General features: G+C 41.8%; 2 protein-coding genes and 1 non-coding gene across 3 annotated transcripts; 2 read left to right on the top strand and 1 right to left on the bottom strand.

Annotated features, from left to right (window-relative positions):
- Positions 1–36,558: 36,558 nt before the first annotated feature.
- LOC112654336 (olfactory receptor 4E1) lies at positions 36,559–37,506 on the top strand. Its single transcript, XM_025438761.3, has one exon. The coding sequence runs from the start codon at positions 36,559–36,561 to the stop codon at positions 37,504–37,506; it is 948 nt and encodes a 315-aa protein (XP_025294546.1).
- Positions 37,507–41,316: 3,810 nt separating this feature from the next.
- LOC112654888 (olfactory receptor 1509) lies at positions 41,317–42,243 on the bottom strand. The gene has a single exon (XM_025439557.2). The coding sequence runs from the start codon at positions 42,241–42,243 to the stop codon at positions 41,317–41,319; it is 927 nt and encodes a 308-aa protein (XP_025295342.1).
- A 2,260-nt stretch (positions 42,244–44,503) lies between these two features.
- LOC125752603 (U6 spliceosomal RNA) lies at positions 44,504–44,610 on the top strand. The gene has a single exon (XR_007402546.1). It is a non-coding gene; the product is annotated as a U6 spliceosomal RNA (small nuclear RNA).
- The last annotated feature ends 15,587 nt before the right edge of the window (positions 44,611–60,197 follow it).

Raw genomic sequence — 60,197 nt, 5'->3', positions numbered from 1 at the left:
CAGGAAACAAAGAAGGTTGGGACTTTCATGCTGCTATTGGGCTTGCTGATTGCCCTTTAGGTGCAGTGAGGATTAATAAATCTGGCTTTTCTATTTTTTTTTTTTAAGTGAGCCCAAATTTTAAACCAGAAACAGTAGCCTATGTTTTCCCAAGACCAGATGGCGAAGGAGCCTACTCACCCTTCCAGGGAGAGTGGGGGAGCCCCAACCACACTGCTTCCAAAGTGCTCTGCAAAGCCATGGCCTCAGGCCTTAGCTCTGAGTGTGATGCTCCCGGGGCAGCTGGTTTAAAGCTGCCTGCTTTGCATATTCTTCTTTGTGTCAGTGACACCTGAGAGCAAGTCGTTTTTTTTTTTTAATAAAGTTTTATTTATTTATGATAGTCACAGAGAGAGAGAGAGAGAGAGGCAGAGACACAGGCAGAGGGAGAAGCAGGCTCCATGCACCGGGAGCCCAACGTGGGATTCGATCCCACGATCAGGATCAGGATCGTGCCCTGGGCCAAAGGCAGGCGCCAAACCCCTGCGCCACCCAGGGATGCCTGAGGACAAGTCTTAAAGGGAATGTAACCTTTCAGAGGTCACCACAGTTGGGCAAGTTCATTCTAGAAGCTTGCTTTCCTTCTCTCCGAATGTCAGAAACAGTCCCAACATTGAAGAAAGATGGCTTCATCATTCAAATCACAGTAATGTATCCACACAAGTATGCTGAACTTATCCCATGGGATCCAATGACATGCTAACGTGTTAAAAATAATGATCATGGGGATCCCTGGGTGGCGCAGCGGTTTGGCGCCTGCCTTCGGCCCAGGGCGCGATCCTGGAGACCGGGGATCGGATCCCACATCAGGGCTCCCGGTGCATGGAGCCTGCTTCTCCCTCTGCCTGTGTCTCTGCCGCTCTCTCCTCTCTCTCTCTCTCTCTCTCTCTCTGTGACTATCATAAATAAATAAAAGTTTATAAAAATAAATAAAAATAATGATCATGAAATCTTAGCAATTGTGATGGATGAGAGATGAGCTTTTTTAAGTCATAAAAATTCTTATGCAAACATGGCCATCAAAACCTGACTTCTTGCATCCAAGATGGTCTCTCTGGAACACGAATGGAAAGAAACCCTCAGTTATACATTTTTGTAACCAAAAAAAAATTGGATCAAGGAAGCCCCAAAAGCTGCATTTGGAGATGATCTCTTTTGGATGGTATCTATGCTCATTTTGTAGCCTGGCACTGTCCCCCCTGTTATTAATGCAAGACTTACTAGTTCTCCCGCTGGTTTTTATTGTTTTATATAGATTTTCTTGGGATTTTATTTTTAAAAGAAAAGGAAACAATGTTTGTGGCAAGATGAAGTTTATACAGTAAAGAGTTTCATGTACACCACCGCCTAGTGGACGATGTGGGAACTGATGGAACCTCCTTCCTCCCACCAGCCACCTCTGACAGTAGCTTCTCAGGTCTTGAAGTGATTTCATGACCTTTGCTTTTGTTCAAATTCTTCATTTTTATTCAATTTCCATAGAGATATGAAAGTTAACCAGAGGAAATAGCTGCCATCTTGAAAAGCTTTCTGGTTATTAAAAGATGTCCTTTGTTTAGGTGAGTGGTTTTTTTATTTTTTTATTTTTATTTATTTATGATAGTCACACACAGAGAGAGGCAGAGACATAGGCAGAGGGAGAAGCAGGCTCCATGCACCGGGAGCTTGACGTGGGATTCGATCCCGGGTCTCCAGGATCGCGCCCTGGGCCAAAGGCAGGTGCCAAACCACTGCGCCACCCAGGGATCCCCAGGTGAGTGGTTATTTAACAGATATTTCCATGTAGTGAAATATTTCTCTAAAGATGATTGCTTTATTCATTTCCTCCCCCCCCCTTTTTTTTTTTTTGTAGTTTCCTTTTCAAGTCAGGAGAAATTAGTTTCTTCCCTAATATTTTCTCTTTTGTTTTGCTGGGAGATCCCTTAATAATGATAAGACAATTATTTAAGTCCAACAGAGAACTTTTATCTATATTTTGACCCCCCCCAAAAAAAAATTTCCAAATAAAATAGAGAATACCAATATGGCTGTGAAGTGAGGATAGAAAAATCAAACATAAGTGAGCAAAGATTCAATAAATGGAGAACTAATATAGCTACTGTGATTAATTTTTTTAAGTAAGCTCTGTGTCCAATATGGAGCCCAATGTGGGGCTTGAACTCCCAACCCTGAAATCAAGACCTAAGCAGAAGGACACCTGGGTGGTTCAGTCAGTTAAGTGTCCAACTCTCGATTTCAGCTCAGGTCATGATCTCAGGGTCATGAAACCAAGCTCTGCCTTGGGCTCCCTCGCTGAGTGTGGAGCCTGCTTAAGATTCTTTCTCCCTCTCCCTGTGCCCCTCCCCCACCACTTGGGTGCAGGTACGCACTCTCTCCCTCTTTGTCTCTCTCTCAAGAAAAGACCTAAACTGAGATCGAACTCTTGATCTTAACCAACTGAGCCACCCAGACCCTCCACTACTGTGACTAATCTGAGCTCTGATATTCCTGACAACTGAAACATAAAAGAAAATAGAAAGGGAATACAATATACGAATAATCTAACTAAGCGTCCAAGCAGCTTCTTCCTGAAGCCAAGTGACATATAGGTACAGATAACTTAAAACTCTTTTTAGGTTACTGGTTATGTACTCTTGATTCAAAATTTCCTGCCGCTGCACAGTATTTTTGCATATGTTTCCTCCCCCTTTACTTATACAGTCCCCTAGTGATGGATTCATAGGCTACCTCTAACCCACCAACACAGCAATAAACATATTTTTTATATTTCCCCTTGTGAACTATGTAGGAATTTCTTTGGGGAATGAATCCAGTAAGGATTGTCCAAACATAGTAAATACACATACTCCATTTCACTAAGTAATCATTCAAAGCAGCAATAGCCATTTACATTTCCACCGGCAGTTGCATGAGCCTTCCAGTCTTTCCAAATCCTCAACATTTGGTATTTCTAAAATTATGGAAAAAAAGAGAAAACTCTAAATTTTACTATATGCTGAGTTCAGAGTTTCATTTTAATTAGCATTATTCTTTATTAGTGAAACTGAACCATTTGCCTTTTCCTTTCCAATATTAACTATTCGTGATTTGCCCATTTTTAAATTAGGTCTATAGTTTTTTCTGAGTAAACTGCAGAAGTTCCTTATAGATGAATTCCTTGATGTGTTCAACATCCCAAATACCTTCTTCTAGTACACCTCTAGTCTATTAATTTGTCTGTGGTGTCCTTTTTTTTTTAAATGAAAATCCTTAATCTTGATGAAGTCAAAGTTATCACTTTTTTTTCATATGAATTTGAACTTTAAGGATCTTGACTTAGAAATCATTCTCTTGGGTGCCTAGATGGTTAAGCATCTGCCTTTGGATCATGTCATGAACCCAGAGTCTGGGATTGAGTCCTGCCTGAGGCTTTCAGCAGGGAGTCTGCTTTTCCATCTCCCTTTGCCCTTCCCCCTCTGCTCATGCTCTCTCTCTCTCTCCGGTAAATAAATAAAATCTTAAGAAAAAAAAATACCATTCTCTACCCAAAGGCCACAAATGTACTTTTGCCTATTTTACTATCTTCATAGGTTTTTCTTTCATATTTTGGTTTTAATTCATCTGAAATTTGCATATATATATAATGTAAGAGGACAGGCAACTTTATTTTTCTCTGTAGAGCAAGATAGTTTTCTTGACACTATCTACCAAATAATCCATCTTTCCCCCTCAGATTTGTGGTACCATCTTTATTATATATAAAGTTACCTATGAACTTCGTTTCTTCCTGAATTTTATATTTTGTTTCCTTGATCTAATTGTTTCTTTTGACAACATTACCATACTGTTTTTATTATCTTAGTTTTATCAAGCAATGCACTTTATCAAGATTTCTCTTTAATCAGTCGGAATTTTAAATGCAATTCAATGAGATCCACTCTAGCCATTTGAAGCAGGAAAAGAATATATTAAGAGATATTAAGTAGATCACCGACTCTCCAGAAGAGGCAATGTATGTAATGAGGACTCAGTGCTGTACAGCTAGAAACAATGCTCAAACACACCAGAGGGAACACTCTAATCAAGGAACCAAATAGCATCACTGCTCAACGCCAAAGCTACAGATTCACTTAACCAGCAATGAAGACACTCAGTACGGAATATCCAAGTTCTTCGATTGCTATCCTGCTAGACACACTAAAGGGTATCTCTGCACACCTACTACTAAAGAACAATAATGAGCAGTAATAGTAATAGTGGCTCATTGCTGTCTTGCTTATGACATAAAGAGAATGCATTTAAATGCATTTAAATGTTTCCATTATAGAAACTTCTTTTATAGTTTAGGATATGCTCAGGTTTTCAGACTGTTCCATGTGTGTTGGAAAAGAGTGCACTTTCTGTACCTCTCAGAAAGTTCCCTTTGAATATGTCTCCATCAGCTTCTACCTCTAAACTCCTGTCTCTACAGGGAACTCGAAATCAGTACAAGAAGACTCATGAAAAACAGATGCTATGCCCTCCCCTTCCACTCTTCTCTTTACCTTAGCCCCTTTACTCAGCAAAATTTCCTCTTCCCTCTCCAAATTACCAAAAAGTCTCATATTTATGAATGAAGAAAAAGGAATTCAGGTGTGGAAGAGAAGGAAAAAGAAAGAAAGAAGAGGGAAATGTTGATTTCATGGATAGTAGGCAGCTGAATGCCTTTGTATAGACTGAATAGAATTATGACGTTTATATACATCTTATCCAAGAATTAACTTAAATATAATATTATAACAAGATAAAATTATAGTCCAGTTAAATTCTTCCTAAGAGAACTTCAATTGTTTAGGGTAATCATTAGAGAGGGGAAAAAAAAAACACCAAGCAGCCTTCAAAGGGTAAAAAGTATGCTTATTATTACAGAGGGGAACACATGATGATGAAGTGAGAGATAACTAAAGGAAAAAAGAAAGGGAAATAATGATGAAGTCCTCACATTCCATGTGACCTTATCTGTGAGTTCTCCTGACTCTTCAAATAGACTTTTATAAAGCCTATTAAAAATTAATTACTTATTGTAATTGGATTTTTTGTGGAAAATGCTGAGGAGACTATATTCTATGACCCAGGTTGATTGAGACACAACAAAACAGTATGAGTAAGGTTGATAGAAATGGCAAAGTAAAGATCTCCAAAAAGTCACTCCCTAAAAGCAATGAGAACATTTACAAAAATAATAATAAATAAAAAATTGTCAAATTGAAATTTTTTTAAACTCTAATAATTAATCTAAGCTTAAAACAACTGAAGGAGCATTTATTAAAGAAAACTGGCTGAATTTTGTAAGAACAGGGAACACTTTGTGGCATTTTAATTTGCCCTATGCTCATCCCTTTCTCCCCAGCTCTGCCTCGAAAGCCAACAACCTCCCAATGTGGTAAAAACAAACAAAGAAACAAACCAAACAGCAGCCTAGAATCCCTGGAGAATTTGAAACTGGTTTGGAACCCTCCAAAAACATATCCTCAGAGAACTGTCATTATTTGATCTTTCTGGCACATCTCTCAAACTTCCATTGGTAGGACTTGCATTTATTTGACCTGACTCAGAGATTGCTCATTGCAAACAATCTTTTCCTCAAGGGCATTTGTTGAAAATAATCAGCACCGACTGTTTAATATTGCCACTGCCTGAGAAATTGATAACAATGGGACAAGCATGAAGCTGACCAAAACACCAGAAGGGAAAAATTAAGAAGTCAGATGTCCCTAAGGGGCCCTGAAAACTCCAACATATTTCTAGGAATCTATAAGACCACACACAAGCATAGAGAAAGCTGTGTGCTTGCCAAGGGCCATTTGAAGTCCCAAGAAAGATCTAAAATGGCCCTACTCTTTCACATAGGACTGATCTGAAAGCTCTGTGAAAGCAAGAAGTAAAGGCAAAGAAAGAGTTGTAAAGCCTAAATATTGAAGGAGTGCCCAAATACTGCACACAGAGCCCGCCAACTGGCAAAGGGTAGGAGGCCTACTGGTTCCAGGCATTTAAGAAATCTCTGTCCAGTCAGTAACTGATTATTAAGTTAACCAAGAAAAAATGTCACAGTCACTACGAATGACAAAAAAAAAAACAGACTTTACAAATTAGTTCAGGAAAGTGGACAAGCTCATAACAAACACAAAAAACAGCAACAAAATCTTATTTCCAGCTTTGCCATATTACATTATTTCAAATATCCTGTTTTTTATTTAAAAATTGATAATACAGGCATAAACAAGGAGATATGGATCATACAGAGAAAAAGAAAGATAAAAGAAAAAAGAAAAGCTAGAGGAAGCTACATATTAGACTTACCAAAGACTTTAAAACAGCTTTTTAAAAAATATTTTATGTATTTACTCATGAGAGACACCGAGAGATAGAGGCAGAGACACAGGCAGAGGGAGAAGCAGGCTCCATGCAGGGAGCTGGATGCAGGACTCAATCCCGGGACCCCAGGGTCACACCCTGAGCTGAAAGCAGATGCTCAACCGCTGAGCCACCCAGGCATCCCTGAGAACATTAAAATTATTACATTTTAGAATGGGAGCATTACTACCAACCTTACAAAAATAGAAAGGATTATAAGGGAAGGCTCTGAACAATTATTGCCAGCAAAATAGGTGACCTATATGAAATGGATGAATTTTTAGGAAGATACAAACTACCAAAACTGACTCAAGTAGAAATAGAAAATCTGGGGGCGCCCGGGTGGCTCAGTGGTTTAGCATCTGCCTTTGGCTCAGGTCATGATCCCAGGGTCCTGGGATGGAGCTCCCTGCTCCACGGGGAGTCTGCTTCTCCCTCCCCCTGCTTTTGTATTCTTGCTCACTCATTCTCTCTCTTCCCCTTAACTGGACAAAGTCTTAAAAAAATAAAAAAGAAATAGAAAATCTGAATAAACATTATAACAAGTGAAAAGATCAAGTTAGCAGTAGAAAATGTATATTCCAGGAAGAAGCCAGACCCAGATGGCTTCATGGCGAACTAGACTGAATACTTAAAGAATCAATTCTAATCCTGCACAAACTCTTCCAAAAACCAAAACAGAAGGGAATGCTTTCCATCTTATAATTATGAAGGAGCAATGCTAAGAATTCCCAAGATACGGCCAAAACTAATTCTCCTAAAACTTCACCAACTATTCCTTTTTATTCTCCCTCCCTGACTTTCTCTCTTTTCATGGGCATCTCCTAAGTTCTCATTTCCAGACCTTTAACTCCTGCCTTTATGTCTTAACTGTATCTGTATCTCTGGTAGTCATTTCAAGGATGAAACTTAGAGGAAGTGGTAAACCATTTATTTTTAAATAACATCATATCTGACAGAGCTCTGTACGTGCTCATGCAGGTGTGCACTGCCCAGCCCCAGAACTATCCCATCACAGACCTGTATCTCCATTACAATTTTTCAGCTAATGGTAGTAAAGCAACTTTGTTTCCCAAAAATCGATAATCACAACCAAATTATAACTAATTGTAATTCACAGAAAAGTGCCACACATGACCTGATTTTCATATTCCTAGTGAGTTAGGACCACAAAGGAAACTAACAATCTCTCAACAGAAAAATTTGATTCTCTTTACTCAAGATGCATGATTATTATTAAACAAGCCAAAATCTAACTCACCCTTTTCACATGAAATCTGACTCTTTTTGACTTTCAATTTCTGTAGTTGTTTCCAATATTCACATAGATTTGAAATCTTGGGCTGCTTCACTCACCCCTCCAATCTATTCTACATAACAGTCAAATTAATCTGCCCCTGAGACATAGAAGTGGCACAATAAGGGGTTGGTGACATTTGCTGACTGCAAATAGGATGCAAATAGGATGGGTACCAGGTACACAGTGGAAGCCTGAATAGGGCCTCAGAGCTGACCAGCCTCCCCTGATAGCAAGAGTGTTTACTTTCGTCCCAGGAATCTATTCTAACGCAACATGTACAAATTCTGCAATGATCTCTTGTCTGTCATTTCATGTTGAGTGTTTTTGAATCAAAGAAATAATTCTCAGGGTTGTTTTTTTTCTGTTTTTTTTTTGTTTTGTTTTTTTCATTTTCCTTCTGGAATTCACCTAATACCAAACAGTGTTCTCCTGAGTGTGACTAGGCTTCGTGATTCTCTGCCCCCTGGATATGTCCTGTGTGCGTAGCGCAGTTCATTGGCCACGTTGATTCATTTACATAAGTTAATCACGCCATAACCACAACAGTTTTAATAAGATCCACTGGGGAATCCAGCGTGCCTTTGTTAACTACTTATTCTTACCACAGAGAAACATTTAGAAACAGAGAGTAATCAGTGAGACAAGAGTTATAATGAATCGCTAGAGGCATCATCTGGTCTTGGCTGTGATTTTGGCATGAGCCAGAGGACCACAGGAGATTAATTAAAAAGTTGGATTTTCCTCCGGGTCAGCTTAAGAAGTGGTCCCTATTCACCTGTAATTTGTCAAAAGTAACCAAACTCTCGGCATCTTCCCTTCCAAAACTTTGTGTTTGTTTGGCTTACAAACACCTAACCTCTTGGGTGCCTTTTGACCCAGTAGACCAGAAGCAAATTTGTACCCCACAACCTTATTCCTTTGTGCACAGCTTCCTTCATTAAGAAGAGAAAACACAGGGTGCATAGAGAATTTTCTATCTAGGTTATAGCTCAGTACCTTACCAGGACCCTGTGTGAGTAGTTACTCCGTACAATCCACTTACTCTTTTCATTTCCAGCTGAAATGGTCTGTCATCTTAGGTCCAATTAGGCGAGAAATTCAAGGTAATAAATTCTTATCATAGGAGTACCTGGGTGGCTCAGTGGGTTAAATGTCTGCCTTCAGCTCAGGTCATGATCCCAAGGTATTGGGAAATCTCTGCTCAGCAGGGAGCCTACTTCTTGCTTCCCTCTGCCGCTCCCCCTGCTTGTGCTCTCTCTCTCTCTCTGCCAAATAAATGCATAAAATCTTTTTAAAATAATTATTATATTTAATTTATCCAATTATTTAACTAGCTAAATTATTTCCATTTAATACATCTATTTTAATTTATACATACAAACTACACATGTAATTTCATTAATGTATTCATCTTCATATCAATCCTATAAAAGAGAAATATAACCATATTCAATTTTCAGTAAGAAAAATGAAGTTTAGAAAACACTGCTTGTGCTCTCTCTCTCTCTCATTCTCTGTCAAGTAAATAAAACCTAAAAAACAAAAATAAATAAATAAATGAATTCTTATCATGGAAATTTAAAGCTGGAAGATGCTAACTCTCAAATTTCTCTTAGCTCTAAGTTCTGCTCTGCTAACCTCACTTTGCTGTATGCTCCGAGGCAAAAGGCTCTGGTCTCTGAGCTCTCCTCCCAGTATTTGTGACAGCACAGAACTACGTGCCCCTCTGATCTAGTCTGTCTCCTTCCAAGGAGAGGTTAGAAGACTTAGGGAACACTACAGTTGTGATAGGAAAAATTCCAGCTACTGCAATTCGGTAAGTTGAATTCCCACGAAAATGGAGCCTTGTCCTCCAACTCCCCTTGGGTTTCTGGCATCAAGACATGATATCATGGATGATGATGGAAGGGGGGCTGCAGGAGATCTAGATTATTCCCCTTTCCTGAAGTATCATCAGGAGGACTCTAGAGCTTGAAAGACATCAGGTCTGCATCACACTGAAGAAAGAGAAAAGTAAAGTTGTAGGAATAATGGAAAGATAGGCACATGGATTTCATACAAAAGAACGTTCATGAATTGAAAGAAAGCCAAATTGAATGTAAAATGTAAAAACGTTACAGTATTTAAGTCGGCGGCGCTCAGCACCTCAACCAAACAGTCATGTAAGAGCTGGAAGGTACCCTAGAGGACTCTAACATAATCCCCCGATTTTATGAACGAAGGAATTGAGAGCAAAAAAAGTGAAGGCAATTGCTCAGAATCACACAGGTGTTGGGTGGCAGGCGAGAACTCAGATCCCTCAACCGTAACCAGACTCCACAGCCCGGCCCCAGTCAGGAAATCTGTCCACACCACAACCTTACTTGTTACCACTAGCCTCGTTCCCAAGAACCCTGGCTAAATTCAATAACATACGGAGGTAAAGAACTTACTAGAACTTCCTCACTAAATCTTCCATTTGTTCATCAACATTTCGCACAGTAAACTCTCCTAACCACTGATTAAAGAGCAAGATTTCACATTTACTTATATTTAATGTATTGAATTATTTAACGAAATTATTTCCATTTGATACATCTATTTTAGTTATATATACAAACTACACATATGGTTTCGTTAATGTACTCATGTTTATATCATTCCTATAAAAGAGAAATACTACCATATTCAAATTTCAGTAAGAAAAATGAACTTTGGAAAAGCTAAGCAAATTTTCTAAGATCACTGAGCAAGAGGCAGAGCCAGGATTTGCAGCTGGCTCTTTCTGGCTTCTGTTTCTATATCCCCCTTCCACACTGCCGTCTTCCCCGTGTGAGCACCATTATGGTTCTTACCTGTGAACACATCATTTATGTTGGAATGCATATTTGTGCCCACAATTCTATGTTTGTCAGAGCCCAGGTGGTGAAACTAATGAAAGCAAATTTTTTTAATTGCTAAGGATTTCGTTTTCAAATCAGTTTGACAACCTATCTCAGGATGGGAGTGGGGATAAAGTAGAATCATATCTTAATTTGCTTCTGTTTTTATGGTTGCCACAAACAAGCCCTTCACAAATATTTTCAAGAATGTAGATGCTGATAAAATATATAATATAGGGGTGCCTGGGCGGTACAGTGGGTTAAGTGTGGGACTCTTGGGTTCGGCTCAGGTTGTGATCTCGGGGTTGTAAGATCAAGCCTGAGGTCAGTTTCCACACTCGATGTGGAGTCAGCTTTGAATTCTCTACTCCTACCCCCTCCACCTCTGTCTCTCTCTCTCAAATAAATCTTTAAAAAATATATATAATATATATGTATATATTCAGTAATGTATATGATCTTCAGAGTGATGTGTCCTCTGGAGATATTTGTGGTCTCTATTAGTGGGTTATTAGCCCGTTAAGCTCCCTCCTGAACCAGGATCAGAAACATTTAGCACAATGGTCATTGCTTATCTGTTAACATTCCCCACTTTATTTGCATTTCTCTGTGCCATGATATCTTTCTAAATGGTGTAATTAACACATTTCAAGAAAATGAACATCTACAACTGAACTCATTTGGTCCCAATAGCCCTCCCCACCCCCCCACAGACAACAGCCACATCATTCCGTCTTCTTCCAAATCTGGGGCTCATCCGTCTCCTGGAGTGAGGCAGACTCCTTCATCACAAGACACCAGCTAAGTGATGCCACAGAGATACAAGGCTTTTTTATTTATGCTACAAAAGGAGAGAAAATCATCTCTCCCCACGCTCACTGGTTCACGCTATCCATCAGTGAGTGAGAAAAATTCCAAATGGACCATTTCCTCCAGAGATAAGACAAATGTGTCTCGAAGTAGTAAATCAGTGGCTTTGAAATTTGTCATGATTTTGTTTTATAGAAGCCATTCCTACTGCTGTGAAATGAAAAAGAAGAAAACAGTTACATTTAACCATGTTTGCATTGTTAGTCTATTTTTTTAAAGCAGATCGGAATGTAATCTCTAGAACTAATCACGATTTAAAATCACAGGATGTTGTTAAAAGTTGAAAAATTTGGGGCGCCTGGGTCCCTCAGTCAGTTAGGTGTCCGCCTTCTGCTCAGGTCATGATCCCAGGGTCCTGGGATCCAGCCCCACATTGGGCTCTCAGCTCAGCAGGGAGCCTGCTTCTCCCTCTCCCTCTGCTGCTCCCCCTGCTTGTTCTCTCTCTCTCTCTTTCTCTCTCTCTCAAATAAATAAATAAAATATTTTTTTAAAAGTTGAAAAACTAATCCATTCCACTTCAGATGCCAATGACAAGCCCAGGTTATCACCTGTGCTTCCGACCTACCAGCTATAGATTGGGAGTTCCAAAGGACTCCTTCCTTGGGCTGCAGATGCGAGTTACACGTCCAGGTTGGTACCTGTACTTCTGACTAACTGGCTGAAGTCAAAGGTTCCCAAACACCCTCTTTCCTTGAGTATGATTAATTTGCTAGAATGACTCACAGACCTCAGGAAACATTTTACTTACTAGCTCACTGGTTTATTAAAGGAAGATATAACTCAGGAACAGCCAAATGGGAAAAATGCTTAGTGCAAAATATGTGGGAAGGGGCACAGAGATTCCATGCCCTCTCCAGGTGTATCACTCTCCCCATATCTCCAAGTGTACACCAACCCCAAAGCTCTCCAAAGCCCTAGACTTGGAGTTTTTATGGAGGCTTCATTATATAGTCACAATTGATTATATCATTGGCCATTGGCAGTTGATTCAACCTCTAACCCCTCTCCCTGTCCTGGAGGTCAGGAGTCAAGTGGTTGGCTGCACTGGCAACAAGGCCACACCCTCGGGTGGAGGGTGGTGTCTAAAAGTCACTTCATTGGCATAACAAGACAGCCACATAGGTCTCAAAACATTCGAAATTCCAAGATATTCCAAATTCTCTGTGCCAGAAATGAGAATAAAGGCCAATATATACTTCTTATTATAAATCACATAATCATAGTTCTTCATTTTTATGGCTATGATATGTTCTTCTGTATGCATATTCACTAATTTTTTTAAAGATTGTATTTCTTTATCTGAAAGAGAGAGAGCATGGTAAGAGGGAGAGAAAGAGAGAATCTGAAGCAGACTCTACCCTGGCACAGAGCTCAATGTGGGATGCCATCCCACAACCATGAGATCATGACCTGAGCCAAAACCAAGAGACAGACATTTCACCAACTGAGCCACTCAGGCACCCCAGGTTCACTAATTTTTTTTAATCAGTATCTTACTGAGGGATATTTAGGTTATTGCCAATTCCTTGTCACCACAAAAGTACCACAATAAATAACCTTGTACTTTTTAGATGTGTGCACATAGCTACAGAATAAATTCTTAGAAATGAGGAAGCTGGTTCAAAGAATATAGACATTTGTAATTCTGATAGATTTTAACAATTTGCTCTTCAAAGGCAATGGAAAAATTTATATGCTCACCAGTAGCAGAAAGCCATGCCTATTTTTTTTACATCCTCAACAGTATTAACCAATCATCTTTCAAAATCTAACAGGTGAAGGATGCCTGGTTGCCTCAGTCAGTGGCACATGTGGCGCTTGATCTCAGGGTTGTAAGTCAAGCCCCATGATGAGTGTAGAGACTGCTTAAGTAAATAAGCTTTAAAAAGAAAGAAGAAAGAAAAGAAGAAAGAAGAAAGAAAGAAAGAAAGAGAGAGAGAGAGAGAGAGAGAGAGAGAGAGAGAGAAAGAAAGAATAAAGAGAAGAAAGAAAGAAAGAAAGAAGAAAGAAAGAGAAGGAAGGAAGGAAGGAATGAAGGAAGGAAGGAAGGAAGGAAGAAGAAAGAAATAAAGAAAGAAAAGAATAGCAGAAATAAGAAAGAAAGAAAGAAAAGGAAAGGAAAGGAAAGGAAAAGAAAAAAGAAAAGAAAGAAAAGAAAAGAAGTGCACCTGAGTGGCTCATATGGATTAAGCATCCAACTCTTGATTTTGGCTTAGGTCAGGATCTCAGAGTCATAAGACTGAGCCCTACATGCCCAGCATGGAGGCTGCTTAAGATTCTCTCTCTCCCTCTCCATCTACTCCCACCCACACTCATGCCCTCTCTCTCTCAAAAAAAAAAAAAAAAAATGGAAAACACCTATGTATGCAATATGCTCATTTCACAAAAGAGTTGTGGAACATTCCCCACAAAAGCAATCCTTTGGCTAATCAGCAATCCTTCTCAAAACAGGAATTAAACAGAATAAAAAGAAAGAAATATGACAGGTGAAAAATAGTATTACAGTGTAGTTGTTCATTGCTGTTGCCACGCATGAGTATCTTTTGATATACTTAAGTACCATTTTTATTTCTTTTTATAAACTATTGAGGTTTTTACCTCCCTTGCTTCGTTTGTACCTCAGGTCTTCTCCTAGGACCATTATAAAGATAGAATACATATGCATAGAGTGTCAGACACAGTGCCTGGAACATAACCAGTGCCATGTACAAGGGATTGCTCTCATCATCATCATCATCATCATCATTTCATGTCCCCTACCCACTTTTCTACTGAGCTGTTGATCTTACTGTTTTTGTAAGAATTACTGAAGTATATTTAAAAAAAAGAATTACTGAAGTATAGAGGGATGACCATATAGCCCACTTTGTCTGAAAAAGACCTCATATATGCCTATTATCCTACTATAATAATTAGTAGTGCTCCTTGGCACTTTCAAACAGGTCATGGTTTGAATGATACAATCTCTCCGTATATAGTATATATATGTCATATATGTCACTCTATGTATATAAAATTAAAACTCTGTCTTGGGACTTGAGTTACAAACATTTTCTCTAGTGTGATATTTGTTTCTCGGACTTTGTAGTGGTTTTGGCCATGCAGAACTTATTTTATTTATATGTCGCTGAATTTATCAGTCTTTTCTTGAGTAGCTTCTGAACTATATGCCATTGCTAGAAAAGCTTTGTGCTTCCAAGATTACGAAGAAATTCTCTCATGTTTTCTTCCAGTACTTCAGGGGTTTAACTTCTTACATCTTTTTTATTCGTTTGGGAATTTTTAATTAACAGTTTTATTGAGGTATGATTCACATACCATACCGTTTACCCTTAAAAGGTCTACAATTGGGTAGTTTTTAGCATATTCACAGAATGATGCAACCATCATCACTTTCTAATTTAAGAACATTTCATCACCCCTCAAAAAACCCCGAGCTCATTAGCAGTCACTCCTCATTCTCTGGTCTCACTCAGCTCTGGCAACCATTAATCTACTTCCTGTTCGTATCATTTGTTTGTTCTGGCTGTGTTCATTTGCTAGGCATCACAAATGTGTTCACTTGCTAGGATTCAAAGTATCACAGCCTGAGTAACTCAACTGAAAATTTTTCTCACTATCCTGGAGGCTAGAAATCCAAGATTAAGGTGTTGTTAGGATTAGTTTCTTTTGAGGCTCGTTTCCTTGTCTTACAGATGGCTGTATGCTCCTTATGTCTCCCCATGGTCTTCTCTCTTTGCATGATTGTGTCCTAATCTTCTCTTCTTAAAAAAAAAAAAAAAGACTGTATTTATTTGAGAGACAGCATGGGCAGGGAAAGAGGCAGAGGAGGGGGGAGAGGGTGAGAAGCAGACTCCTCACTGAGCACAGAGCCTGGCATGGGGCTTGATGCCAGGACCCTGAGATCATAACCTAAGCCAAAGTCAGACATTTAACTGACTGAGCCACCCAGGCACCCTCTCCTCTTCTTATAAGGATCCCAGTCATATTAGATTAGGGCTCATCATTCTGGCCTCATTTTAACTCAGTTGCCTCTTCAAAGATTCTAAGTCCAAATACAGTCAGACTGAGGTGCTGAGAGTTAAGACTTCAACATGTGAATTTTGGGATTCACACAATTCAGTCCATAACACTGGACAATTCATTTACATGGGATTATACAGGAGCACGAAGTGTTTTCTCCCATTCTGTAGGTTATCTTTTCTTATTGGTGATGTCCTTTGAAAGACCGAAGTTTTTTTATTTTGAAGAAGTACAATGTAATCTATTTCTTTTCCTTGTGCTTTTGTTGTCATTTCTAAGATTCCGTTGCCAAATCCAAGATTATAAAGATTCACTCCTATATTTTCTTCTAAGAGTTTTATAGTTTTACCTCTTTCATTTAAGTCTTTAAATGAATTTTGAGTTAATTCTTATACATGGTTATTATGAGTTTGTGGTCCAACAGCGTTCTTTTGCATATCAAAACCCAGTTGCCCCAGAAGCATTTGTCAGAAAGACTACTCTTTGACATTGAAAGGCTCTGGCACCTTTGGTGAAAATTAATTCACTATGGATGAATAGGTTTATTTCTGGACTCTCAATCTATTCTATTGATCTTCCCATCTAACCTTATGCCACTACACCAGCCCACAGTTTTGATTACTGTAGCTTTGTAGTAAGTTTTTAAATCTGATAATGTGAGTCTTCCAAGTTTATTTTTCTTTTTCAAAGTTTTCGCTATTCTGGGTCCCTTTCAATTCCTTTTTTTTTTTAATATTTTATTTATTTAATCATGAGAGACACACAGAGAAAGGCAGAGACACAGGCAGAGGGAGAAGCAGGTTCCATGCAGGGAGCCCGATGTGCGACTCGATCCTGGGGCTCCAGGATCATGCCCTGGGCCAAAGGTAAGCGCTAAACTGCTAAGCCACCCAGGGATTCCACCCCCTTCAATTCCATATACATTTTAGGACCAGTTTTTCCATTTCTGCATAAAAGGTTATTGGGATTTTAACAGAGATAGCATTCGGTCTGTGAACCATTTGAATAGCATGACCATTTTAAGAATATTAAATCCTTCAATCCATGAACACAAGATGTCTTCACATTTATTCAGATGTTGTCTAATTTCCTTCTGCAATGTTTTATACTTTTCAGTGTACAAGTCTTATACCTTCTGGGTTAAATATTTTCCTGAGTAATTTTTATGCTCTTGTAAATGGAGTTATTTTGTTAATTTCATTTTCAGATCAAAGTGTTTGGGTTTGTTGTTGTTGTTTAAAGATTGTATTTATTTATTTATTTGAGAGAGAGAGTATGAGTGGGGGATTGGGAGCAGAAGGAAGGAGAGAGAGAGAGAGAGAGAGAGAGAGAGAGAAGCAGGCCCCCCACTGAGCAGGGAGCCTGACCCAGGGCTCCCTCCCAGGACCCTGGGATCATGACCTGAGCTGAAGACAGACACTTAACCTACTGAAACACCGAAGCGCCCCTGATCAAAATGTTCTATATAAATCTTGTGCTGATTCCTTTTTAAATAATATTCCTCTTTAAATTAAATTAAGGGAGTTCCACTTAGTCAAGCTATTTTTGGAAGATAGTAGGAGAAAAGCCTCAACGAAAGTTCTAAGCATCAAGGATTCCCTCTGCACACAGTGAAGTCCTGGATAGCACATGTTTTTTGTGAGATTGCAACGTGATCTGACCTTCCCTTCTGATCAGTTAACAAAGATTAGCTGTGGAGCTGTTTGCCACACTCAGATTCTCCTCCACAGGCAGCACTGTTGCAAAGATAGGATCTGAAGTCTTCTCAGTCAGCCCAGACTCGGCCACACTGGGAAGCCGGCGGGGCTGCAGAGCCTCTTACAGGCATTCCTAATTCTGTTCCAAAAGAGCAGCCAATCGCGGCCTCTGCCAAGGCAGAAATCCCTGCCTTGCTCCCTCTGCCCAAACTCTATAAAGCTGTTGTCCTGACATCCTCCCTTAACTTGATCCAATTTCAAATGCACTGCTTAGCATTTCTTTGTATATTTTTGCATTTTAAGTGTTCCTTTTGAAATTAAAACAGATGAAGTTACCCCCTTTTTTCTAATTGTCCTTGTACTCAACTGATCTCAGAAAGACAATGAGCAAACCAGTCTTTATTCTGCATCTTCCATTTCTAATTTTTCAAAGCTAGCATTGGTTGAATGCTTACTGTGTGCTATGGCTGTGCTAAGATTTTACATGCGTTCCTGATTGATCCTAGTTACAGCCCCAGGACATGGGCATTGTTATTACACCCAGTTTGCAGAGGAGGAAACTAAAACTGAAAGACATTAAGTAATTTGCTCAAGGCTATACTGATAGTAAATAGTGGAGTCAGGGGTTGACCCTGGATGCACTTGACTCCAAAGCCACTCTGAATTCCCGTTACTCTGCACTTTGTTATAGTTCCATCACTTGTCTGCCTTCTGGAGTTATCACTGAGTAAATCTAAACCCCAGGTAGCAAGCTGTAGGACCAGAGGCCAAATTGAAACTGCATATGTATGTTGCTTTCCCCAAATAATGGATTTTAAATGTTTTTAATCAATGGAGTACCTGGGTGGCTTAGTTGGTTAAGCATGTGACTCGTGATTTTGGCTCAGGTCATGATATCAAGTCATGGGATTAAGCCCTACATTAGGCTCCAAACTCAGTGAGGAGTCTGCTGACTTGAGTCTTTCTCTCTCTTCCTTTCCCATGATGGGTACGTGCTCACACTCCCTCTCTCCCTCTCTCTAAAATTTAAAAAAAAGTGAACCTTTTAATGCTTAGAATCAATAAACAACATTTTTAAATTGGGTAATTCTTCAAGCAACTCAGGATTTCCACTCTCTTTGAAAAATCAGAAGATGTAGCAGATGATGCTACAGTTAGTTTGGGAATCCCTGGGTGGCTCGGCGGTTTAGTGTCGGCCTTCTGCCCAGGGTGTAATCCCAGAGTCCTGGGATCGAGTTCCACATCAGGCTCTCTGCTTGGAGCCTGCTTCTCCCTCTACCTGTGTCTTTGCCTCTGTGTGTGTGTGTCTTTCACGAATAAATAAATAAAATCTTAAAAAAAAAAAAAACAACAACAGTAGTTTATCCTATATAGTAGCTACCCATTTTGGAAGATGCATTAACTCTTTGGTTAACCATAGCCCTACCCAGTTCCCCCAATTCATTTATACTACCCATCTGGCCCCTGGCACATCTGATCCTATGACCCTTTGTCTAACCCCCCTTCCATTAGAGAAACCTAAAATGTTCTTGAATCCCTAATTCTTCTCTTCTTTGTAGGCAATATTCCTTCTTCTTGCAATCGTTTTTCACATTGCCTCATTTCCAGACCCTTCATCCTCCTGATTTCCCTCTACTAGAATTTCACAATTTGTGAATATAGCAGAAATAAACTCATGGGGATAGAGCAACAGAAATTCTCTCTTTCTTTGGTCTGTGAAAGATTAACTTATGACAATACAAACTGATGTGGACCATGCACATACTCCACCAAATTAAGGCAAACTATGCCAAAGTACCTTCCTAAAGAGATTTCTGGAAGTTGTGGGAAAATTGAAATTTTAATTCTATATTTTAACAAAATTGTTCTGAATCAGTTGTTCTTAAAGTGTGGCCCCCAAACTAGCATGAACATTACTTGGGAACTTGCTAGATATACAAATTCTCAGACCCCACTTTAGACCTATTAAATTGGAACTTGGTGTTTTGGGGGGTTTTGGGGGGCTTTTGTTTTGTTTTGTTTTTTTAGAACTTGGTGTTTTAATAGGTCCTCTAAGTGATTTCCAATGCATGCTACAGTTTGAGAGCCAGTGTTCTAGATTGTTGTAGTTTGAAAAAGCTGGTAACTAACAAAGCAAAGATTTGAACTCAGCTGCAGCACATACCCTGACAATAAACAGGCATCTTCCTCTCCACTACTCTTCGCTGGCAGTCACTACTTTACTAAATATCACAAGTCTTTATCTAGTGTATCCATTTATAGATATGCGGAAGGGATTAATGTCAACCTTTCTGGTTAAAAACTCCTAACTTTTTTGAATTTTGAGATATTTTCCCAATTCTAATCTTCTCACATCTGTCTTATTCTCCAAGATTTTTCAAAGATAAAAACAACAACAACAACAACAACAACAATAAAAAAAAAAACCCCAAAAAACAAAAACCTCTTTCTACTCAATCCTCCCCAGGCCTCCAGCAGCACAATCACCTGTGACCTAGCTCAGAAAGCTACAAGAAAGCAGGAAATAAACTTCCCATGTGAAAGACACCCTTCCTGTTCCAGGAGGTAAAAAGAAAAAAATACCCTGATCACCAGAAATAGGAAATTAAGAGCCAAGAAAGCTGCCTAAACAACCCTTGTTCTTTTTTACTAATTTATCACTTCAGCCCAAATTCTGTTTAGAATTCCTTAGTAATTGAAGCTCCCAAAGTAAAGTTTTCTATGTCCTGTTAGTTCCTCACAGATTTATTGTCTTTTTGTCTAAAAAGTCTAAAAACTTCCTGCTTTGGTTATCTCTTTAGGTCTCAGTTTCATAATTTGGCTTCCATGCACTTGTAATAAAACTGGTTTTTTTCTCCTGTTATTCTGTCTCATGTAAATTTAATTTTTAGTCCAGCCAGAAGATCTTGGAGGTAGAAGAAGAATTTCCCCTTCCCTTCAACATATAATCTCTTCTAAGTTTCTGACACTTTCCATAAGTGTTAGTTTCATGATTGCTGCTATAACAAATTACCCTAAAATGAGTGGCTTAAAGCAATAGAAATTTATTATCTTACAGTTCTGTAGATCAGAAGTTTGAAATAGGTTTCATGAGGCTAAAGTCAAGATGTCAAGAAGGCTCCATTCCTTCTGGAGACTCTAGGAGAAAATAAGTTTGCTTGAATTTTCCAGCTTCTAGAATGTACATAGCCTACATTCCTTGACTTGTGGTCCTGACCAGCAATCTCATCATTCCTACCTCTGCTTCTGTCATCACATCTCCTTCTTGGACTCTGCTTCTCTTGCCTCTCCCTCTTTCACTCAGGAAGGCCCTTGTAATTATATTATTATAATATATTACATAATAATAATTATTATTATATTACAAGACCCACCCAGATATTCCAGGAGAATCTCCCACCTCCAGGTCCATAACCTAATCACATCTGCAAAGTCCCTTTGGCCATGTAAGATAGCATATTCACAGATTCCCCTGATTACAGCATGAACATCTTTGGGGGGATCATTCTACCTACCACACATGACATTAACAAATTCTTTCTTATCAATCAGAATTAAACTCAGAGTAACACTATTTTTCACTGTCTGTAATACATTCCTTACCATAAAATTGTCAGTGAGTCCAAATTTATCAAATATTTTATCAGTCAGGATGGTTTCAATTACAGGAAACAGAAATCAACTCAAATTGAGGAGGATTCATTGACCCACAAAACTTAATGTGGTTGGAAAAGAAGTAGGTTTCAGGGAAAGCTTAATACAATAAAGGTCAATGACTGCGCTTGTTGCCTTAGGTCAATCAGGCCTATAACTGGAGCTGAGAAATGGGAACTATCAATCAGTTCATCTATTCCAAACTTCATGATGCAGCACAATAGACAGGAGTGATTGGAAGTGGTGTTGTTTCAAATACAAGGGAATTGTCAGAGGTCTTTTATCTATTTCAATCTTTCTTTTGACCTAATAGCCAAGAAAGAGGTGACCTGTGAGTCTAAAAGCTTGTCTAAAATCTACGACAGCAATGTAAAAGCTTCAGTTAATTTAGTTCTAGGATTTATACTAAACTTAATGGTTCCCCACACTATATAAATTCTAACTGACAAAAATCATTCAACATTTCACAGCTAGTAGCCAAACTTCCTACGAGCTATTGTTTCTTCCCCTTACACATCATTATCCATTAATGCAACACCAGCCCCCATCACCCTCCATCCCTCACCCAAAGGAGAAGTCTATGATTGCTTATTGCTATCAGGGAACAAATTAGCCATACTTTCACAGAGCTAGTGGATAACCCTTGGATAATCCTGATCCAAAATTATCTGTTAATATTTCATATTGTTTTTAGAAAACAAAATTATAAAGGAGGTTATGCTATCTCAGCCTTGATTTCCTCTTTATATATCAACTTCTCCCAGAAATCAAATCATTTTTGATGACTAGATTCATTGCCCTTGCCTGGACCAGCCCGAGAATAAATGATAAAAGAATAAATATTTATATTGTTAGTAGGGATGATTTTGAGTTAGTATATGATTTCAAAATAATTTTTAAAAGATTTTATTTATTTATAATAAATATGAGAGACACAGAGAAAGAGGCAGAGACACAGGCAGAGGGAGAAGCAGACTCCATGCAGGGAGCCTGATATGGGACTCGATCCCAGGATTCCAGGATCAGACCCTGAGCCAAAGGCAGATGCTCAACCACTGAGCCACCCAGGGATCCCTGATCTCAAAAAAATTTTAAAATGAAGAGCTTTCTTGACCTCTTTAGGAATCTCTATCAAGTGAACAGAGAAGTAAAAAAAAAAAAAAAAAGAACAGAGAAGTAAAGAAATTTTAGATATGTTGCTATTATATAAGAAGATAGCCATAATAAAAGTGCATTTCACAAAACTGCTTCACAATATTATCCAAAATAACAGACAAATTGACAAGGATATCTAACCAACATGATGGAATAACTTTAAAGGTATATCCAAAGATGTTTCCTATGCATGTTCCATATTCCAATGACATCATTCTGGCAAGATTATCAAGGTAGTATATGGACAGGGTATAAATCAAGGCCTCAAATTCCCTTTTGAACACCTCCAAATTGATTTTTTTTAAAGATTTTATTTATTTATGAGAGACACAGAGAGAGTGGCAGACACATAGACAGAGGGAGAAGCAAGCTCCCTGAGGGGAGCCCAATGTGGGATTTGATCCCAGGACCCTCAGATCATGACCTGAGCCAAAGGCAGACACTCAACCACTGAGCCACTCAGGCGTCCCCCAAATTGATTTTATATAAATGCCTAGCATTGGCCAATGACTATATTCTACTTATTGTTATTTGTTCTCAGGATGAGTTGATGTTTTCCTTGCCAAAAAGCTATGGCCTCAATTATGGCCACAATTTGCTTGATTTTCTATTCTCTTATCTGGGAAATTTCAACTTATTTTTCTAATAACAGGGTCACATATTTCACTTGAAGCATTATTAAAAAATTATAGAGTTTTAACTTTAACTCCAAATTCCATGATCTTTATCAACTACAAACTTCAGGGAAAGTAAAGAGAACCAATGAAATTCTAAAACTAAAATTCACATAACTCTCAAAAACAGGACTTCCATTAGCCTTGACAGCACGGAGATCTACCTTCTCTGGGATCTACAGGTCACCCCCTTCCAAGCTAATAACAGACTATTCCATTCGTCTGAAAATCTTACTCCTTTTTTTTTTTTTAACCTTCCCACATTGTATTTTTTATTGGAGTTCAATTTTCAACATATAGCATATCACCCAGTGCTCATCCCGTGAAGTGCCCCCCTCAGTGCCCATCACCCAGTCACCCCCACCCCCTGCCCACCTCCTCTTCCACCACCCCTTGTTCGTTTCCCAGAGTTAGGAGTCTCTCATGTTCTGTCACCCTCTCTGATATTTCCCACTCATTTTCTCTCCTTTCCCCTTTATTTCCTTTCACTACTTTTTATAGTCCCCAAATGAATGAAACCATATAATGTTTGTCCTTTTCTGATTGACTTACTTCACTCAGCATAATACCCTCCAGTTCCATCCACATCGAAGCAAATGGTGGGTATTTGTCATTTCTAATGGCTGAGTAGGGCAGCCCGGGTGGCTCAGCGGTTTAACGTTGCCTTCAGCCCAGGGCGTGATCCTGGAGACCCGGGATCAAGTCCCACGTCAGGCTCCCTGCATGGAGCCTGCGTCTCCCTCTGCCTGTGTCTCTGTCTCTCTCTCTCTGTGTCTCTCATGAATAAATAAAATCTTAAAAAAAAATTCTAATGGCTGAGTAATATTCCATTGTATAGATATACCACAGCTTCTTTATCCATCTTTTTTTTCACTTACAAATTTATTTTTTATTGGTGTTCAATTTGCCAACATATAGAATAACACCCAGTGCTCATCCCGTCCAGTGCCCCCCTCAGTGCCCGTCACCCAGTCACCCTCACCCGCCGCCCACCTCCCCTTCCACCACCCCTAGTTTGTTTCCCAGAGTTAGGAGTCTTTCATGTTCTGTCCCTCTATCTGATATTTCCCACTCATTTTTTCTCCTTTCCCCTTTATTCCTTTTCACTATTTTTTATATTCCCCAATGAAAATCTTACTCCTACACCTAGATTTTACCCTGTTTCAGATTCATGTGACTAAATACCACAAAATATTCATTCAATAGGTTCAAGCTGCATTTCCAAAACACTCACTACATGATCTGAAATCTGGAGATACAGTTTTCTGGAAAAGATGTCAGAGAAAACTAGCCCATAGCTAACGTGAAAAACCCTTGACAGAGAATATTAACCAACACAATAATAAAACCTTAAAGTGTTGAAGCTTGGAGTCAAGCTTCCTAACTAAAAAACTCACCCATTTCTCATGATCCTGGAAATCCATTCAATTGGTTGACCTCAGGTTGAGGATTCTTATAGATTCTCCAGAAGCTGATGACTGCAGAAGTGAATAGCTGCTTCCCAAAATTAGGGAACAAGACAGAAGTAAACAGCTTCCACCAAAGACAGAAAAATCAGATTAATTTCTGACTCTTCACTCTTTTTCTTTCCCTTGATCTACCACTAGTCTTGCTCATTATTGGATTCTAATGCTCTCTATTAGCTGACTAAAAGGTTTTTCAAGATGGTCTCTCCTATCTTCATAGGAGATGGTCTTTTACCACTTTGGAAAAACAAATAGATTCTCTGGTGTGTTTGTTTAGAACATAGCTCCCACTCTTATTCAACAGATCGTCAGATTTGTAATCCCAAATCCCAATCCTACTGACAAAAATGCACAAACTATGCCTTTAGACACTTTAAAAAGTAAATTTCCTTCTACGTATCTGCTCTGGTACTTAAGTTTTTCTCACAAAATTAATCTCAAATTTCAGTCCTGTAAAATTGGATTTTGATATTATGTCAACAAAATTCTTCTTCTAAGGTCATTACAACAACAGAACCCAAATCAACTGATATGGAAACTAATATTGGGGCTACTTTGCTGCAATACTTGGTTTGTTTTCTTCAGAGACCCTCCAGCCTACTTTGCAAGAACTGTTTAACTCCAGTTTTAAAAATCTTCCTACCATAAGATGAGACCAATGACTGTCTTGTTCCTGTTGAGTTAACTAATATTTATATTCTCAATAGAGTCTGTGCACCTCTAAATCAATACTGTTTATGAAAACACAACTTATGTTCTGGAAGCCCGAAAAGCAGTTTCAATTTATATTCATTAGCCAGAGTTTTCATGCATAAGCACACAACTCAATTTCTTCTTAGCTAGGCAAGGAAATTTTTATACTATAGCAAACACTTCCCAATGCATCTACATAAATAGTACAAGTGAAGTAAAATAATTTGTGACTGTGTTAAAAGGAAAAGCCACTGGTTCTCTGGAAAAGACCAGCTGGACTTTGGGTTCTGTTCTCATTGCCTGAGTTTGAGCAGCTAAGCTTCTGTCTTCAAGATTTATTACAAGGACCAATAACCATTTCCTTCTTGGTAATTGCTTGTGTTTCCATTAACCATTGCATACCGTCTATACTCTTAAATGCTGCTGCAAATACATTGTCATGTCAAAATATTCAACAACTTGGTATTCAACAGAAGTAACAAGGGAGATGAATTCTAGTCCAACTATAGAAAATATTCTCTGGATAACTTCTAGATAGACAAAGCAACAACCTCTTAACATGGCTAGGAACTAGTCCAGCACTCATAGTTAAGCCATAGTGGTTTCCTGTTAAACATAAGCAGTTTTCCAAGACATCAATAGCTGGTGAGGCCACTCTGCACCATAATGGAACAAGATAAAAACAAGACCATTCCACAATCATGTCTGAACACAGACAAAGATGAAAATATGTCCAAACCACAAAAATAACCAAATATTCCTCTACCTTGACTATATGAATAACTGCTGATTTTCAAATAATTAAAACTTTAGATTTTTTCCATTCCTCTGGCTCTCTAGATGAGAATTATCAAAACATCCAATTACAGAATTACTCCCACTCCCTGAGAGCATTCATTCCAGAGAAAAGCCCTGCTTCCTTGGATTTTTCCCATTATCACCTAACATAAGTCCAAATCCTATAGTAAGTCCTCTTACTGAGACTCCTTATGTTACCTATGATCCATGGTCTCTCTCATTGCAAGGAGTCAATAAACCCAGTTTTGTTTGGTGGTCATTAGCTCGAGGTTGTTGATGGTGGAATTAGGATTTGGAGAGTACTCCTTGTTAGCAATGTCATCAAAGCAGTCCTCTCTTAAGAGGTGATTTTTTTTATCAATAGCCTAAAGAAAATGAAGCAGAGAGCCGTGTACATATGTGGAAAGGTATTCCAGGCCAAAAGAATAGTTAATGCAAAGGCCATAAGAAAAGATGTTTGATGTGTTCAAAGAACACTAGGGAAACCAGTGGAGCTACAGTTGAGATAGCGTGAAAGAAGGATGGGACGAAGTAATGACCTTAGAGAGAAAACATACATAATATATAAATAGTAATAAGGGGAGTCTTCTAAAATAAGCAAAGACTTGATTTTACTTCCATTGTGATGGAAAGAGGATTTTAAGCCAAAGACAGAAGTGTTTTTTTTTTTCTTTTCTTTTTTTTTTTTTAATTTTTATTTATTTATGATAGTCACAGAGACAGAGAGAGAGAGAGAGAGAGAGAGAGGCAGAGACACAGGCAGAGGGAGAAGCAGGCTCCATGCACCGGGAGCCCGATGTGGGATTCGATCTGGGGTCTCCAGGATCGCGCCCTGGGCCAAAGGCAGGCGCCAAACCGCTGCGCCACCCAGGGATCCCCAGAAGTGTTTTTAAAGAATGAATATGGGTGCTGAATGAAGAACGAGTTGTAGGGCAAGAATGGAAAAGGACATAGATTAAGAGGCTATTGTAGTAGTTCCAGAGAGAAATAATGGTGTCTTAGACTATGGCTGAGTAGCTTGAGGTTCAGAACATATTTGGAAAGCAGAAGACATCTGTATTTGCTCATGAATGGGTGCATGTGGAAGATGAGAAAGAGATACAAGAACATATTCAAAGTTTCATGCTTTAGCAATTAGGCGAAAGGTAATACCAAGTTACTTAAGATGAAGAAGATAATGACTATATCACTTTGGAATAGCATAAAATTAAGAGTTTTGCTTTTTTTGTGGGTTTTTCTTTTAATTTGGGACACACATTAAAAATCCCAGTAGATAGGGCAGCTCGCTTGCACAGTCAGAAAAGTATGTGACTCTTGATCTTGAGGTCATGAGTTCAAGCCCCATGTTGGACATAGAGATTAAATAAATACAACTTTTTAAAAAAACCAGTGGACCACTGGGTATATAAAATTATAGCTCAGAGAAGTTGAGGGTACACATAAAAATTTGACTTGTCAGGATAAAGATGGGATTAAAACAATAAACTTAACTGAGGTCACTTAGAACGCATAATCAGAGAAAAGCAAAAGCCCAAGTACTGAGTGCTGGGGCACTTTATATACAGGTCAGAAAGGAAAGGGGCCCAGCAAAGGAGATCTAGCAGGAGCAACCAGGGGCATCTGGGTGGCTCAGTCAGTTGAACATCTGACTGCCTCAGGTTACAATCTCAGGGTCCTGGGATGGAGCCCCATGTCAGGTTCCACACTCAGCAGGAGTCTACTTCTCCCTTTTCCTCTGTGTCTCCCCTCACTCATGCTCTATCTCTCAAATAAATATAATCTTTAAAAAAATAAAAATAAAAAAGAAGGAGCAACCAGGATGGTTGGAGAAATTAACAGGAGAGAGTGGTGTCTTCCCTGGAAAAGGAGAAAGTAATTGCCTATGTTACATGATGCTGAAAGGTTCAATGAGACAAGGACCTAGAGCTGCCTGTTGAATGTGGCATATAAATGTCACTGGTGACCTTCATAAAAACAATTTTAGTGGAGTGGTTGAGGCACAAAGACAGATTGCTATAGGTTCAATAAAGAAATGATAAGGGATGGAGTGGAGCAAATGAACATAGGATATGCTTCTGAAGAATTTTGTTGTAATGAACAGAGAAATCAGGTGATGGTTGGAGAAACACATGGAGTGGAGGCAGGGTTTCTCAGTCCTGGAGTCATTAGTGCATGTCTGTGCTGTCGGGAATGATTCAGCAGTGACGGAAATGTGATGATGCCAGAGACAGAGCATCGCAGGAGCAAAGCCCGGGAGACGCAGGAACGGTGGCATGCAAGGTACAAGTGGAGGGCTCGTCGGTAGCAGGGTATCCCTTAGAGGCGTAGGCAGACTCTACAAGCTCAGATGCAAATCAGTGGATGGTGTGACAGTTCTCTTCTGCTTACTTCTATTTCTCACTGAAATAATAAGCAAGTCTTCAGCTCAGATTTAAAAAGTGGATGAAGTTATTAAAGATTTGAGTAAAGAATGTAAAATAGTCATCATTGAGTAAAAAAAAAAAAAAAAGTAACCTGAATGTGGAAAATGTAGTAAAATCGCCCACCTGAGATAGTGGTCCCAACTTCAAGGCGAGCCCATCTATACTGCTGTGTGGTTGAGGTGAGGTGGAGAACAGATCAAAGAACTGAGATAAGAGTGTCATATAGACCATCTCCGTGGATGATGACAAATGCCAACATCTTTAGGAAGACGAGGGAATGGCCAAGAGGGCAGTTGAGGACACAATAAGAGTTATGGGTGGAATTGTCTGAATTTTCTTCCAAGGATAGGGATAATTGCAAAGGAGGAAAGAAATATGATCTGAATCAGAAATTGTAAAAAATGAATAAATAAAAGGAGGGGTACCTACTAAAACTTGAGGCCTGGCATCGAAGAAAAAACCTGCACTACTTCAGAAGGCTGGAGAAGGGGTGGCTGGGTGGCTCAGTCAGTTAGGCATCTGACTCTTGATCTCAGCTCGGGTCTGGATCTCAGGTCGTGAGTTTGAGACCCACATTGTGCTCCACACTGGGCACGGAGCCTACTTTAAAAGAGAGAGAGGGAGGGAGAGGAGAGAGAGAGAGAGAGAGAAGAAAGGTTGCAGGAGACAGCCCCTTGGAGCAGGAATGTAAAGGTAATGTACAAACAAGAGGTTGAGGATTCTACTTGCAAAATGCTAACCAGAGGGCAGACTGAAGAGTTTGCAGGGTCAGAGAAGGGTAAGAGCTTGACTCAGAAAAGAACCAAATCTTAGAGAGATAAGGGTCTGTAGAGCTGAACAGAAGGTTCCAAAATGTTGTGAACTGAGATGAATAGGCGGACAGGGATTGCTAAGATTAGACTGGCTGGTCTCTTTCGAGAGAAGGTGAGTAGGTGATGAGATGTAATGGGAGCTTCCTCTCAGAGTCTGATTTTTGCACAGTTGTGCAAGGGGCAGAATGAGGGTCTTGCTAGGAGCGTGCAAGTTCTGAGTGTGAAGGCTGGGACAGAAGGCCGCTTCACGTCATTAAATCTGATTTCATTCACTGGCATCACTTCAAAGTTTTCAGTGAGTTTCCTTAAATTCCTAAAATAGAAGTCACCTTAATTCACCGTATTATAAATACCGCATAGGAACAAATCATTATTCTTGTGGATCTCTTCATCTCCTATGGCAATAAGCATGATTATTGCACACACCTTAGATTATTGACTGTGTATTGATTGCTTTTAGCAGAGTCAGTGACCTTTCACAAGTAAGGAGTGTAGCACTTTGATCTTTTGGAATGGAGAGAATGGAATGGGAAGAAGGAGTCAATCAGGAGGATCAAAATACGCCAAAGAGTGGGGTGCCTGGGTGGCTCGGTGGGTTAAGCATCTGACTTCATCTCAGGTCCTGGGACAGAGCCCCACATCAAGCCCTGTATGGGGGCTGTTCAGTGGGGAGTCTGCTAGTCCCTCTCCTTCTGCCCCTCTCCCCCGCTCATGGTCTCTCCCTCTCTCTCTCTCTCTCATAAATAAATAAATAATAGTTTTAAAAATACCAAAAATTTATCTCTCCCTGACATCAGTGAAAATTTTCTGTGATTCAACAAGCAACTCCTCTATGAAGTACAGCATCCAAGTGAAGGGATAAAGTATCAGAATCAGCAGCAGAAGACCTGAGTTCAAGCCCTGGTTCAGGAGCTTACCTGATACACAAGCTCTGTGAAAAATCACTTCATGCCAAGTCCAGTTTTTCTATAATGCTCCTCACTGGGATATTATAAAGATCAAATAAATTAATGAGTGTGAAAGAGCTTTGCAAGCTCTAAAGTGCAAAGTCAATGTAAATAATTGTTCTCATTTGCTCTGCAGAGGAAATGGGAACACACAATTTTAGAGCATGAGGGACTTCCAAGGAGGAAAAGCCTGAGTGGAACATTTAAGGGACAATCTGTATACAAAGAGGAAAGTAGTAGGCCAGCGAAAGAGGGCTTTTGAGAAGAAGGGGGAAATACAGAAACTGTATGTTAGATCAAATATTAATCTCTCAGTCTTGCATATTATCAGTGACAGTGATGGTAATGATTGCCTATAATCAATTGAACATCATTTTCTATATCATCCTTGGTATATTATACCTATGACAAAGTATCTCAATTCCAAAAATACTTGAGAATGAGTCCAGTCAGTGTATCCCTCTTCCTAATGGATACCTTAATCGCCAAAGTGACAGTGTAATGTAAGACCCACATTGATCAAGTAGCAGTATCTGTAAGTGCTGGAAGCTCTGAGTTTTTCAGTGCAGTTAAGTCTGGCCTCTGATCAACGGTAACACATTCAACAAGAAAACTGGGGGAAAGGAGCCCAAGCCTGAAGAGAAAGAATTTTGGTAATTTCTGACACTTTCCCCATTACCATCTTCTCTTCTATACACTGTTGCATTGAGTCAGCTATAAGGCTTACTTCTAACTCTACACGCTTGATTTTATATATCCTAACCATCCCACAAAACTATTCAATGTTGAAATTAAACTCAAAGTATAGGGGTGCCTGATTGGCTCAGTGGGGAAGTATTTGGTTCTTGATCTCAGGGTCATGAGTTCAAGCACCTGTTGGGTGTAGAGATAACCTAAATACACAATTTTTTTTAAAAACCCTCAAAATATGATCTGTATTCTTCTCCTGTGGATTATTCTTTCACCAACTTAAACTACCAAACTCTTATATCTAAATAGAGAAAGCAAAAGGTAATTAGAGCAAAAAGTTCTAAATTTTCACTAGTGATTATTGGCTACTAACAGCACTAGTTGGCTGTTACTTGGTGGTGGCTTTTTTGATTGTTTGAATTGCATATTATAAAACAGTATTAACTTAGGCAACATATTTACCAAGAGCCATGTGCTTTGCAAAGATTTCAAGAGTTTTAAGAAAAAAAAATTTTTTTAAATTACCATTGTTATTTGTTTTATGGTTGAGAAGCTAAGGCCCAGAGACGCTAAATAAATTGCCCAAACTTACACATCTAGGATGTTGGAATTTGCACTCAGACGACCTGACTCTGATGTCCAAACACTTGACATCTCTGGCAGAGAGCTGATTAAAATCATTCCATGGCCCGTCCCTCATCTCTGTGTTTTTATATGGATTAAATAAGAAAACATGAAAGCCCCTCACCTAATACTTAGTACATAGTACACAATCTAAATAGTAGTTCATTTAATCGTGTATAAACACATCCTAAAGGTCCAGATGTGGAAGCCCTGCTTTCCTATTCAATTCCCCTAGTGACAATTTCAAGGTCCGTAACTTTAGTCCCCACAGAATTAACTTTTTCTAATAGTGACTAGAGCAAGCTGATGTCATTGCTTATAAAGTCCCAAGGACATAAAACCTATATAATTCAGGTAAAAAAAAACACCAACACTGCAGCTCCAGCCCCAGCTGCTTTCTTTCTGTACATATTTCCTTTCAGTACTTGGTGGAGTAATCCACCTGAAGCTAGCAATATAAAACTTGGACCTAAAGAGTGTACTGCCAAAGAAACAGAATGCCTCCGTCACACTGGCTCTGAAAAATTAGGTCAAGTTTGTGTAGAAGTCTTCTGGTAAACTAGCATGGCCTGCAGAAGTGGTTGGTAGCGACTTTTGATCAATCTGCTACCAGTATCATCTGAAAAAGGGCAAAAGATATACCATTCTTATACCACCTCTTCAGTTGACTGGAAACCAATCCTAGAAAATCTTAGGGCAGAGTTACATGCTCTACATACTGAAAAATATGATAATAATATAAGTGCTAAAGTATAATATTTTGCAGAAATCCTGAAGTTCTCCTGGTAAAATATCACCAAATATACTTACTGACTTATCACCAAAAACTAAACAAGATCCGAGGGAACTTTGAGGGCTCTGGTCATCCTTATGGAAAAATCGAGGTAAACAGGATTATTTGATTTGCCCAACTTTAAATTTGTCCAATTTGTTATTTCCACTGGAAAATGATTCTATATTGAAACTTGACATTGAAACTCCAAGATCGTGACAATTCAGTTCTCTTTGGAGGTGCTGGGAGCATCAGAAACAACCCAGGGTAAGTTTTAAGACATTTTTGTTTCATGCTATTTTTGCTCTTAATTATTTTCCCCCATTTTTCTGAAACGTATGCAATAGACATTAGAGTTTCTATTTTGTGCACCATATTCTCAGCATACACTGACAAGAAATTTCTACTGCAATTTGGCACATCTTAATTTTTCAAAGCATTTTTTTCCTGCAGCTCCAAAGAAATAGAAAAAAAGAAGTGATGTTGATGCAACAGAAGTCTTCATTTCTGACTTAGTGCTCTGTCTGCACATCCTTACCTCTGTGTCAGGGTGAAATTCTCCTTTGTTTTTTTTAATATATTTTTAAATTTATTCATGAGAAACAGAGGGAGAGAGAGGCAGAGACATAGACAGATGGAAAAGCAGGCTCCATGCAGGAAGCCCGATGTGGGACTTGATCCCGGGTCTCCAGGATCATGCCCTGAGCCAAAGGCAGACGCTCAACCACTGAGCCACCCAGGCGTCCCTTTAAAAAAAAAAAAAAAGTATATATATATATATATATATATTCCTGACTGTTTTAAATTAAGCCCTTGACTCTATTCTTTTTTAAATTTATTTATTTATTTATTTATATGAGATAGAAAGAGCACACAAGTAGAGGGGAAGGGCAGTGAGAGAGGGAGAAAGAGGCTCCCCACTGAGCAAGGAGCCTGACTCGGGGCTGATCCCAGGACCCTGGAATCATGAGCTGAGCCAAAGGCAGACACCTAACCAACTGAGCCACCCAGGCACCCCTGCCTCTCACTCAGTTCTTCGGTTTTCAATTTTACAACATTCTTTTGGAACTTAGTAAATTAAAAAGATAACAGATGTAAATCATTCAAGACTTAAAATAGCTTCTTGGGGTCACTGAGTGGCTCAGTCAGTTAAGCATCTAACTCTTGGTTTCAGCTCAGGTCATGATCTCAGGGTCGTGGAATCGAGCCCCACATCAGGCTCTGCACGGGGTGTGGAGCCTCCCTGAGATTCTCTCTTTCCTCCCACTGCCCCTCCCCAGTCTCTCACGCACTCTCATTTTCTCTCTCTCTCTCTGTAAAATTAAATAAATAAATCTTTTTTAAAAATAAAATAGCTTTCTGGAGCAGAAGCTTTAAGTTAACACTCTAAGAAAAAATTGTAAATTGTAAAGTCAATCCATAACTACAGTAAGATATTATAATAAATATTAATCTAAGCTTTAGACACCTTGAGTTTCATTTAAATGTTACCAGAAAGACTTCTGCCCCAGAAACACTTTCTTTTCCCATGGCTCTACTTTGCTAGTTTCCTAACTTGACACTACCTTAGTCTTCCCTCTGTTGATACGCACTATAAAAAGGGCCACTGTCTGCAGAAGACCAGCATGAAGAGTAATAGGAAATATTGGAAAAGAAAGAAATAACTAGGAGCAGAAGAGAAGGAGTTCTGTGATCTTTTTTCATAAGCAATGTGGAGTTGATTCATTTGTCTGGCGGAGAGCCTGACCTTGAGGAGTGAGGTAAAGCACCAGTAGGGATCAGTGATAGGAAGAGGGTAGCACCGGATGAAAGGGCCCAGGGAATCAGGGGGGCGGCTTGCAAGGGTGGGCACCCCTGGAAGGCTGTGTATCAAGGCAGCAGCATGAAGACGAACAAGAGAAGAGAGACTCCCCACAGATGCCTAACCAAGCTGGCCAGGGGCACTTAGCAGAGGAAGAGGCAGGTCATCAAGACACATTCCACTTAGCGCCCTAATTATGCCAACCATCACATAGATGATGCAGGTCAGAGTGAGTCAGGTCGTAAATGCTTCTGGCAGAGAGAGCCTGGGCCAGGAGGCAGGAGGCCTGAGCTCCACACAGAACTATGCCTCCAATTCTCTGTGACCTTGGGCCAGTTGCTTTACCTCTCTGTGCCTCATTTCTTTACTTTGCGAAATGAAAGAAAAAAAATAGATCAGGAAAATTCTTAGGTCCTTTTAGGAGCTAAGGTCTTCTGACTCTATATAATAAATACATTTCTTATTTAAAAAAATAGTGAAAACCCTCTTGCCCTGTTGATGGGATTGCAAACCAGTACAGCCACTGTGGAAAACAGCATGGAGTTCCCCCCAAAATATTAAAAATAGGACTACCCCATGATCCAGTAATTACACTACTGGGCATTTCCCCAAAGAATACAAAAACACTCAATCAAAGGAATGCAAGCAGCCCTGTGTTTACTGTAGTGTTGTTTACAACAGCCAAGGTACGGATGCAGCCCAAGTGTCCAAATGACTGATGGGTGGACAAAGACAAAGTGATACAGAGAGAGAGAGAGATTATTCAGCCATGGAAAAGAATGAAATCTTGCCATTTGCAACAACACGGATGGAGCCAGAGAGTACCTTGCTAAGCAAAATCAGTCAGTCAGAGAAAGACAGTTGCCATATGATTTCATTCCTATGTGGAATTTAAGCTGCAAAACAAACGAGCAAAGGGGGTAGAAAAGGAAGCAAGGGAGACAAACCAAGAAACAGACGTGACTATAGAGCACGAACTGATGGTCACCAGATGGAAGGTTGAGGGGAGGTGGAAGAAATAGATGGTGAAGACTGAGGAGTGCATTTATTGTAATGAGTAAGTATAGGGTGATTAAAAATTTTTTTTAATTTTTTTAAATAGTGAGGTCTGGGTAAAATAAAAGCTGATTTATTTTTTTAAGATTTTATTTATTAATTCATGAGAGACACACAGAGACAGAGGCAGAGACACAGGCAGAGGGAGAAGCAGATTTCATGCAGGGAGCCCCATGCAGGACTCGATCCCAGGACCCCAGGGTCACAACCTGAGCCAAAGGCAGACGAGCAACCATTGAGCCACCCAGGTGCCTCCAAGAGAAGCTAATTTATTTATTTTTTTAATATTTTATTTTATTTATTCATGATAGAGAGAGAGAGAGGCAGAGACACAGGCAGAGGGAGAAGCAGGCTCCGTGCAGGGAGCCCGACATGGGACTCGATCCTGGGACTCCAGGATCATGCCCTGGGCTGAAGGCAGATGCTTAAACCACTGAGCCACCCAGGCTGCCCCAAGAGAAGCTAATTTAAAAGAAAATAACCACTGTTGTTCGACTTGGGGCTGAGACAACAGAACTGGACTTTATGACAAGCTGAGGATAACCTAGTTGCACAGGGAGCTCGTAGGCCCGGGCCCTGATCTGCAGCTGCAGAGTGAGCAAGTCCACCCTCACCTTGGGGGGAGCAGAAGCCAGCCTCCCCCAGCCCCTCTCCAGATTTTCCAAGGCTTCCAGGGTTTTATCCAGCCTCCTCTAAAGAAATGTTCCAAAAACATCCCAGCCACACACCCCTTGTCCAGCAGCTTGGTGAAAAGCCTCTGCCAGCTGCAAACCAGGTCATCACCATTACAGGGGGCACAGCAGAGGCCGCAGAGGGGCACGGATATGGCCAAGTGAAAATGCAGTCAGCAGGCCATAAAGAAAACTGTGCTCAAGACCGGGGTTTGTATGACTTTGGACACTTTACTCTCTTGGGGCAGAAAAATCTTCGTTTCTTCTCTGCTAAAGATGTACAACTAAATATAAACAGACCCCTCTCCAGGGTTGTTTTCCATCTCTTCGTGAATCATGGTTCTCTGCACTATTATTTCAAAAAATGTGTGTGTGTGGTGCCTACTATGTGTCCAGCATGATTTAATATGCTGAATGAGGATTTTACTGGAAGCAAATGGGGGAAAACATGGGTGTGGCTCAGTCGGTCGAGTGTCTGACTCTTGGTTTTGGCTCTGGTCACGACCTCGGGGTTGTAAGATCAAGTTTTGCATAGGAACCCCCCCAGGATGTGGAGCCTGCTTGGGATTCTTTCTCTCCCTCTCCCTCTGCCCTGCACCCCAAAACATAAAATAAATAAATTTTTTTAAGAAAGCTCTTACTCTATGATCCCATTTATATCAGATGCAATGAAGGTAAAATGAATGAATCTATAGTGATATGAATCAGATCGGTGGTGGCCTGGGGCCTGGGAGGCACACTGGGACATTTCACGGTGATGGTGTTTTCCCCCTTGTGCTGCTGGTGACATGGGTGTAGACATTTGTTAAAGCTCATCCAATAGGAACACCTGGGTGGCTCAGCAGCTGAGCGTCTGCCTTCGACTCAGGCTGTGATCCCAGGATCCAGGATCGAGTCCTGCATCCGGCTCCCCGCAGGAAGCCTGCTTCTCCCCCTGCCTGGGTCTCTGTCTCTCTCTGTGTCTCTCTCATGAATAAATAAATAAAATCTTAAAAAAAAATAAGAAAATAAAAAATATAAAAAAAAATAATAATTACTGGACCATAAATTCAAGATGGAAGAAAAAGTCAAACACAGAAGAAATTACAACTAATTTCTTATTAATTAATCAAATGATTGATATTTTTTCCTAATTCTTGACAGAGTGTCCAGCAAAGAGCATGGAAGCGGGGGACCTACTCAATCAAACCACCTTAGTGACACACATTCGGCTTAGAGGCTTATCTGTAGATCAGAGGGTGCAGATGGCTGTGTTTGCCATGTTCCTCACTTTCTACGTCCTGACACTGGCTGGGAACATCCTCATTGTCATAACTATTATCTACGACCGCCGGCTTCATACCCCCATGTATTTCTTCCTCAGTAACCTGTCTTTTATCGATGTGTGCCACTCCACTGTCACTGTCCCCAAGATGCTGGTAGACACATGGGCAGAAGAGAAGCTTATCTCCTTTGACGGCTGCGTCACTCAGATGTTTTTCCTGCACCTCTTCGCCTGCACCGAGATCTTTCTGCTCACCGTCATGGCCTACGACCGGTATGTGGCCATTTGCAAGCCCCTGCAGTACCTGACGGTGATGAGCTGGAGAGTGTGTGTGCTGCTGGCTGTAGCCCTGTGGGTGGGGGGGACCATCCACTCCATATCGCTGACCTCCCTCACCATCACGCTGCCCTACTGTGGTCCTGATGAGATTGACAGCTTCTTCTGCGATGTGCCTCAGGTGATCAAACTGGCCTGCACGGATACCCACATCATTGAAATCCTCATCGTCTCCAACAGCGGCCTGATCTCCGTGGTGTGTTTCGTGGTCCTCGTGGTGTCCTACGCGGTCATCCTGGTGAGCCTGCGGCAGCAGATCTCCGAAGGCAGGCGCAAGGCCTTATCCACCTGTGCGGCCCACCTCACCGTCGTCACACTGTTCCTGGGACATTGCATCTTCATCTATTCCCGCCCATCCACCAGCCTCCCGGAAGACAAGGTGGTGTCTGTGTTTTTCACGGCCGTTACCCCCCTGCTGAACCCCATCATCTATACTCTTAGGAATGAAGACATGAAGAATGCCTTGAACAAGTTAATGGGAAGGTTGGAGGGGAAAGGTAAAAAATGACAATGTCTAAGCTCTTGGGGCCTGGTGCTCCAAATCGAAGAAAAGCCTTGTAAAGAATAAGTTACCTGACATTTTGTCAGCTTATATGACTTATAAAATTGTCTTCTGGTCTAATATCTGACAATTGTGGCATAGCTATGACGTTTAGTGTCTCCCATAAGCCGGAAATTGTTGCAGGCACTCGGCATTACTCCGTCCTCACAGCAACTTGTGAGGTAGGTACTGTGCTTGCTTACAGTGATGAAACTAAAGCTCAAAGAGAGCAAATGGTATGTCCAAGGTCACCCAGCTGGGAAACGATGGAAGCAGGATATGAAGCCGAGTGTATCAACACAAAGTCATGCTACTTTCATTACACCATGCCTCCTCCCCCTGCTTTTCGTCTTAGGGTGATAACTAAAGTTTAAACAAAACCTTCAGATTGCTGGGCAGCACTTGATTACACCATTCACTCAGATGCTTGCCTAAATTGCTCAGCAAAACACCGGCGAATCAGACCAAGTGGGTTTGCTTATGACTTCAGTGATGTAGAAAGAAGACTTGGAGTCATTGAAGTTATTGGTTTCCTCAGGTATCCAGGAAAAATCTGCCATCAGAGCAATGAAGTGGGGATACCTTAGTATTCATTCATTTGACAAATATTGACCAAGCATCTATTATGTGCTAGGGATTCGGTTTACAGTCACAAATAAGACCTCCTTTATGTCGTTTAAAGTCTAGTGAAAATAGTAAACAAAATATAAACAAATGCATTTTAATTATAAATCATAACAAATCCTGTGGACAAAACACATTGAACGCTGAATGAGAGTTTTAGAAAAGACAGTCTTCAGAGTAGGTAGTCAAGAAGGGTCTCTCCGACCAAATGACATTGCAGCTGAGATCTGACAAATGAAAACGAGCCACACGTGAGAAAAGACAGTGTTCTAGGCAAAGGAAATGGCAGTTGTTGGAGAAGACTCTGGCTTGGTCCAAGCAGTGAAAGAGCAGTGGGGTTACAGCTTAGATCATAAGGCCGACAATGGTGAGAGATGACACTGAAGAGGTGAAAAGAACACTTTCACATCCTCTTAAGGGCCAACCTGACTTTCAAAAAGGTGCCAAGATAACACAATGAGGAAGAAAGTCTTTTTAAATGGTACTGGATCATCTAGGTTGATGGGAAAAATTAATCTCAACCCTTATCTCACACTATATGTCAAAGTAAACTTAAAATGGATCACAAACCTAAATTTATTTTTTTTGAGATTATAACTTTTATATTGTTTTGATTTTTTTTTGTATATTTTTATTGGATTTTGATTTGCCAACATATAGTATAACATCCAGTGCTCATCCCCTCAGTGCCTGACACCCAGTCACCCCATCACCCCGCCCACCTCCCTCCTACTACCCCTTGTTCATTTACCAGAGTTAGGAGTCTCTCATAGTTTGTCTCCCTCTCTAATTTTTCCCACTCATTTTCTCTCCTTTCCCCTATAATCCCTGTCACTATTTTTTATATCCCACGTATGAGTGAGACCATGTAATGTTTGTCCTTCTCCAACTGACTTACTTCACTCAGCATAATACCCTCCAGTTCCATCCACGTCAAAGCAAATGGTGGGTACAAACCTAAAATTTAAAGCTGAACTGTAAAATTTCTGAATGAAGACAGGAGAAAATCTTTGAGACTTCAGAGTAGGTGACGGTTTCTTAGGACACAAAAGGCATCAATCTTATTAGTAAAAGATTGATAAGTAAGGTTGAATCAAAATATAAATTTCTGCTCTTCAAAATATATCATTCAAAAAATAAAACTGCACACCACAGTGTGAGAAAAATATTGCCAAGACGTATATCCAACAAAGGTCTTGTATCCAGAATACACAAAGAAAACTGTTGTATACTCACTCCTACAATGACAAGAAGACAAAACATTAAAATAATAAATGAGCAAAATGTTTGAATAGACACAACACAGCACAAAGGATAATAAGCAAATTAAAAGATTCTCAGCATCATCAGTCATTGGGGAAATGAAGAGTACACCACAAATGCACTTAGAATGCCTAAAATTAAATACTGACAATAGCAATTATTGGATGTTAAACTCTTATACTTCTGAGGAGAGTATAAAATCATACAACCACTTTACGGGTGCCCGGCTGGTTCAGTCAGTGGAAAATGAGACTCTTGATCTCGGGGTCATGAGTTTGAGCCCCACAGGGGCAATAAAGTTTGCAAATAAATAAATAAATTGTAAAAAATCATACAATCACTTTGGAACAGCCTTGTAGTCCATTATAAGCTAAACATGCACTTACTATGTGATCCAATAATTCTACTCCTAGATACTTACCCAGGAGAAATGAAGACATGTGGCCAAAATAACCTGTAAGTAAGCACTTATATCTACTTGATTCATAACTGTCAAAAGCTGAAAACACCCAAATGCCCATCAGTAAATGACTGAATAAACGATTGCCGTATACCCATACAATGAGGTATGACTCAACAATAACAAGAAACTACTAATACCCACTAAAGACATAGTTTAATCTCAGCAACAGCAGGCAGAGCAAAAGAAGCAGGCACAGAAAAGTTCATACTGTATGATTCAATGTCCATGAAGCTCTAGGAAAGGTAAATCTAACTCATAGTGACAAAAATCAGACCCTTAGATGCTTGGGTGGAGATAGAGGGATTGTCTGGGAAGGGACTGAAGAACTTTCAGGGGTGCTGTAAATGTTCTATATCTTGACTGGAGAGATGTATATGTTATGTGGATGTATATATACCTTTGTCAAAATCTCTCCACCCATCCAATTAAAATGCATGCATTTTATGTAATTAAATTTTACCTCAATAAATTTTATTTTAAAACATGTATTTTATACATTTTCACCTTGATTTTATTAAAGTACTATGAAAAATACAAAACAAATCCAGGAATAATGAATCACTTTCAAAGTCACAGCTTAATTCAATATAAATCAGTGATGGCTTAAATAAACACCTTGAAAATCTATTTGAAAGCAAGATTGAAACCACTATAATTTATAAAACAGAAGTGCAATATATAGCTTCCCAGAGGCAATAACTCACAGAATCCACAAATCAAGAAAATATGTTCTCTCACAACTGTACCTGTTCCTAAAACTGAGTCCATGCCCCAAACTGTGTTCTTTTCCTAGTGAAACCAGAGCCTTCTTAAAAGTTTTCCAGATTCTTTTTACTTTATGTTCCACCATGATCTTTTTCTTTATATGAAGTAATAGTTAATAAGTCTTTGTTTTTTTTTTAAGATTTTGTTTATTCATTTGAGATAGAGAGAGAGGGAGAGTGAGCATGAACAGGGGGTGGGCAGGCAGAGGGAGGAGAAGCAGGCTCCCCGCGGAGCAGGGAGACCAACCTGGGGCTCCATCCCGGGACCCCAGGATCATGACCCAAACCAAAGGCAGGTGCATAATGGACTGCACCACCCCATCAGTCCCTCTCTGTAATACAGAAGTCTGCCCTGCTCCGGGCCATCTTATCTTTTTTTTTTTTTAATTTTTATTTATTTATGATAGTCACAGAGAGAGAGAGAGAGAGAGAGAGGCAGAGACACAGGCAGAGGGAGAAGCAGGCTCCATGCACCGAGAGCCCGATGTGGGATTCGATCCTGGGTCTCCAGGATCGCGCCCTGGGCCAAAGGCGGGCACTAACCCGCTGCGCCACCCAGGGATCCCCCATCTTATCTTTTGATTTTAGTTTTTGCTCTCACTGTCTCATTAAAGATTCGGCCCTAATTACATTTACAATTCCAAGTCCATCACGTACCTGACTTTATGAGAAAACCTGTTTCTGTCTGAGATGCTTTATGGCACTTTTTACCTCCTCATTCCTCAAGGTGTAAATGAGGGGATTTAGCAAAGGGGTGACCACGGTGTAGAAGACAGATACCACCTTGTCGATGGAGAAGCTGGTGTCTGGCCGAGTGTAGATGAAGATGCATGGTCCAAAGAAGAAGGCGACCACCATGAAGTGGGCTGAGCACGTAGACAGAGCTTTCCGGCGCCCTTCAGCAGACTGTTTTCTAAGAGACACCAGGATGATTGTGTAAGAGGTGACCAAAGCCAGGAAACAGGTGAGGGAGATGGTTCCACTGTTGGAGACAATGAGCACTCCCGTGAGGTAGGTGTCCGTGCAGGCCAGCTTGATGACGGGGGGCACATCGCAGAAGTAGCTATCGATAACGTTGGGGCCGCAGTAGGGCAAACGAATGGTCAGGAGGGTCTGCACCAGAGAGTGAACGGTACCCCCCCACCAGAGGGCGAGGACGAGCTGCACACACACCCGGATGCTCATCACGTTGGGGTAGCGCAGCGGGGCACAGATGGCCACGTAGCGGTCGTAAGCCATGACGGTCAGCAGAAGGATCTCAGCACAAGCGAACAGGTGTAGGAAGAAGAGCTGCGCAATGCAGTCATCAAAGGAAATAGTCTTTCTCTCCCTAAGCAGGCCCTCCAGCATCTTGGGCACAGTGACCGAGGAGTGGCAGGTGTCAATGAAGGACAGGTTGCTCAGGAAGAAGTACATGGGGGTATGGAGGCGCCGGGTAAGGGCCGTGGTCACTATGATGAGAGTGTTCCCCAGAAGGGTGAGCACATAAGCCAGGGAGAATGCCACAAAAAGTAGCGTCCCCAGCGCCCAGTTATCTGTGAGCCCCAAGAAGACAAACTCAGTCACTCTTGTTTGATTCGGAGCCTCCATCCAGCGAGTTTCCAAAGGACCTTGGGGGAGGACAAAACCATGAAAGCCAGTTTAGGGCTACAGCTGACTGAAGTAGCTCCACATCCCCATGTGAACTGCTTACGTATAACCAGGGCACACAGAATAGAAGGCCGACCTAGGGGCGACTGTCACAAAGGCCCGTCACCACCGGAGCCGTCCCAAGCCCGCGCACACCGCCTGCTGCCCGACGGCCGGCCTAGGCCTTAGGTGGCCCGCGGCCGAGGCCCAGGAGTCGCCGAGAACCAGGAGCTGCCAAAGCTCCCGGCCGCCGGCCAGCTGCTCCCCCAGGTCCAGTCTAATCCGCACATGACCCCACACTGGCCTCCCAAACGACGACTCCAGCTGAGATCCTTCGCCTCTCCACTCCCAACCAAGTCAAGTGTGCGCCCCAAGCCCGCCAGGGCCGCGGGCCTTGTCTCCCCAGTCTGGAATCCCCTCCCCCGGGGGCCACCCTCCTCAGGCCCCAGGCACCCTGCTGCGGTGGGCCAGCCCCCCTGTAAGGACGGGCTGCTGACACGGCCACATCCCCTCGCCTCGCTTTCCTACCTGTTTCGTGGTGTCGACCTGAGAAAGAAAATTAGACATGTCTTTCTGTTTTCCATGAAATTGAAATGTTCCTCAAAAGCGGTCACTACAGGGGCATCTGGGTGGCTCAGGTGGTTAAGCAGCCGATGCCGGATTTCACCTCAAATCACGACCTCAGGGTCCTAAGGTCATGCCCTGTACCAGGCTTTGCAATCATGAGGCCTCAGCTTGAAGAGTCTCCCCCTGACCCCCCACCTGCATATGCGTGCATGCCAGCGCACTTGCTCTCAATAAATAAATAAATCTTAAAAAAGAAAAGAAATTTGGGGTACCTGGGTGGCTCAGTAGGTTCAGCGTCTGCCTTGGGCTCTGATCATGATCCTGCGGCCCTGGGATCAAGCCCCACGTCAGGCTCCCTACTTAGTGGGGAGTTTGCTTCCCCCTCTGCCTCTCTCCCCTGTTCATGATTGCCCTTTCTTTCTTTCTTTCTTTCTTTCTCTCTCTCTCTCTCTCAAATAAATAAATAAAATATTTTTAAAAGAAATTTAATTTTTAGGGCAGCCCCCGTGACTCTGCAGTTTAGCACTGCCTTCAGCCTGGGGTGTGATCCTGGAGACCCGGGACCGAGTCCCACGTCGGGCTCCCTGTGTGAAGCCTGCTCTCCCTCTGCCTGTCTCTGCCTCTCTCTCTGTGTGTCTGTCATGAATAAATAAATAAACTCCTTAAAAAAACATTTTAAAAAATTTAATTTTTAAAATTCTGTAATAGGATTTGTCCTCTAGGAGATATTATTTATAAATATTCAAGCTATTTTGTCCCAATTTTCTTTTTTTTTAAGATTTATTTATTTGTTTAAGAGAGAGAAAAAAAAAACATGAGTGGGAGGAGAGGCAGAGGGACAAGCAGAAGGAAAGAGAAGATGCGAGGCTCAATCTTAGGACCCTGAGATCATGATCAGAGCCCAAGTCCAGAGTCACTTGCTTAACCACCTGAGGCACCTAGGTGCCCCTGCCCCTAATTTTCTATACTGATTCATTAGCCTAAAACTGTAACAGAATTTAGGAAATAATTACCACAACCACAAAAAAATATTTATATTATTGATCCAACTATTTCACTTGTAGGAGTCTCCTAAGCAACCAAACTATCAAAAAGCTAAATGCAAGAAGATATTAATTACAGCATTATTTAAAACAACAGTTATAGGATTTATTTTGAAGCTTGAATAAATATACATATATATTTTAAGATTTTATTTATTCACTCATGAGAGACACAGAGAGAGAGGCAAGACACAGGCAGAGGGAGAAGCAGGCTCCATGCAGGGAGCCCGATGTGGGACTTGATCCTGAGCCTCCAGGATCACGTCCTGGGCTGAAGGCGGCGCTAAACCGCTGAGCCACCCAGGGATCCCCTGAAGCTTGAATGAATATAGTGGAAATCGAATAGAATTACACACAGCCATTAGGAACAGTAATAATAAAGGACTGCCGATATGAAAAAAATTATTGAAATGTTATGAAGAATAAAATGAGATAAAAATTTTTGTGCAAAAAAAAAAATTTTGTGCATTCTCAACATTTTAAAATATATTCAGTGCCATATAAAATATCAAAATGCAAAAGGTAGACTAGAAGAAAATATTGCAACATATATGACCAAAAAAGGATAATAGTCCTATTACTGAAAGGGCTCTTCAAATATGACAAGGAAGGTGCTCGCTTCGGCAGCACATATACTAAAATTGGAATGATCCAGAGAAGATTGGCATGGCCCCTGTGCAAGGATGACATGTAAAGTCATAAGGCATTCCATATTTTAAAAAATATATGACAAGAAAGGACAAATAATCAAATAAGGGCAAAAAGTGTGAAAGGGCAAGTCACGGAAAAAGAAATAAAAATGACAAATAAGTATGAATAAAAAGATTCTCAACTTCAATAGTGGGTTAAACAAAATTTTTTTGTCTCATTGGATTGGAAAAGATATAAAAAACTGAGCCTTCGGGACACCTGGGGGGCTCAGCAGTGGAGCATTAATCTGCCTTCAGCTCAGGGCATGATCCTGGAGCCCCAGGATCGAGTCCCACATTGGGCTCCCTGCATGGAGCCTGCTTCTCCCTCTGCCTGTGTCTCGGCGTCTCTTAGAAATATATATATATATATAATATAGAAATATATTATATATATATATATATATCTTTTTTTAAAAAAAAGGCCTTTTGGGGAAATAATCTAGCAGCACCTATCAAAATCCTAAATGGTCCTCCCTCTAACCAAGGGGCCCGCTTCTAGGGCTGTATTTCTAGAAATAAAGGAATCCATAATTAAGGATAAATGTTTATTGAAGCATTTTTAGCAAAACTAGGAATGAGAAATAAATTGTTTATTTTTTCTTTAAGATTTTATTTATTTATTCATGAGAGACAGACAGACAGAGAGAGAGAGGCAGAGACACAGGCAGAGGGAGAAGCAGGCTCCATGCAGGGAGCCCAACGTGGGACTCGATCCCAGGTCTCCAGGATCAGGCCCTGGGCTGAAGGTGGCGCTAAACCGCTGAGCCACCCGGGCTGCCCTAAATTGTTTATTAATAGAGAAATAAGTAAATACATTTTAGTACAGCCACAATTTGGAATATTATGTAGCCATGAGCAAGCACGAGCTGCGTGTGTGCATACGCCGCGCTGTCCAGGTGGCTGCACGTTAGAACCACCTGCAGGGCTGGCTGTGGATTCTGCTGCCCAGGGCTCACCCAGGACAATGAACTCAGATCTTTGGGGGTCGGACCCAGTAGTACTCTTAAAGCTCCCAGGCGTTTCCGACACATAGCCAAGATGGCAAACTATTAACTTCAAGGAATCTCAACCACATTTTGTTAAGTGAAAAGAGTACATTAGGAGATCTATATATAACATAGTGACGATAGGAACCAGGAAGGGAGGGCGGAAGGGAGGGAGGGGAAAGAAGGAGCAAAGGAAGGAACAGAAGGAGAGCATCAAGAGAGAGGGGTGCCCGTGTACATGTGTTCAAACACACATCTACATATTCATGAAGTCTGTGTGTATGTATTTATTCCTAAAAGGATAGATAATAGGTGTGGAACAATACACACTTATTTTAACATCGGTTACTTGTGGAAGTATAAAATTGAAAGGAATCGTAGATTTTATTAATGTTTACATGATACTCTGTGATTGTTTAAGTTTGTATAATCACAGGTTACTTTGTTTAAAAAAAACAAAGTATTAAAATTTTGCATATCAGAAAAAAAGGAAAGGAAATGAAAATGCCGACTTCACGGGGTTATACTTTTCCTTCTCCACGTCTGAGACTGTCCAGCCTGCGAGGTGTCTTCTAGGGCAGGTGGTAAATAAACGGGGAGGACCTGTGCGGCCAGCTCGGGGCAGGAGGCGCCGGGAGCCCGGCCCGCTCCGCTAGCAGGAGGGCGGGCGTCGCTCGCTTGGGGAATTCAAGGCACCGTGACCTTTGGCCTTCACCTCCCTAGGTCTCAGTTTTCCCAGCTATGAAATGGGAGCTAGGCGCATCTCTTCCACGTGATTAGGTGTAGTAAACACCCAGGTCTCCCGTGGAAAAGACTGAGAAGCAGGGGGATGGGATGAATGTCTGGGTGTTAAGGGTCCGGTGGCACAGAAGAGCATCATTAAAAGTTGCAGCTCTATGCACGTTTTACTGTAGAAGAATCTAATGAGAAGCACTGAATCTTGGGATTGGCTGAAATCCGTCCCCAGGGTAAGTCCCTGGATGCCCTTCGGCTGTTTCCAGGGGCAACAGATGGCAGCTGCTACCTTCCCAGCACCAAGGAATCGACACTGGGCTGCGGAAAAGAGTTTTTGCTCTGGTTCTAAAGAGAGAGGTTGGTGCAGGGCCTGGCACACGGTACCCCTTGATCCTGGGGCTGTGGGTTGGAGACCCACATCGGGTGTAGAGAGGACTTGCGGGTCCATTCCTCTCACTGAGAACTAAGGATCTCTGTGAGAAAATGTCCCAGAAACTCCCCAAGAGAGAAAAAGACCACAAAGGAGTCGATGAGAGACAGTGAGGCGTTTCTGGTCCAATCAACAATATTCAACGAGGGCGCCGGCAGGCTCTGTGCCCGGGGAACAGTGCTCCCCCAGGCCTTGCCATGGCTTCTCACGGTTCTCACGTGTAAGGTCTTCTGTCACATATTGCCCAGTGTGAAGGCCCCCTGACGCCCACACCTAAGAGGACATCCCCCCTTTACACGACACCCCAGTGAGCACTTACAAATACCTATGAACTCCTGAGCAGCCTATGTCAGTGCTAACCCTCTGCCTTTCCAAACACAAACCCCTTGAAGGCAAGGACTAGACCTGCCGTGCTTGCTCCTGCATACCCAGAGCTCGTGTTCGGGGGTGAATGAGGTCCCCAAACCTAGCTCCCACCGTGGAGCACTGGGATTCAGACCCCCACCCTCCAACACTATGAAGCCCCTCAGCGAAATGCCAGGCAGGCTCTGTCCTAAAGAATTCACAAAAACAAAACCACGTGTGACTAAGACCAGTAAGGATATTAAAAATAAAAATAAATAATAATGATTAACTTTCTCTAAAAAAAAAAAGAAACTAAAAAAATTATTCACCAAGTATGTTGAAAGGAGGACACTTAGCAGTCGCCTGATTTTTTTAAGACTCATCATTCTAGGGGCGCCCGGGTGGCTCAGTGGTTGAGCACCTGCCTTCAGCTCAGGTCATGATCCTAGAGGCCTGAGATCGAGTCCCACATTGGCCTCCCTGCATGGAGCCTGCTTCTCCCTCTGCCGCTCTCTCTCTCTCTCTCTCTCTGTCTCTTGTAAATAAATAAACAATTTCTTTAAAATAAAAAGAAAGTTTTACTCTTCATAGTACATTATGATACCATCTACCTCTTTGCCAACCGAAACAGGTGGAGAAAGAAAGCTTCTCTGAGGTTCCCAACTTTCTAAGAGCAGGAGGGAGGGTGAGACAGGGGGGAGGGAGAGGGAGAGAGAATCTTAAGCAGACTGCACACCCAGCACAGAGCCTGAGGTGGGGCTTGATCTCACAACCTGAGATCAAGATGAGCTGAGATCAGATGCTCAACCAACACGGGTGCCCCCCGGAGGTTTTTAAAGGTAGGGGCTCCAGGTAGAAGCAAATGGCATCCTCCTCTCTGCATCCCGGGAAAGCACCGGGAGCACTTCCCTGTTATCACAGGGATGCAGTGCTGGTGAGTCATAGCTCAGAAGGCGGCCTGCAGCGGGACGCCCCGGAAGCAGCCCTCATGCTGCAGCTGCAGCTCTTCCACTTCTTCTCCAGAACAGCCCAAATCTAATCTGTGTGCTGATTTTCAGAGCACGGGAGAGACAGGCTTTCTCTGTCGCTGACAAGCAAAGACTCAGTGACCATCTGCCAGTAGAAGAGACTCATCCTTTCTCAGAAAGACCGTAGCATAGTCAACGTTCATCCCACAAACACTCATGAGTGCCCAGCAGGCACAGTGCTAGGGACTCAAGCACGGGGACGAGGGGAAGTGATGCTCTTGATCCTCCCCAACCTCCAAACTCCATAATTCTTGGACTTTGTTGAGGACTAGAAAGAAGGAGCAGGTGCTGTGGCAAGATCTAAAAGGTGACAAGTAATAACCCTAGATGCTGAGGAATCTTAGAGGGCGTGTGTATTAGTGGTGCGTTGGAGGAGGCGCCTTTGCAGAGAGCAGCACCTTTAAAAAGTGTGCTGCGTCCTGAGACAGAGGAGAGGTTAAGAGAATTCTCATGAGTTGGAAGGACTACACGCCCATTGCACGTGTCACACAAGTGCTTGATACAGTGTCTTGCCCACACCACGAACACACGTGCATACACGTGTGTGCCCCGCAGGAGGCATGGTGGGCAACGCAGGTACAGAGGTGGAAAGACTCACCTACGTTCTCCAGTTACACAGGGGGCACTTTGCTCACCGTCCTAATGTTCTTTCTTCCACTTCTTCTGGAATCCCTTCTGAAATGAAACAGAAAGCAGAATATTTTAAAACACTGTGATTTGCACGTTGTAACTGGTTTTCTGCCAAAATAGTTTCACCCTTTTAATTTGGTCTCTGGGTTTTTAAAAGTCTCTTCTTCTCTGTAAATTTTGCATTTGTCCTTTTCAATACTTCCGCCTTCTCCCAGCCAAGTAAAGTAGCACTGAACCCGTTCACCCTTCCCTTTTTCATCAGTAACTACCACAGGCACCATTAGAACTATATTTGAACAGGTTCCAAAATCTGTTACTTAAAAGCCATTCATTCACTCAACAAACATTTATCGTAGAAGGAAAATCCTCATTTTTAGTTAATATAAATAAATAGCATACTTTATGAGGCATAAGCAAACACTAACTTTAAGCTTAAAATTTTATATCAAGTGATGCTTGGGTGGCTCAGCGGTTGAGCATCTGCCTTCAGCTCAGGTCATGATCCCGGAGTCCCAGGATCCAGTCCCACATCAGGCTGCTTGGAGCCTGCTTCTCAATCTCTCTCTCTCTCTCTCCATGTCTCTCGTGAATAAATAAATAAAATCTTTAAAAAAAATTTATATCAAGAAAATATAGAAGTGTCTTGGTCATGGTAATCATGTCACAACGTATACATATATCAAACCATCACATTGCCACCTGAGATACATTCAGTCTTTTTTTAAATAGATTTTATTTATTGGAGAGAGAAAGAGAGCAAGCTTAGGCAGGTGGAGCAGCAGAGGCAGAGGAAGAAGCAGCCTTCCTACTGGAGCCCGACATGGGACTCGATCCCAGGATTTGGGGATCATGACCTAAGCCCAAGGCAGACACTTAACTGACTGAGGTACCCAGGTGCCCCTACATTCAATCTTTACTCGTCTGTCAATTCTACCTCAATTAAGATAGGGTTGGGGGGGATCCCTGGGTGGCGCAGCGGTTTAGCGCCTGCCTTTGGCCCAGGGCGCGATCCTGGAGACCCAGGATCGAATCCCACATCGGGCTTCCGGTGCATGGAGCCTGCTTCTCCCTCTGCCTATGTCTCTGCCTCTCTCTCTTTCTCTCTCTGTGACTATCATAAATAAATAAAAATTAAAAAAAAAAAAAAAGATAGGGTTGGGGGAAGAAAATACAAAGCTTTTTGAGAAGCTGTGCCAAGTCAAAGCCTGTTAGTCTTAGGTTCTATTGCTGTCCTGCTGAACTAGTAACCATTCCTATTTTGCAAGATAATATACCTAAAAATTTGGATTCTGGGACACTGGCTGATTCAGTCAGAAGAGCATGTGACTCTTGATCTCAGGGTCCTGAGTTCAAGCCCCACCTTGGGTGTGGAGCCAAGTCAATCAGTCAATCAATCAATCAATCAGTACTAACTAATCTTAAAAACATTTGGATCCTGTTCTTTTTTACCCCTTTAACCAACTGATCTATCATAATTCAGGGTACACTTATACAGGTCACTTGATTTTATTTTCATTATCTGGAAAGTAGGTAATAACCTGATCTCTTTACTTCCTGTGATTGTTAATATTACGTGTCAACATGGCTAGGCCGCAGTGCCTAGTTGTGTGGTCAAATACACGTCTAGATATTGTTGGGAAGATGTTTTTCAGATGTGATTAACATTTAAATCCATAGACTTTAGGTAGATTATCTTCCTAATATGGGTGGGCCTCTGGCAGCCTGGGTGGCTCAGCAGTTTAGCACGGCTTTCAGCCCAGGATGTGATCCTGGAGACCCGGGATCGAGTCCCACGTCGGGCTCCCTGCATGGAGCCTGCTTCTCCCTCTGCCTGTGTCTCTGCCTCTGTGTGTGTGTGTGTGTGTGTCTCAGAAATAAATAAATAAAATCTTTTTTAAAAAAATAATAAAAATATGGGCCTCATGCAATCAGTGGAAAGCCTTCAAAGAAAAGACTGAGGCCCCCAGCATAAAGAATTCTGCTTCCAGACTCAGGACCTCAAGACTGACTCCTGCCAGCTTCCAGCCTGCTGGCCTGCTCGGCAGACTTCAGTTTTGCCGGCCCCCCACCTCATGAGCCAATTCCTTAAAGTAAATCTCTCTCTCTCTCTCTTCCCCTCTTTCCCCGTCTCTCATTCTTTCTTTCTCTTTCTCTCTTTCTGTATGCGCAACTTATTTTGATGATAGAAAGATAGATGAGGGATCCCTGGGTGGCTCAGTGGTTTAGCACCTGCCTTTGGCCCAAGGCATGATCCTGGAGTCCTGGGATCGAGTCCCACGTTGGGCTCCTTGCATGGAGCCTGCTTCTCCTTCTACTTCTCCCTCTGCCTGTGTCTCTGCCTCTCTGTGTATCTCATGAATAGATAAGTAAAAAATCTTTAAAAAAAAAAGAAAAGAAAGATAGATGATAGATAGATAGGCAGAAAGATAGATATCTTATTGGTTATGTTTCTCTGTAGAACCGTGACTAACACAGTTACCTCTCTTGCAATTGTCTTAAAGATGGAAATGTGATTTAGGTTTAGGAAAGATTAGGCATATAAGAAGACTGTTGTTCACTTATCACTCCCAGGAGATAAACCTCTCCTGAAGATCTTATTATATTCTCTCCCTCCCTCAACATCTACCTTAAATAAGCAACAATAGTCATTATCACCTTATAAAGGTGAGGCAGAAAGAGGACAGGAAAACTCAGTGTCATCAAACTGAATCAATCAACGAACAAACTCTGTTAAACTCTCTCTATTAAAGGCCAAAGCAATTTTCTTCAGTGTATAATCAGTAAACATTCATTCATAGACTCATCCTGCTTATTTAAAATAGATTTTCCACTGACATCAAACACTTACCACCTACTCCTATATCTCCTTGTGATTCAGTTGTCCTCTTATGCTCTGTTACAGAAGCTCAGGATGGAAAATCCTAGAGCACAAAATTTGACACAGGGTGAACTTCAGGCTTGAAAGCTTTGGGATCTTTATCTGTCCAACACAGAATTTTGAAGTGATCATTGGATGACTATAATTGAACTTGCCATCAAGGAATACTCATGGGTACTATTATGAGTTTTCCATTTCAATGAATTTCTTGTTATTAGTCTCATTCATGGACAATAAACCAGTAGCCTCCAAATATGGAAGAGTTCCAAGTCTTTGGCAATTAGCATGACATCAGTTTGTTTAGCCACTGTACTAACCACTTCAATGTACACCAGAGATTCAAGGTCCACTGACAAATGGAACCTCACCCATGAATCCTAAATAAATTAGTATCAATCCATGGGCTCCCAAAATACCCAATATGCAGCAGGGAACTCACTTAGTTTCCAGAAATATCTGATTCAACATTTCCTCATTTGTCTTTTTTATTGCCTGTAAAGGTCCAAAGCAAAAAATTATAATCCACTCTTTATAGATTGTCCATACAAGATAACCTCTTTATATAAGACAAACATATCAAGATGTTTAAAACCAGTTGGTTTTTCAATCTCCAAAAAAGAGTTTTGACTATCTAAGGCAAAACAATAATTCTGCATTGTGGAATTTAGAACATGCTGAAATAAAACATATGAAATAATAACAAAAAGACTGGGAGAAAGAAAATGGAAGTTGAAAGATTCTTCTTTCATACAGGCAGTGACATAATATTATTTGATGATATACTGTATTTAAGATGTATTCTCTAAACAGTTGACTAATAGCTAAAATCAAGTGTTTGAGCTAATAAGGTAATAGTAAAGATGAAATAAAATATTTTTAAATCTCAGTGAATCCAGATGATAAAAAAATGAGAATAGAAAACAAATAGAAAAATAGTTGATTTAAACCAAACCCCATCAATAATCATATAATGTATTTGGCCTATCTTGTATCCAGAATATATAAAGAACTCTTACAACTCAATAATAAAAAGACAAATAGCCCAACTTAAGAATAGGCAAAGGATTTTTTTTTAAGATTTTATTTATTTATTCATGAGAGACACAGAGACACAGGCAGAGGGAGAAGCAGGCTCCCTGCAGGGGAGCCCGATCTGGGACTTGATCCCGATGTGGGACTTGATCCCGGGACTCCAGGATCACGCCCTGGGTTGAAGGCAGGCACTAAACTGCTGAGCCACCTAGGGATCTCCTAGGCAAAGGATTTAAATTGACATATTTTTCAAAGAAGACAGGAAAATTCATGAATTCGTGAATAAATATCTTTATTTATGATATTCAAACTCAAGTTTCTTTTCTTTCTTTTTTTTTAATATTTTATTTATTCATGAGAGACACAGAGAGAGAGGCAGAGACATAGACAGAGGGATAAGCAGGCTCCTGAAGGGACTCTGCTACAGGACTCGATCCCAGGACCCCAGGATCATGACCTGAGCAGAAGGCAGATGCTCAACCACTGAGCCACCCAGGTGCCCCAAAAATAAATTTTTATTTTTATTTTATTTTTTTTTTCAAAAATAAATTTTTAAAAAAAGATTCTTTTTCCTCTCCCTCTGCCTCTCTCTTCACTCATTCTCTCTCTCTCTCTCTCTCTCAAAGAAAAAAGAAAGCATACGTCCACACTAAAATTTGTACATATTCATCACAGCATTATTCACACTATCCAAAAAGTGGAAACAACCAAAATGTCTATCTTTAAAAAAATATTTTATTTATTCATGAGAGACACAGAGAGAAAGAGAGAGAGAGAGAGTGAGAGAGAGAGAGAGAGAGGCAGAGACACAGGCAGAGGGAGAAGCAGGCTCCCTGCAGGGAGCCCGATGCGGGACTCTCCATCCAGAGATTCCAGGATCACGCCCTGGGCTGAAGGCGGCGCTAAACCACTGAGCCACCCGGGCTGCCTACCAAAATGTCTATTAATTGACAAATGGTTAAACAAAATTGGTATGTCCATGAAGTGGAATATTGTTCAGTAATAAAAAGGAATGAGGAATTGATACATGATGCGTGTATCCACCTTTGCAGTGAAGGAGATGAAGAGACTGTGGAGTCTGGTGATGGTGAGGAGAAAAGGATATGAGGCAGCCAATGTCACCGGCCCTGGTGGACATTCACCCATCATCGCCAAACAGTAATCCTACAGCAGACTCCAGCCATGACTGGTGCTGCACACAGGCAGGGGTCCTCCACACAGTTACCAGATTCACTAGAACAGAGAGAATAAAAAAAATAAAATAAAATAAAACAAGGGATGGGAGACTGCTCCTGAAGGCCAAGTGCTTCTGGTGAGACCTGAGGCCATGGGTCTCACCTTATTCCACGCGTAGACCCCACAGGCCTTGACCAGACTATTCTAACTCTCTGGTGCAGGAAGTACTGGAGGATGCTGACAACCAGGGTACAGGAGAGCAAGGTAGACCGGTGTGGCAGGCCATGGCTCAGGGTCGCAGACCATAACTCTTCAGGGGCTCTCTTCACCAAAGACGGCACAGTGTGGACAGCAATGAAGAGGAGATGAGATCCGAGGTCAGCAGCCACCTCAATGTCTGTATCACCACATCGATGACCTCTGCAGAGGCCCAGAAAACCCTACACCATAACATGGCCAAGAGACAAAAGCCGTCCATCCACCAGCTGAAAATTCATCTGCTCTTGAGGTCGAGCAAGGTGGGGCTGAATAAAGGGCAGCTAACCTCCGCCATCATCCAGTTTAGTCATCCAACCAGAAGAAATGCATATGAAATTTCAGTAAGAAGGAATTAATAAAATATCAGAGCTGATGACCTTAAGTGCTTGCTTTTTGCCTATTGACTAGTAACTAGAACTATCTGCATTTTCTGCGCAGCTTGGGATTTTTTCATATTTTTACCTAAAAACCTATCTTTTGGGTAATGATAAACAGGAGTGTGTTTGGTTTTTTTTATGCCTGGTTTTTCTCAATACATCTTTACAGAGTTTTATTTTTTTTAAAGATTTTACTTATTTATTCAAAGACACAGAGAGAGGGGCAGAGACACAGACAGGGAGAAGCAGGCTCCATGCAGGGAGCCCGATGTGGCACTCGATCCCAGGTCTCCAGTATCACACCCCAGGCTGCAGGCCGCGCCAAACCGCTGCACCACCGGGGCTGCCCGAGTTTTAAATTGTTTCTTACCTAGCCAAGTTGACATTTTTAGGCATCTCATTTTTTTTAAAGATTTATTTTTATTTTATTTATGATAGAGAGAGAGGGAGAGAGAGAGAGAGAGGCAGAGACACAGGCAGAGGGAGAAGCAGGCTCCATGCAGGGAGCCCAACGCGGGACCCGATCCCAGGACTCCAGGATCGCGCCCTGGGCCAAAGGCAGGCGCTGAACCGCTGAGCCACCCCAGGATCCCTGGCATCTCATTTTTAATCTGTAACAAAAAATTTTAATTTGATTTTTTTAAGTCAACCATAATATTGTGATTTATACTAAGAAATGCAGATTTGGTCTCATCCCCTTTTCTGGCACAGAGCTCCAAAAACCCCAGGAATTTCCAAAGTGATGAGAATGATAAAGGTGTCTTTTTTTGTGTTATAAAGATGGCTTTGAAAACACCTAAGGATCGACCTTATAATTAAAGGTTTGGAACATTTAGTTCCACTCCTTGATGCCCCCTGCTCCCCGCCAGAGGGGAGAGGGGCTGGAGGTTGAATTAATTGCCAATGACCAAAGATTTAATCCATCATGCGTATGTAGTGAAGCCTCCATAAAAATCCAAATGGACAAGGTTCAGAGAGCTTCTCAGTTGTTGAACCTGTAAAGATTTGGGGAGAATGGCACACTCCGAGGGACACGGATGCTCTGTACCCTTTCTCTACACTCTGCCCAATGAATCTCTTACGTCTGGCTATTTCTGAGTTATATCCTTTTGCAATAAACCCATAAGCTAGTAAGTAGACTGATCTGATGAGTCCTGTGAGCCACGTTTCCAAATTAATCAAACCTAAGGAGGGGGTCATGGGAACCTCTGATTGATAGCGAGCCAGAATTACCTGGACTCAGAATTGGCATCCGAATTGTAGGGCAGTGTTGTGGGACTGAGCCTTCAACCTGTGGAATCTAAAAGTCTCCAAGCAGATAGTGTGGTAGTGTCAGGAGAGTCTAGCTGCAGTCTGAGAACTGCTTGATGACGTGTCAAAAACCCATAGACATCACAAGTGATATCAGAATCATTATCAACAAACTGCAAGCACTGGTCTAAAAACAGTCTTAAATAGGGACACCTGAGTGGCTCAGTGGTTGAGCATCTGCCTTCCCCCAGGGCGTGATCCTGGAGACTCGGGATCGAGTCCCACGTTGGGCTTCCTGCATGGAGCCTGCTTCTCCCTCTGCCTGGGTCTCTGTGTGTCTCTCAGGAATAAATAAATAAAATCTTTTTTTAAAAAGTTCTTAAATAATGAATCTTTTTTAAAGATTCTATTTATTTATTTTAGAGAGTGCAAGCAGGGGAGGGGCAGAGGGGGAAAATCTTCAACCAGACACCCCGCTGAGCACAGAGCCCGACTCAGGTTAGATCCCTAGACCCATGCGATCATAACCTGAGCCCAAACCAGGAGTTGGACGCTCAACCAACTGAGCCACCCAGGTGCCCCCTAAATAATTAAATTTTTAAAAAGCTCCCTCTCTCTCTCTCTCTCCCCCTGGCCCTTTCTTTCCCCAGATTTCTCTCTACCATGTCGTAAAGACACTATGGAGGGAGCCCTGTGATGAGGTAATGCAGCCTCTTCCCAGCAGCTATATAATTGAGCTATGCTCGATGTGCATCCTCCCTTCTGGTCAAACCTTTAGATGATTACATCTATCTAAAACTTCATGACAGATCCTGAGCCAACACCACCCAGCAAAGCTGCTCTCCTCATCCACAGAAACTAGGAGACAATAAATATTTGTTAGCCAAATAAATGGTTCGCCACCATGTTTGGAATAAATTATTATGCAATAATAGATAACTAATACAGTGGTAGATACACCATTTCTTCACTCTCCGGGCAGTACCTAGTATGATGTACACTTGGGTGGTTTCCTTCCCCCTCCGTCTCACCTTCCCACTCTCCAACTGATGTTCCCTGGGATTACGTCTCAAGTAACAACTTGTAGTCAAACGCATGCCTCAGGGAACCCCTTTTGGGTTCCATACATATACGTATGTATATCACAGAGAGAAGAAAATCTATGTATGCTCAGACTTTGAGTAAGGGAATACAGTGGAGAGAGAGTATTTTAATTCTTCCCACCTTTTTTTATTCCTAAAGATTTTTAGACAGTTATAGTTATTTATATATTCAATTATGTACCTTGCTCTTCTCGATTAATTACAATACCATTAGCAACTCAGACCTTTTATACGGTCTACGAATGTCCTTTATTGACTGTGTGGCAGATAGAATTTCAAAGAATGGTTCTAAGATTCCATGCTTTAATCCCCCAAACTTTGAATATGATGAAATATCTCTCCGATTATTGTGTTGTCACACACAATCCCTGTGTCACTCTGATCTTAAAAAGGAGAGAGGTATCTGGCGAGGTCTAACCTAATCACAGGAGACCTCACAGGCACGGGCTTTGTCTGGTGGCAGAGGAAGTAGGAAGAAGGTCAAGCCAGAAGATTCCAGGGCTCAGAAGGACTTGAAGAGCTATCGCCGTGAGAAGGAACACAGGGGACGTGAAGGAGCCGGAGATGCCCTCGGTGAGCAAACAGCAAGGAAACTCAGTCCCACGGGTGCAAAGAACAGAATCCTGGCAAAAACAGAAACAAAGGGAGGACGACTCTGAGCTCCAGATGAGAATTCATCCAGCCAACACCGTGACTTTGGTCTTGTGATCACCTCAGCATAGGACCAGCTGAACCTGCCAAAACCTGTGACCTACACAACTATAAGCAAATGCGTGGGTACTGGGGGAATTTGTCATACGGTACAAGCTAACACAGTTTTAAAATATTCCCTCCAGACACCTGCACCCCGATGTTTCTAGCAGCAATGTCCACAAGAGCCACACTGTGGAAGGAGCCTTGGTGTCCATCGAAAGATGAATGGATAAAGAAGCTGTGGTCTCTGTATACAGTGGGGTGTTCCTCAGCCATTAGAAACAACAAATCCCACCATTTGCTTCGATGTGGATGGACCTGGAGGATATGATGCTGGGTGAAGTAAGTCAATCGGAGAAAGACAAACATTATATGGTCTCATTCATTTGGGGAATATAAAAAATAGTGAAAGGGAATAAAGGGGAAAGGAGAGAAAATGAGTGGGAAATATCAGAAAGGGAGACAGACCATGAGAGACTCCTAACTCTGGGAAACGAACAAGAGGTAGTGGAAGGGGAGGTGGGCGGGGGGTGGGGGTGAATGGGTGACGGGCACTGAGGGGGGCACTTGATGGGATGAGCACTGGGTGTTATTCTATAAGTTGGCACATTGAACACCAATAAAAGATAAATTTATTAAAAAATAAAAAAATAAAAAATAAATAAAATATTCCCTCCAGGATCCCTGGGGGGCTCAGCGGTTGAGCGTCTGCCTTTGGCTCAGGGCGCGACCCTGGGGTCCTAGGATCCAGTCCTACCTCGGGCTCCCTGCAGGGAGCCTGCTTGTATCTCTGCCTCTCTCTGTGTGTCTCATGAATAAACAAATAAAATCTTTTTTTTAAATAATAAAATAAAATAAAATATTCCCTCCATCATTACTTACTTAAGATCATTGTGTGTATTTTGCCCTCCTGAATAATGCTGCTGTTTCCAAAGCCCCTCGACCTCATTTCTGGCCCTTCTTTATTTTTTAGATTATTTATTTATTATTTATTTATTACGAGAGAGAGAGAGAGAGAGAGAGAGAGCAGGGAGGGGGAGTCACAAGCAGACTCCACGCAGGGTACAGACCCGACAGGGAGCTCCATCCCCCAGGCCCCAGGTCACAACCTGAGCCAAAATCAAGAGTCCGATCCTTAACTGATGATGCCACTCGGGCACCCCGGGTCTGCCTTTCTTTAAGTGAGAGCTCAAAAGTGGAATTATGGGGCCCCTGAGTGGCTCAGTCGGTTAAACATCTGTCTTCAGCTCAGGTCATGATCCCGGGGTCCTCGGATCAAGCTCTGCACTCTGCGCAGTGGGGAGCCTGCTTCTCCTTCTCCCTCTGCTGCTCTCTCTGCTTGTGCATGTGCGCTCGCTCCCTCTCTCTCTCTCTGTCAAATAAATAAATAAAATCTTTAAAGAAAAAAAAAGATTTGAAGACAATATAGGGGAAATTACAAAGCAGGAAAGGAAAAATCTTAAAATCAGCCACAGATTTTCACAGTTCTTGTGTATATGTGTGCAGATGGTTACAGTTCTTAACGCCTTGAATTGCAGCAGGTTGCTGATGCTCACCTTTCCCCCCATCTTCTATGGGTGATTACGTCCCTGCTCCCAAGTCACAAGTCCTGCACCTCATTTCTACCCTTCCTTGTAAGCTCCTAAAACATGGACATCCTTACAAAATTAATCAGAATACCTTACACTTCATTTTGAAGAATTTGGATTTGGATTTCTGAAGTTCAGAGTCTCCCTAAAAAGAACGAGTGTCAACGCAGTGGTCCGTCCTGCCCCAAGATCCTAGCCCCCAAACAGACGGCGTCTTGCACTGTGCACCCCGAGATCCAAACCGCTGTCGGGACTGCAGCTGTCCCCCAACCAGAGGACAGAGAAGGGCGGCCAGCCGGTCCCAGAGCCCTGCCGCATGACACCGAGCGACAGTTCCAGACCAGGAGCGGAGTAGCTAATGCGCCCGGCCGCTTGCTGCCAGGCTCGCTCCGGTTCCCTGTTCCGAGGCTGCAGGCAGGTGTGCCCGACAGACCCTGGACTCACAGTCGGGCTCCAGGTGCTATGGTCCAGCCCAGGTGCTATGGTCCTTCTCGTCTTACAGGTGAGGACACAAAGTCGAGGCGAGAGAAGGCTACTCGCTCGAGGCCACCGAGCGGGACAGGTGGGCTCGGATGCAGGCCCCCGCGGGCCAGGCCGGCAGGAGCCCCCGCAGCAAAGGCAGCTTCTCAGCCCAGCGGCCTCCGGATGAGGATGCAGGTGTCTCGGCCACCGCCGCTGGCAGGCAGGGCCTGTTGCCTGCAGCTCCACCAGGACCAGGCCGCTGGGTGCAGCAGGGCGACCAGGCCAGGAGGAGCATCTGGGCCAGCACCCAGGGCACCCGGCCAGACGGCAGCAGAGGGGCCCCGCGGGTGCCAGGGGGACAGTCCCAGGCGCTCACCACCCCGCCAGCAGAGCCTGCCCATGGCGCCCTCGGGAGCCTCATCATTGCTTTTTTAAAGATCTCATTTATTCATTCATGAGACAGAGAGAGAGAGAGAGAAGCAGAGACCCAGGCAGAGGGAGAAGCAGGCTCCACGCAGGGAACCCGACGGGGGACTTGATCCTGTGACCCCGGAGTCACGCCCTGGGCCAGAGGCAGAGGCCCGACCACTGAGCCCCCCCGGGTGCCCTCAAACTGGACACGTTTAAAAGGATGTGAATT

This window comes from Canis lupus, chromosome 15 (genome assembly GCF_003254725.2).
Source record: "Canis lupus dingo isolate Sandy chromosome 15, ASM325472v2, whole genome shotgun sequence".
Taxonomy (NCBI): domain Eukaryota; kingdom Metazoa; phylum Chordata; class Mammalia; order Carnivora; family Canidae; genus Canis; species Canis lupus.
Note: the sequence above shows the minus strand (reverse complement) of the source record. Positions and strands in the feature narration are given on the sequence as shown.

Excerpts from the sequence above, each read along its gene's own strand:
- LOC112654336 (XM_025438761.3), top strand. The coding sequence starts at position 36,559 with ATGGAAGCGGGGGACCTACTCAATCAAACCACCTTAGTGACACACATT.
- LOC112654888 (XM_025439557.2), bottom strand. The coding sequence starts at position 42,243 with ATGGAGGCTCCGAATCAAACAAGAGTGACTGAGTTTGTCTTCTTGGGG.